This window comes from Trematomus bernacchii, unplaced genomic scaffold, assembly GCF_902827165.1.
Source record: "Trematomus bernacchii unplaced genomic scaffold, fTreBer1.1, whole genome shotgun sequence".
In the NCBI taxonomy this organism is placed as follows: Eukaryota; Metazoa; Chordata; class Actinopteri; order Perciformes; family Nototheniidae; genus Trematomus; species Trematomus bernacchii.
In genome coordinates this window covers 1,452,877-1,524,965 of record NW_022987387.1, presented here as the reverse complement: position 1 = coordinate 1,524,965, position 72,089 = coordinate 1,452,877, and the positions used below count along the sequence as shown (strand labels likewise).

General features: G+C 42.5%; 1 protein-coding gene across 4 annotated transcripts; it reads right to left on the bottom strand.

Annotated features, from left to right (window-relative positions):
- Positions 1 to 20,853: 20,853 nt before the first annotated feature.
- Positions 20,854 to 32,230, bottom strand: pcdh18b (protocadherin 18b). 4 transcript variants are annotated; one of them, XM_034133728.1, is made up of 4 exons: positions 29,656 to 32,230; positions 29,163 to 29,251; positions 28,613 to 28,782; positions 20,854 to 22,319 (listed from the first exon to the last, which is right to left on the bottom strand). In XM_034133728.1, the coding sequence occupies exons 1-4, from the start codon at positions 32,155 to 32,157 to the stop codon at positions 21,376 to 21,378; spliced, it is 3,705 nt and encodes a 1,234-aa protein (XP_033989619.1). In that variant the 5' UTR covers positions 32,158 to 32,230; the 3' UTR covers positions 20,854 to 21,375. The 4 variants fall into 4 exon arrangements, with proteins under 4 accessions (XP_033989619.1, XP_033989632.1, XP_033989626.1 ...); XM_034133741.1 differs by having other exon boundaries at positions 28,667 to 28,782; XM_034133735.1 differs by having other exon boundaries at positions 29,163 to 29,218.
- Positions 32,231 to 72,089: the final 39,859 nt, after the last annotated feature.

Genomic DNA, 72,089 nt, shown 5'->3' with positions numbered 1-72,089 from the left:
TATCACACATTCAAGCCCCCAGTGTTCATGTATCATTTCAATCTAAATTCTTCACTTTCTTCTTACACATTACATTTGAGCATAGCAGTTCAGCGTCAGCTTTTCAGCATAAAGCATTCCCACTAGACATTTCTTCAGGAATTGCATTCTCTAGTTCATCATGCTGACCCCACAGTTCCCCTGTAGAACAGCATTCAAGATAAAACACTTTTTTTTCACAGTTATTGAGTCTTGCTGATCCGGAGCAGAAAGCTGTGTTAACTGTATCTCACGCTTGAACTCGTCATTAATGCGTTGCTGTTGCTGTAAAAACGGGAAAACGACAACAGATGTGCACAGCAATCTGTTGAGGCTTTGGAGATGGGAAGAGAAATCCAATTTAAATGAGTATACCGGGATGCATTTTAACACCAGGTGTAAATGTAATCCAGCTAAATCAGAGCAGAGTCGTGCGGCAGATATGAGGCACATGCTGCTGCCAGTTGGAGAGGAGGCCAGAGCTGGAGGGAAGGGGGATATGGAGGGATCATATCTTTCCTTTTGTTATCCACCGCTCATCCATTTGCTGCTTCAGTCAGAGAGCTGGCAGACTCACCCACAGGGAGGGAGTCAGCTGAGACAGCTGAGGAACAGGAAGAGCTCCTGAGGAACAGGAAGAGCTCCCCCCAGTGGCGGAAATAATCATTCTAATGCAAAAACACAAGGACTGTGGAACAAACAAGGCTTTTAATGCACAATGAAATAAGTAGATGTGTTTGAGAACGTGCAAACCAATGCTCACAACCAGTGGTGGATGAGGGTGTTTTACTCCAGTCAAAGTAGAAATACTAGAGTGTAAAAATACTTTGTTACAAGTAATAGTCCTGCATTCAACATTTGTACTTAAAGGGGACCTATCATGCAAAATGCACTTTTTTATGTCTTTTATACATAAATATGTGTCCGGTGTGTCAGGGAACTCATGCAGCGTCAGAAAACTTAACTTCTAAAAGGGTTATATGAATAATGTCTTTTATCAAAGCAAGGTTACATCTGTGAGTTGGATGAAGAAGTGTCAGAATCAATATAAATGTTTTTTATTTTAAAGAAAATTCAGATTTGACATAGTAAAAAACTGTAAATTATAGTGTCCGTCCAAAAATTATTTTTTACAGATAGTGAAAACTACCCTTGGATGATGGGTTAGTAGACTAAAAGCTTTAGGAATCCAAAGTACAACATATAATAAGTACCCTGTATCAAGATTGATGCAAAACAAGTGACATTTGACTTTTTTAGAGAGGTTTAGCCAAAACCACCCCACCTCTGAGGTGATTTGGGTGAAAATGTTTTTTTTTCTATATCTCTGGCCCCCCTTGCTCGATTTTGATGGTTGACACACCTTTCTGACCGTTAGAGCCAATAGAATCGAAGGGGGAGGCTCCCTCTCACACACATGGTAAAAAAAAAAGGTGCGGGCTTCGCGCATGCAGTTTTGCATCAGAGCGAGCCTGTACTCTAGCTCTGACATCTGGAAACGGAAAAGCAGTTTTATTGCTTATGGATTATCAGAAATAATTTCAAAGAGGACACAGACACATTGGATGAACCTATGGATTAACTGCAGCATCGTTTTTTTATCGTTTTAATGCCATTGAAGACCAGTTTTGACCAAGGTAAGCCATGTTAGCGTTTCTAGCTACTTAGCTCCACATGTTATGATGTACGCTTTCGTTTATAGCGTCGCAAATGTTTATCACTGAGTGTTGAGGAGGGCACCACTAGATTCAGTGTCTCCAGGACACCAAAAACGAGTGGTTGGCTGTGCATCTAGGATAAGTAATAAGGGAGTTAGAGTGAGTTTAAGTGCCGTTTTAGGTTACATTTTTTCGCTCGTGGATAATTCAGAGGCTGAGTGCTAGCATTGTGGGGTTTTTTTTGGATTTTTTTTTTAAAAAGATCAGTTAGCTGAGTTTCTTCCCTTTACATGGATATAAAACATTCATAGTTTTATTAAATATTAAGATTCCTTAGACGTTGTTTCCTGCAAATGACGCGTTTATCCGCCCGGTACCGGGCGGCTGGTGCGTAACAGATTAAAATATATTTTATATATTTTTTAATTTATTTTTTAACAATATTCTGTTTTATCGTTAATGTCCTATAACATAATCTTCCTGTGCCAGAATAATGCACTTGAATGCATCAAAGCTTTGTGATTGGCCGGCGTGACCCCATGTGTCGGGGCGTGGCTGGTGGGCAGTGGGCACTATTTAGCTGACGTTGTCCGTGTCAACAGGAGTGACAGTCCGCACACACACAAGACCGCAATTATGGCAGAAGCAAAAAAGCCCAAAATATATAATTTTCACTCCGAGTGGGAGGATGATTATTTTTGTATCTATTCCAATTCAAAGTCCATCTGTCTCATCTGCAATGCGAGCGTGGCTTTATCGAAGAAGGGTAATTTAGGAGCGGCATTTCAAAACAGTGCACAAACCCTACGAGACGGGATTCCCTCCTAATTCTGCCCTACGCTCCCAAAAGGTGAGGGACCTGAAAGGACAGCTAAATGCACAGCAGTCCATTTTCACCAGGCCCAACAACAAGAGCAAGGCTGCTACCATAGCATCTTATCGTGTCAGTCACGTTCTTGCCAAACACATGAAGTCTTTCAAAGACGATGAAGTTGTGAAAGAAGCATTCCTGGAGGCTGCCGACGCGCTTTTTGGGGACAGAAAAAATAACCATTTCAACAGGTTTTTGATATAATAAAAACTCAAGTTAGATACCGTTATTAATCAGCTGTAAGTTTTAGTTTGTTAGAACTTATTCATTATAATTATTGTACAAAATGGTATAAGAATGCAAACTTAAATTGATTATAGTCTATTATCAATTCAGGTTAAGAAACTAGTGTTGCTTGCATCCTATTTTAAAGGCATTTCTTTTTATACTCTACTAAAATGCAACAAAAAAAGGGTTTGATTCTATTAATTTTGTCTTTTTTATTGCACTTTGGCACCAGATTCCTGTGTAGCTTCAGATCTGATTTGTCTTATTAGTAAGCCTAATTTATACTTTTGTGGCAACACTATTTTCATATAATGGCAATGTGACGAAGGTAACTTTGTCACTGTGGACTGACGGCTTCGGGGCCTTGTAACTCAGCACTTTAGTGAACAGTTTGCACTTTATTAGCACTTGATTGCACAGTACCGTTTGGCATGGCATATTTGCACATTTTATATAATTTATACTAATTATTGAGATAGTATTTATTGAAGGATTAAACCGTATTCATTTAAATGTCGTCTGGCAGGTGCTGATCAGGTCCTCGGCTCCGTCTGACAAGATAGGGGAGTTACCCCTAGATTCCACCGGGTCCGTCTGCGCCGCGTTGCGGTTTTGGTCCGGCCTCCTCCGGCGTCATACCCTACCAGGCGCGTTTCAGAAGCATTTCAGAAGCGGAGCGTCTTGCCTGCCGGCTCGCAGTTTTTGTTGATTTGGGCATATTTCCTGGACAGGCTACTTTGTACAGACAAAGTTAATAATAACTGTAATATTCCAGTTATAAACGACATGAATCAAAGATGTGTTGCTGTATTTTAGTGGTAAAAAAATGCATTCATCATCATAATTATTCTATATATATAATTTACACAGTGCCTGTAAACCGGAGGAGAACGCTGGCATTTCTCCTCCTACTTGAAAGACTACGGAGGGATAGGGTCTGCAAAATTAGTTTGTGTGTGTGTATATATCTATATATATATGCTATATATGCTCTGAAAGTTCCACTTCCTGCCTGCCCGACCTTACGTTACGGCTGCGCCGCGACAAAAATAGGATTCGATCCTAATTTTAGAGGAGCCCTGCACCGAGCCGCTTCTGGGACGCTTCTGAGCCGTAACGCGCCGCGTGTGGTGGAATAGCACCCATTGACTAGAGTGGCCGCGATCGCCGTGAGCACCGCGGCGCAGCCGTAACGCGCCCGTAACGCGCCGCAGACGGACCCGGTGGAATCTAGGGGTTAGCGATAGCGCCGAAAGTGCTTATGCTGGGGTAGAATGACAGCGGTTAAGAATAATCCGGGTGCAAATAATATGTGAGGGTGTAGAAATCATAGCGTTAAGTGGCATTCATTGTACAAGTGCTGACTGTGTTTAGTTGGGTTTGTATGTGTGTAATTCTGTTCAGTTATATGTTTGTGTTTGAAAAGTGTTCCCCCTCCCGTTTTGTCTGTTGCTCCTGATTATGTTCACCTGGTGCCCTGTGTTGTCTCCTCCCCCCCCCCCACCTGTGTCTAATTGCTGATTAGTGTGTGTGTGTATTTAACGTTTCCCTGTCTGTTTGGGGGCAGGTAGGGTGTGTGAGATCCTTGTGGCTGGTGACTGTGCTCACGTGAACAGCAGATTGAGGCTGTGTCATGCATTTAGGATTGTAATAAATGCCCACACCGGGTTATATTTTTGGACGTTCTGCCTCTGCCTCCTTGCTTGGTCGGGCCGCTCAACAGTCAGCCTCACAGGCAGAGAAAGAGTTCAGAGTCTTTTCTTTTTGTCCTGTGTCATATGTGGCAGCACTGTTCAATGTTTCTTGAAAACATTACCCACTGTAGTATGTGACGTGTGAATAAACTCCAACTCTGTATCAACAACACTGTTGTGTAACTTCAGGTAAATACTTGTATGTGTGTAGATTAGAAAGAGGTAAAATAAAGGATCTGCAGTATTGTATGAAGTATTAATCGTACAAAGGTCAGTTTTATACAAGTAGAAGTGTGTATTTACCTGGTAGTAGGCTGTCAGTAATGGCTACGCCTCTCTATTTGGACTGGTAGATCTCGGCAGACTGGCAACTTTAAAAGCAGCTCTCGGTTCAAAAAAGGTTGGGCACCCCTGCCCTACACCCTACCCCTACACACTTCCCCTCCGTGACGGAGTGAACTCCGTGGAGTGACACATGAGGCTCCCTCCTGTCAGATGGAGGGAGTAAATACAGCGGCAAGCTTTGGGACAAACTCCCCTCTCTCCGGCAGAAACAGGAAATGCCGTAACTGTATGTAACAACGGTTTCAAATCAGCATCTCTTTGACAAAAAAATGTAAATGAATAACTCAAATAAAACTCCAAACATCTTTAATTGTGTTACTTTTTTGTAAAGCTCTTTTAGTTTTAAACCTGATTTTTATAAACTTCTTAGTTTTTGCAACAGTCTGTAAATATACACAACTTTATAATAAAATGCACACATTTACCATTTTCTAGACTAAACACAGGTATGATCCTAAGTTAAAAAACATATGAGGTTATCATGAAGTTGTTAACATCGCAATTTATCAGTGGATGCTTGCTGGAAGCACAATAACTGCATAGTGTTTTGCATTGCTTTTAATTTCAGTTAATAGAGTGGTGAGAGACTCCCGATACATTAGATTTATAAGTTCATTAATTGTCTCATGTGATGCATATTTCCCGGTGAGCATGAAGCTTTTCAGAGTGGGGTTTTTCTCAGCTACGAGTTCAACTAGCATTTGGAAATTGCTCTCCTTATCCGCATGCCCCCTGATTGCTAGGCCCTGTCGGGTTAGAAACTGCAGACAGCGCAGTTGCTCCATCATTCCATCTCTTCTTTTTTCCTGCTCAATACGCTGTTGTTTGACAAGCTGTATGTTGACTGGTGTTTGACTGAAGAAAGCGCACTTTTTTTGAATACACTCTGTGGAAATGAGACTTTTCGTGGCTGTCCAGGAGGCTTGGGCACTTTTTCCAGTTATTAACTCCGGTATTAACAAAGCTATCATCTCTACATTTTGAGAAAGTTACAAGCCGTTTGACAGCAGCAAATCTACATATTTCACAGAAGGCCCGTTTAGTGGTTTTGCAAATAATTAACCACTCTCTGTGTTTGTACCATTCTGCGTTGAAGTACCTTTCTCTTTGCCCAAATAATCTAGCGGTCTCCTTTTTTTCGACAGTTAGCTATACAGCTTTACCCGCCTCAATGTCCCGACAACAAACCTCCATGCAGTCGGAACCAGCCTGTTTCGGTTCAACGACGGCGGTGGCGGCGGTTTTGACAGTGTCTGCGGCCGCAGAGGAGCTGCTGCTTTTGGGTTCATCTGGCTTCGCTGTTTCTATGATTGATGAAGGTCCAGGCTCCGGAGAAGTGGATGTCAGGGATGTGACCTTCCAGTTGTTAAATTTAAGTTTAGATTGACTGTATTTAGTTTTCTTCTGCGCTGGTTCTTCTGACATGTTTGCAAGTGTATATATTCTTTCTATCTAGGTTAACGGCTGACACACACAGAACAACGTAACAAATAAAGTAAACAACGTAACAAATAAACAAATCTAAGCTTTTTTTATTGGTTGTAATTTACATGGATACATTTCAATGGTGTTGTGTTGCCTTCAAATATACATGTTAAAGGTGTATGTGTTCCCTGTGAAATAAATTGTAATGATTTTAGATTTTAATAACATTTTAACTTTGTAATTAACAGCAGCATGTTATAAGCAATTGTTTTATGCAGGTTTAGGTGTTATGTGTTGCCTCAATGTTTGATATGTTGCCTTCAAATACACCAGCAATTGTATGTGTTCCCTATTAATTATATTTCAATGATTTTAGATTTGAATAACATTTTAACTTTGTAATTAACAGCAGCATGTTATACAGTAAGCAATTTGTTTACGCAGGTTTAGGTTTTATGTGTTTCCTCAATGTTTGATATGTTGCCTTCAAATACACCTGCAGTTGTATGTGTTCCCTGTGAAATACATTTCAATGATTTTTGAAAACTATTAGAATCTATTGTTTGATGTTTGATTCTCCATGTAACATCCACACCTATAAGCCTAAATGTTGTAACAACAATAACATTTATAAATAGTAACATAGCTGAACATGGTATTGCACATTTAGCTTTGAGTGTTACTGACCTGAGATGTTTTTATTACATGAATTAAGGTGACTGAGGCTTTTCAAAATGTCAGTGTCCCACATTTTGCACAGAACTGTCCCACATTAGGAAAAGCAGATTGTCTGAGACAACTTGGCACTAAGAGTACTGATATGTCTACCATTTATTTTATGAGTGTAATATCTGCATTTTCTCTTTTGGTTTGATTAGGACACATCCTGGGGATTTCAGAATGGTGCTGGGTGTTGATTTATTCTATTGGCTTCATATCGCAATATATTCCAGAAGTCTGAAATGCAAAAAATGTCCCACATTAGGGCAATTCACCCTACTTAACCCCAAATAAAAGAACCCAATAAAAAGAGTTGTTAAATAATAGTGAAGTCACGTTGTAATAACAATAACTCATCTCTCGGTTTGAGTGTTCTTTTTCTGCTTTGCCAAAAGCCACTGTGTCAAGTGTCTAGTGACTATTTTTCTTAGCGGATGCATGTCAATTTAAATCAATACATACAACAATTTTTTAAATCAATAAAAACATTTTCTAAATCCATAAAAGCATTTCAATTAATATTGGGAGTCATGTCGTTACTTTGTTGAGAATGTGGCCATGTAATAAGCGGGATAATTTGCATCGACTTGGTCATTGTGGGGAAAAATAACACCCGTCGGGATCCTGATCTGCCTGACAAGGCTCCATTCAAATATAAATATTTTTAGTGAATTACTGAGTTTAGGCACGTTAATAACGTTTTAATGAAGTTGAACACAGTATATTCATATTTGTCAGTGATTTCATGTCAATTCGGCGAACATAAACATAAATGATCGTGGTGAAGATGATGATTAAATTACAGTGACGTGCGGTGAGGTTCATGGCTGGTGAGGCACTGACTCTTTCAGAGTCAGATTTACAAATATTATAGCCTATTTTGACCTTAATCGAAATATTCTGTTATTTTCAAAAGCTTTTTTAGTCTGATGCTATGATTAATTTTAAACAGACCGATCAACAAAAGGATACCCAAAATCTAAATATTGGATTGTTCTTTCTAAGTAAGATCCCATTTTCATTACAGTTGTGGTCTTACCTTGACTTGAAGATGAATATAAGTCCATGCTATCCTTCTGGACAACAATCTCTATTACTGTTTTGTAAAAGTCCTCCTTATCTTCCTGTAGTTTCAAAAGTCTAGTTTGTTGTTTGCGGTAGAATAACAGTAGCAACAAGAACCTGTGGGCTCACGTGCGCCCCCTTCAGTGCGGCAGAGGTTATGGCTGCCTCCCCTGGTGCTTTTTTCATTGCCGTTGTACAATGAGACCAGCGAGCCTAAATATCATATATACGTGAAATAAGTTATTTAGAGACTATGGATGGCGAGGATAAATGTAATAAAGGGATCTACAAACATTACATTGGTGACATACAGTGAGATGGTAACAGGCATGCGCTTAGGGCCCTCTTTCCAGTCAGTTTCTGTGGGGTGATGCATTCTGAAGTGAGGCAGGGCTCATCTGTGCCTCACCTCAGAATGCGTCACCCCACAGTAAATGGCTTGAGCGCACTCACAAAATAAGTGGCCGCGCTAAATTAGTGCCCGCGCTCCAGCAAGTTACTGTGGACTTACGTGAGGCAGTGCTCGTGCTTGCCTCACTTCTCATCGCTCCCGTAGCGGAGCTCGGCAAATTTGCTGATTTTGACTATAAAATGCGATTGGAATCATACAGAAATCACATTTACACAAGATCAGTGGAGACATTTTATTATTATAATTATTTAGTTTTTCTTTAATTGTTTTTCCGTTACATTGGAGTATGACAGGTGAGGCTCTGCCTCCACTGACTGCACGTCGCTGTTAAATTAGGATTAAAAATCGAGAGCCGGCTGCATTTCCTCTCGTTCGTTTTTTTTGACTAAACAACATTATTTTGTTAAATAACAACATGGTGATGTTTTGTAAATGGTTACATGTCTTATTTAGCACAGACTATGATCCTATCCGTGACATATGGATCTTAACAAAGATCCACTATACAGTAGTACCAGACATACTGTACATCCAGCGTACTGTATCAAAGTTGATTTCACATGAGCTCCAGTGTGGAACCCTACTGCACCCCCTGGTGGATCAATGATCCATTGCAGCTGGCTTCATTATAATTACATTTATTTATCACGGGGGCGGTCTCAAGTCAAGCTGGAGTTTGTCCCTTGATTGAGGGCAGACCCCGTACCGACCACGGCCCTCGCGTTTCAAACTGTCCTAAATTAGGTGCTACATCTGTAGTGCACTGTCACCACCTAGCAAAGCTAAATAATCGTTTTTTTCGATTATGTTGTTTTCGTAATTGTGGCAGGCCAAAATCGTAATTGCGATTAATTGCACAGCCCGAACACACACAGACACACACACACACACACACTTTTTGACTAACGCTAACACAGTTCTGTACTGTTATGCTGTTATGTTCAGTCATTGTTCTTATGTTGAACATGAATACATTTACTTTGTAAGTAATTATGGGACGTATTTCTTCTTTCATAGCAATTTTCCTTCATACTTTCTTGCCGTGAAATAGGTCTTAAATTCTATTCAAAGTGGTCTTAAAAAGGTCTTAAAAAGTCTTAAATTTGAGTTGGCGAAACCTGCAGGAACCCTGCTAATGACTATATAAACTCAGTGACCAGAAATATAGAAACTCCTCAGTGACATATGTTTTGTTGTTGTGGCTCTGAGTCTGTACTCCAGCACATTGGATTTGAAATTAAACAATGACTATGAGGTTAAAGTGCAGACTGTGACAAAGTATTAAATATGACTACTTTATTGAAGTGTATGTTAATTTGTCCAATATTACATTTGATCCCCCATTTCCTGGAGGCAAAGTCATTGGTGACCTGATCATAGGAGATCTGGCTGCCAATCTGGTGGTTTATGCTGATTATTGCCAGTCCACTCAGGCGTTCCTGGGCCATGGAGGACCTCAAGTATGTTTTAATCAGTTTGAGCTTCGAGAAGCTTCTCTCTGCGGTCGCCACTGTCACTGGAAGAGTATAGGCTATTCTCAGCGCTGGATAGATCACACAGCTCGTTTTTATTTAAGAAGGTAAGCGGCTCCAATGCGGTCATATCTTCTTTGGGAAGCTCTGGAAGGCTTTGCATCTCCATGGCTAGCTCTCTCCAGTCAACGTCTGTTTCTTCGCCACAGGTCAGTGATTTTCCCAGCAGGGCACATTGGTCTCTAAGTGACTCGTCATCCAGATTATGGAAGTTCTGAAGCACTCCAAACTTGTCTCTTACTTCCCCCAGTGACTTGAATCTGTCCTCCAAAGAATGGATGCCACAGTCCACCACAACATTAAGGAATTCTCTTTCCAGTCTCTTCATGGCATCAGCAACTGCCTCGTCAGCTGCCTCGTAGACGAAGTGCCTCTTTTTGCTCCGCAGCCTCTTTTCTTTCAGCACTGCCTCAACATTCATGTTTTCACAGAGCTCTTTTGCTGTGGCCTGAGCATCTGTGAACCCAGTGGTGTCAGGGTTGGGGGAAATCAGGACCCAAATGCAGAATGAGGAGAAGGTACAAGGTATAACAAAAAGCGAGCTTTAATTAAAAAAAGCTGTTGACGATGAAAACGAAACTACTTAACATAAACAAAACCGGGGAGCACGACAAGAACAAACTTACAAGGCAGGAACATGGACAAAAAGCGACGAACAGGTAACGTGGACTAGCAGAGACGAACTGGTAAGGAGGAGGCAGAAACACAACGGCAACAGGTGAACACAATCAGACACAGGAGGGAAACTTAAGACAGGAAGGCAAACACAGGAAGTAGGATCAAACAAGACATATTCAAAATAAAAGGTGGAAAATGAAAACAACAGAAATCCAAAACCATGACAAGTGGCCCTGTAGGTTACCAGCGATGCTTTGGTTTTGTCTAAGAGACTGACCGCAACATCCAGCTGCATGTTGACAGACTGAAGGAGCTTGCTCACTCCAGGACTTGAGAGTGATGTCCACATGTTTTTTCAGGATGGTCCACCTCTGGGGAGAACCTGAAAACAAGGTGTACAGCTTCTGAACATTACCAAATAAGCAAGTAGCATCTATTGACCCTTTGGCTGAATCCGCCACCATCAGATTCAGTGTGTGGACTGCACAAGGAACATACAGAGCTCGAGGATTCCTCTCCAACAGCCTGGCCTGCACCCCTTTATTTCTGCCCTTCATGTTTGCACCATTGTCATAGGATTGTCCTCTGCAGTCCTCAAAGGGGATCTCCAGCTCCTCCAGCCTGTTCAAAATTAGTGTGGACAAACCAAGCCCTGTAGATTCAGGGGCTATGAGGAACCCCAGAAAGTGCTCCCTGATCTCAGTTTTTTTCTTCACACTCACTATTCGAATCACAACAGTCATCTGCTCCTGGTGGCTGACGTTGTTAGTAATTCTTGAACCCTGAGAGCAGGACAGACTGAAAAGAGTCAAGGGAAGCTTATAAAAGTTAACAGCATTTAACCCTGGAAAAAACGTAAACGCATTTACGCCCGGGGAGGGGGTCAGATGCCCACTGACCCACAGCCCCCCACCCTCCTCACCAGTCCTGTGTTGCCCCAGCAAGCACAAACGTGGAGAAAGAGCCAGACATATCCAAGAGATAAAACTTTATGAAGGGCCTGGCGTTGACCAAGACGCCGCCGTGCATATATCCTCCACACTCAAACCGTTGAATAAAGCTGTTGACGCAGCCACAGCCCGTGTGGAGTGTGCACGGACCCCCGCGGGGCAGGCTCTCCCCGTCTGTCCGTAGGCGTGTGCAATGCCTTCGCAGAGCCAGCCTGCCAGGTGTTTCTTGGACAGAGCTTTTCCAGTTACCCCGCCCCCGAAGCACACAAACAGCTGTTCAGTGCGTCTAAGGGCAGCCGTGCGCTCCACATAACATGCTAGCGCACGCAGAGGAGGTGCAATTTAGCTTCCCTGGCCCCACTATGGGGTGGAAGACTAAAACCCCCTAACTGAATAGCCCTCGATCTGAACGCACTCCTTAGGCTTTTGGGCACAAAGGAGGGGTTCGGTCTGAGTGTCGCCCCGCTCCGGTCACCCCGAATCAACAAAGCAACTCGGGTGCACCGACAGAGCGGTTAACTCGGACACTCTTTTGGCTGACGTTAAGGCAAGTAGCAATGCTGTCTTCCATGACAGTGCTTTCAGGGAGGAGTGCTCCAGAGGCTCAAATGGTTCTGTGGCTCCTGACCCCCTGTAAAAACCGTGACATCAGTGGATGAGAAGAGGCTGACCTGCCGCCAAATCCCTCATGGCAGGACGAGATGGCTGCTGCATACACCTTCACCGTAGAATGAGCACTGTCAGACAATCCACCCTGTCTCAGCCTGTCCCTCTCAGGAGCCAAGCCTGGAGAGGACGGCCCAGAGTGGGTAACGCCCCGATTGCACCTGCCTCTTGAGACATCGCCCCCCAGAACTGGGGGATCGCCCAGGGCTGGCCCACCTTCATCTGTGTCATCTCTGAGTACCACGGTGCCCCGACGCGATCTGGTGCTACTAGGATGACTGCCAGACGTTCTCGCCTCACTCTCCCCAGGAGAGGGAGAATGAGACGCAGCGGTGGAAAGGCGTATAGCAGCTTCCTTGGCCATGGCCTCTTGGGATTCAAACACAGGCTGGAGAACCACCTCTGCAGGCGGTGCATATGCAGTAACACGAGCGGGACCACAACGTGAGCAGCCGCCATGAGACCCAGAGTCTGCATGACAGTTAAAGCTGTCACTGTGCCCCCTGTCGCAGCCTGGGAACCGCCCGGAGCAGGGACGCATGTCTGCTGACAGGGTGGTGCGCAGCGCGCCTGCATTGAGCAACACTCCCAAATACAACACCTGTTGATGAGGTATGGGGGTGCTCTTTTTCAAATTGATCGCAAACCCCAACTTGGTTAGGTGTAGGATCAATTGTGCTGTGCAAAGCATTGCCTATTCCCTGGACCTGGTCATGACTATGAGGTCGTCTAGGTAAAAGAAAACTCTCATGCCGTGGACTAGGGATGCCAGCGATTATTCGATTTTTCGAATATTCGTTACAGTCTCCATAATCGAAAATTATTTTTAAAATTCGATTTTATTTATATATTTTTTTATTATTATTTATGTTTTTCTTTTTTTTCCTGGCTTAGTTTCAACCAAAATATAGACTAATGCTAATAATAGTAACAGTATTAATAATTGTAAATGGCCATTGGTCACACCACCAGTTTGTTTTACTGTAAACTTGGAGGAAGCCAGCAGCGCAGGCTGCGCAGAGTGCAGACTGCTGCTGCCTGCTGCAGCAGTCTGCACACCGACCCCGCCCCCCCCCCCCCTTCTCCGTCACACGTGCGATTGATTTATTGGCGATATACAGAACAGTGAGAACAACACAACTAAAGATGAACAAAGAAGAGTTCCTCGTGGAACTACTTCGAGCTGACAAGTGCAAATGAAGTAAAATGCAAGCTCTGCGAAAATACTTTTTTTTTTTCTCTCCCGCGGGGGGCGGGGTGGGGGGGGCGGCGGCGAATAATCGATTAATATTCGCCAGGGCTGTCCGATTTTCGAATTTGATCATGGTCAGTTTCTGGCATCCCTACCGTGGACGCGCAGCGGTTGGAGCGCAGTGGCCACACATTTGCTGAACGTGCGTGGGGATAGGGAGTAGCCGAACGGTAATCTGTTGTACTCATAGGCTACCCCCTGGAAGGCAAAACGCAGATACTTTCTGTGCTCCGGAGCAATTTCCACATGAAAGTATGTGTCTTTCAGGTCGATGGTGGTGAACCAATCGCTCGGTTGCACCAGCCCCATTAACTGTTTTATAGTTAACATGCGGAATTCTCTGCAGGAAATGTGGCGATTCAGGCCGCGGAGATCTAGAATAGGTCTGAATTCCCCTTTCTTCTTGAGAACCAGGAAGTACATGGAATAGACCCTTTTCTCTGTGCTGAGGGTGCACAACAGACACCGCCTGTTTCTGCACCAGAGCCTGAATCTCTGCTGAGAGGAAACCCATCTCCTCCTGGGATGACAGATTTACCTCTCGCATGCCTCTGAATGGAGGTGGGACGCTGCAAAACTGGAGTGAATAACCCCGTTTCAGCGTCCTGTCTATCCACTTTGTCAACACACAGCTGAGTTTCCATTCCCCATAACATTGTGTTAACCCATGGGCGTCGCAGCCATTATATGAGGGTGGGACAAGTCCCCCCCACTTTTTCAAATGATTAGTTTAGACCCCCCCACTTTTACTATGCGGAAAGTCCGTGAATCGGTCTATCCACTCGCCGCACTTTGTCGAGCGCTGTGTCAGTGCTTCACTATCAAATGAAATCCATTCCACTTGCTTATTGAGAGAATGCCCAAATCAATGAAACTCCGTACCATGTTTTCACTGCTACTTTGTACCAAGGCAGATTCTCACATAGCGCGCGCATGTTCAAGGAGTGATGTCATAGTTGGACATGCCGGTAGCGGAGGTAAGGCACACACACCAAATGTTCAGGAAATGGTTAATACAGCGAAAATCAAAGCTGACGATCTCTTGGTTTGATATGTTTTCTCCCCCAGACAACATGGACATAAGAACATTTTTTTCAAAGAAGAGGAAAGTAAGTCATCAGCTGGTAGCAGTTAATCAGTTAACAGTGATGGCGGTGTCTCACTTCTGGAGAGGAGTTTCGTCTTTATGTCATGATAGAGAGCAGCCGCGGCGCCAGGATTTCAATTGTGGGTGGGCCAATGTAATTTCGGCTGGGCCTGTTCTAATAGATGTTTCTCGTTAACAAAAATGTAATAAAAATAAATGCCTGCATATCATTGTAGGCAACTGTGTAATGCATATTTCCTATAGTAAAGACACTTTTTCAAAACCCTTCTCTTTTAAACATTTTCACTTATGAGAAGCTTAAATATTATTTAAATGATTAAGCGGCACGCCGCAATGAGTGAAAATAAATGTTATACTGCATGTTATTTAGTTTTGGTTCACAATACATTGATACGTTTAGAAACAAAGAGCATACAACGGCAGAATATGGAATAATGAGCGAGCACCTGATGTGTGTCTGTGTGGTTAGACTGCAGCCTGATGTCCTTTAGCGGATCGAGCGAAGTGAGCGGCCGTGCGTAAAAGGCACTGGTTCTCAGACGCGGCACTTTTCAGAGGCAGCAGATTTATCATTAGGCTACTTCCTTCTGATACTGCAGAGCTTTTGGGTAGCAGACACTGTTGCCTCACACTCATAAGCTTTGCTGATTTGGGCTGGAGAATGCGTCTGGGTGCGCTCTGGTAGTTGCAAATGGCATTACATTTTAGCTCTACGTTTCTTAATCATTTCCCTAGATATTTAGTCTCAATATGAAATGAGGAATCTCTTGCTTTGCACACGTGACAATTATGTCCGGTAAAACTTTACGTGTTCCCGATTTTTCTCAATGATCTCTCCCTGTCGGCCCTCTGGGTTGAGTAGCTGATGGAGGATGGTTCCATGGTCAGACTTCTCGCACTGTCTGTAGTTTGTATTTCTCTCCATAGCTATTGCATGAGCTGCGCTGCATTCGTGTTTACTGAGAGCATAGTCGATATGTTTCCAGTCCCTGTAACCATGGCGACTGAATGTATCTTCTCCGCCGGCCCCGCCTCTCACTAAAATGTCGGCATATTTTACAAAACACACTGTCCTTGCTAATGCTATACTCCAAGAATGTGTTCTTGTCATACCAGTGGGCAGCGGAGCTCCTTTTCTTTTGTCCAAAAAGTGTCTGAGGGTACTTTATGAGCTTTGGCTGTGTAGCCGCCGGGTCATCTATGGCTGAGAGGTCCGGCACTGGGATGCTATTTTCTGTTATCCTGCAACGGGTGCTACGTCCCGCAGAGGGACTGAGCTCAGCGGGGCACAACATTAAACACACTCTCGTCTCTCTAAGGCGGCACCTGCTGTGAGGATGACTCTTCTTACTCTTTCAAATGAAAACCTGAACATCGATTGTTGTGACATCGTTAGTGAGTGCGGTATATTTTTTGTGTCTGTCCAGTCCACTGTCCTCCATCTGCGCGCGCCCGCGAGACGTTCTACGATGTGTTTGCTCCCGCGCTTCCACTATGAGTTCGGTCCAAATTCACATTTTACGTTGCCTGATTACATTAATTCATGTTGCTTTTAATTTTCTAAGTTTTTTTTAAAGGGAAACACATGTTTGCTCTTATTTTATTATGTAATCGTTAGTTTTGATAATCAAAAATAAAAATGTTGGAAACTATATTTTCGCCCAGTCATTTTTGATCAATGAATGGGTGGGCCCAGTAACAGAGTGGGTGGGCCTAGGCCCAGTAGGCCCACCCATAACGCCGCGGCTGATAGAGAGATACAAATACTGAATAGTTTAGATGAGAAAAGGCATCGAAATGCCAGGTTACTAGTATTTATCAGTATTTATTATCACTTCACCACCTCTCTTGACATCTAGGCACTTGAGAGTGAGTCAGAGGCAGAATACAGGGACAGTGGAGAGAGGTCCATTGCTGAGGTGAGTGATGAAAGGGAAATGACAGTTGAGAGTAAATTGTGATGTGGACTCTCATCCCAGGATTTTAAGGAAATCAGTGGGGATCTTGAACAGGAAACATTTCAGTCAAGGGGCATCATATGACCAATATAGACAGAAGAGCAACATTTATTTGAACATTTAAGTCAATGATACCATTCCTAGGTGAACTTAACAACCGTATGGAGTCAGATCAGTCTCAATATTAATAAATGCTCACAGAAGGATTCACAAATGTATTTTGCGATTTATATATAAATGACTCTCCACAACAATATCTCTCAATGCACTCACAAATATTTATTGTTGTATATAAATGTACAAAAAATGGGCATTTAAACTGCTTTTTATTAATTCAAAGACAGCTCTGAATTAATAATCAAATATGTTTCCTTTCTTTACTACTGAAATTACAAAATGTACCCATCATTTTCCTCATGCTAGTATAGCCACATAAAAGTATCAAACCACCTGTTAAAATGCACCAGAATACAGGAAATCTATATTTTTTTTCGCCCCCACACCCCCGTTAAAAATGTCCCCCCCACATTCAGGATGCTTCCTACGCCCATGTGTTAACCTGTTAAGCCCTGAGCCTGTTTTTCAGGTCTCAGGCTCAAAAATGACATTCCCAGAACAAATGACCATATCTTCCCTTCTAAAAGGGTTAAATTTATAATCTTTTTTCTCAAAGTAATGATAAACCTGTGAGTTGGATGTAGAAAAGTCAGAATCAATATAGATGTTTTTTATTTTAAAGAAAATTCAGATTGAACATATGTAGTATATAGTATGTAGTACATATAGTGTCCGTCCAAAAATTCTTTTTTACTTATAGTGAAAACTACCCTTGGATGATGGTAAGGTAGACTAAAAGCTTTAGGAGTCCAAAGTACAACATATAATAAGTACCCTGTATCAAGAGACATTTGACCTTTTTAGAGAGGTTTAGCAAAAAAAAATCCACCTCTGAGGTGATTTGGGTGGAAATGGGGGTTTTACCGTTTCTCTGGAACCCATTGGTCGATTTTGGTGATTGACATCTCTTTCTGACCATTAGAGCCAATAGAATCGAAGGGGTATTTGCCCACACACACACATGGTAAAAAAAAAAGGTGGGGGCTTTGCGCATGCAGTTTTGCATCAGAGCGAACCTATACTCTAGCTCTGACATCTGGAAACGGAAAAGCAGATTTATTGCTAATGGATTATCATAAATCATTTCAAAGGGACACAGACACATTGGATTAACCTATGGATTAACTTCAGCAGCGTTTTTATCGTTTTAATGCCATTGAAGACCACTTTTGACCAGACAACGACACAGGTAAGCCATGTTAGCGTTTTTAGCTACCTAGCGCCACATGTTTTGATGTCTGTTTTTGTTTATAAAGTCGCAAGTTCTTATCATAGAGTGATAATGTATGTACCCATCGATTCTGTGTCATCTCACGATAGACAGACGATAACATGTTAACCTGTTAAGCCCGAGAGACCCCGGTACCGGGGAACTGCGGAAACATCATACAGGAAACAGTGTCTGAGGGCATGTTCATTTAATAAAACTATGAATGTTTTATATCCATGTAACAGGAAGAAACTCATCTAACTGATCATTTTTTTTTTTTTTTTTAAAGAAAACCCACAATGCATCTGAATTAGCAACGAGCGAAAAATGCTAACACCTTACTGCACCGAAAATCACTCACAAAACCTTATTATTTATCTTTTCACCACATCCAACACATCGATTCACATCGTGAGGTGACACAGAATCTATTAACACCGACATTACCACTGAATTATACGTATTTGCGACGTTATAAGCAAAAACGGACATCAAAACAGGTGACGCTAGGTAGCTAAAAATGCTAACATTTTTACCTTGGCTCTGTAGTTTCTCCAAAGTGGTCTTCAATGGCATTAAAACGATAAAAACGCTGCAAATGCTAATGCTTTGAAATGATTTCTGATAATCCATAAGCATTAAAACTGCTTTTCCGTTTCCAGATGTCAAAGCTAGAGATAGGTTCACTCTGATTGAAAATTACATGCGCGAAGCCCCCACCTTTTCTCTTCACAACGTGTGTGTGTGGGGGACTCCCCCTTCAATTCTATTGGCTCTAACGGTCAGAAAGAGGTGTCAACCATCAAAATCGAGCAAGGGGGGCCAGAGATATGGAAAATCCACCCAAATGACCCCAGAAGTGGTTTCTTTTTGCTAAACCTCTCTAAAAAGGTCAAATGTCACTTGTTTTGCATCAATCTTGATACAGGGTACGTATTATATGTTGTACTTTGGATTCCTAAAGCTTTTAGTCTACTAACCCATCATCCAAGGGTGGTTTTCACTATAAGTAAAAAAGAATTTTTGGACGGACACTATAATACAGTTTTTTACTATGTTCAATCTGAATTTTCTTTAAAATAAAAAACATCTATATTGATTCTGACTTTTCTACATCCAACTCACAGGTTTATCATTACTTTGAGAAAAAAGATTATTAATTTAACCCTTTTAGAAGGGAAGATATGGTCATTTGTTCTGGGAATGTCATTTTCGAGCCTGAGACCTGAAAAACAGGCTCAGGGCTTAACAGGTTAATGGCTGATTGAACATTTATGGTGTGTTGATAATTTATTTATTGTTCTTACTTATCTTCATAGTCTTTATTTCTGAGACAAAAGCAATGTTACTGTCCTGTAGGGGAAATGAAGTTTACTCCACTTTATACATTTACTTTTTGTCTTGTCTATATGTAATTTCTATATATTTCACAGCTCGTGTGTGTGATCCCCTGCAGGCTCCCTGCAGCTGCTGCTCTGTCCTGCAGGGGGGGGGGGGGCTCTGTCCTGCAGGGGGCTCTGTGAGCTGGAGCTGGTGGAGGGAAGGGAAGAGCTAAGTGCTGGAGTCTTTGGCTGTCAGTGCACCAGAGGAACCTCTAGGTGTCGCCCATTATCTAGATGTTAAGAGACCCCCACCCCCTCTCTCTGCTCTGGGCTGAGAGCAATCATCCAGTTTGTGTGGAAATGCTTCTCATACGAACAGGAGCATTTTGCACAAATTGTACACTGACAAGAAACCAAATCTGCCCATGAGGGTGAAGCCTGGTGCTGGGTTTAGTCATTGTAAAACCTGTAGGTTCTATGTATCTACAGTGTTTTCATATAGACTTAGGTTTCATAGAGAACATCACAGTGTATGCTACTCACCAGGTCATCTCAACATGGGCTGCAGTTAATGATTATATCAGCGATACATCACTAAACAATGATTCAATTAGCTGAACTAAAATGATGTTAATTCATTCATTTTAAAGTATTTTATAGGGCCCAATGTGACAACTTTAAATAAATTAATAATTGAAATAATGACTTTATCTAATTTAATGATATTTAAGTTTTCTGTTGATTGAATAATCAGTTCACTGCCTAAATGTTGCAACACTGCACAAGAAAGTCATAATTTCTACCCCCACACAACATTTGGCCTGATAAGTATTTTTAATTAAGATGGCTATTTGCCTGAACGCTGGATCGTGTTTGACCTGATATGGTGTGTGTGATTTGACTGATAGAAAAAGTGAAACACGTGCACATGAGACATTATATTGATATAAATATTTTAGATAGAAACACAATATTAAATTAAAAGCTATGATAAACAGTAATATAGTTCAAATGCATGGCACAAAACTAATAACATAGGATATCGTTTTCAAACTTAGATAAATTATACAAAATTAGTACAATTAATAAATATACTTATAAATAATTCATAATCAAAGGCCAGCTTGAAATAATTGGATTTTGGTTTAAATGTAATCATTTCAGCATCAGCTCAGATCCTCAGACAGAAACTCAAATCTGACTCCCAGAGGTTTCAGTCCCACACTTTGGAACAACTATCAGGTCTTATATGTATTCCTGATGGTTCTGGGGAATCCATCGGTCCTGTGTGATCGGGAGACACGGACACTTATGCACACAGTGGAATGAGATCCCTCCATTAAAAGTATGTTGTGAGCCACTCATTTCTTCTTGATGTTAACTCCTTTTCACTTGGTTGTTGCAGCCTGTCTTTCTAATATAAATTATTGTTGTTACATATTGTGGGTTTGATGCCTAAAGAAAGACCCAATAAAGTTCTCTGACAGTGTAGAATAATTCTAACCTCCGTTTACATGAGACAATCCATGAAGACCCAATTGACCTCCTTTCAGAGTGAACTTTTGTTCATGTAAGATCATGAACTAAAGGGTAAACCTTTTTATTTTTGGTAATCCAATACATGAAATACTGTTAAACCTCCCTGTGCCGCAGCAAAGTATGACCCACAGTCAGACCCGAGTAATGTTTGTGTTTTATTTGTGTACTGTCCCCATCCCCAGAATAATCCACAGACACATGTCCATTAATTCATTAATATATTCATGTATACACATCATAGTTATAAATAAAAAAGAACCACAATACAAAAGACAATTAAAATATGTAGAATGTAAATCGCATGTCAAAGTCTTGATTCAACGTTTTTGTAATCAACATGCATTAAAAATATAAAAATAGAATTTTATGTTAAGTTTATATACACTTTCTTTTATAAATATAAGTATACAAATGTATTTTTAAAATACAAAGATAAATACAGTCACATAGTGTACATTGTGTACCAAACCAGCAATTACAAACAATTTTTGGGATAATTAGCATTCACAAAACACAGTTATTACATTAGAAATGCAACTTTAACGACAATTGCAGGTATTTTTTCTGTCCATCTTTTGCCACCCATCGTCCCTCACTTTCATTCTGAAGTAAAGAAAGCAGACGTGGGTGGTGAATAAATAAAGAGGATGAGAATGAAACAGGAGGCCTAGCTCTGCCGGACGTCCTGCAGGAGTTTGTTGATCTCTGCCACCAGCTCGCTGGCGTCCACCAGCTCGTGCCTGCTGTCGCAGCGCCTGCCCTGCAGGGGGCCGCGCCCCGAGTCAAAGTCGTCCTCCTCGTAGTTCTCCGGGATCTCCTCCATGGCCGGGAGCCATTTGGAGGAGGGGCAGAGCGCCACCGGCACCGGGGCGGGTGAGGGGTGCACCAGAGTGGGGCTGACCAGTGCCGTGAGGAGGGGGCTGCTATGGGGTTTGGGTGTGTGGCCACTGTTCTGGGGGCTGTTTTTGGGGGCCTGTGTGCCCTTGTGGCCGCTCTGGGAGCTGAGCTTGGTGCTGGGTTTGAGGGTGTGGTAGCTGCCCCCCTGGTGGGGGCTGGATGGCCCAATGCTGCTGCCCGGGTTCTGGAAGTGGGTGTTGGCGGCCCAGGCTGCTACGCCCTGCTGGTGGACGGAGGGGTTGGGCTTGCCAGGAAGATGGCCCCTCCTGCGGTCTAAAGATCCAGTCATTGGTACCCCCACCTCGCTGAGACCAGTCCCCTTCTGGTTCTCGTTGACCTGGACGTAGGAATCCAGCCCCTGGGGTAACAGCCGCTGGAACACACTGCTCATCTCTGACAGCAGAGAGGTGGTCCCACACAAGTCTTCATCTCCGGCCTCGCCCACACAAGCCCCCCCCTCCACCTCTTCTCTGTCTTCCTCACCCCCCAGGTCCTTGCCGAAGGTGGAGAAGCTTTGGTTCCGGGTGGGGCCGGTGTCGGTGCAGGGCTGCGGGGTCTTTTCCTGGGAGGGGTCGCATGCTTGGTGGGATTCTTCCCCGGGGATGTAGAGGTTGCTGCGGTAGTCAGAGGACGAGGCGGGGGAGGCCAGGGGGGGCATCCAGCACTGATCTGAGTGACCCAGCACACGGCACTCTTCTGTGCACAGCCTCATGGCTGGGGAGAGGGAATACATATCATCAGAATAGTAATCAAGTAATCAGAATACTGAGCTGTGATTCAGGGAGGAGCACACATCCTCACAGTCTGTCATTTTGGTTAATTACACAACTAAAACAATAATTGCCTAATTGTTTCAGCTGTATTTACACTTTAAGTTGATTCAGCAATTGTTTATGTTTTGTATGTGCCATGCAGGTGTATGTGAGCCTTTAAAGTGACAACTCGTGACAAGGAACTGCAAGAATTCGTCATGATTTCTAAAAAGGTGGAAACAAATGGACTGGGAAAAGTCTGGGGACTTGGCTTTGGAACTAGAAGGTCACCAGTTCAAGTCCCAGAAAGTCCACGTGCTACAAGGGTGTCCCTGAGCAAGGCACCGTTCCCTACACTGCTCCCCGGGGGCCGTACATGATCACAGCCCTGACACTAGGATGGGTCAAATGCAGAGGCCTTGTAAATGTCCCCTCTGTGGGACGAATAAAGGTATTCTGACTAGTGAAAACAGTGGATCTCAATATTTGTTGATTTTAGACCAACTATCATATCAAATTCTTCTTATATGGACGGAGTAAATTATTCTACCACGCTGCGCTTAAAAGCCCATTAACAGCCATTATCCTGTATCTTCTTTTTTTTTACGTGTATGTTCATGTTAGCTCTCCTCAGGTGTTTCTGCTGCTGTCTCTGGAAACATGGTGGAAATATGCACTAATGAGTCTGAAAGGCTCTCTGCAGGAGGCTGCCTTTTACAGTACCTCCAATGTATTTACCACACAGACAATTCAGCAAGGCCGATCAATGCCTATTACCCATTCAGAATTACTCCTCCTCTAAAAGCCCTGCATTTTTCCCTTTCAAGTCGATCTTTTCAATATTAAATCTTCAAATAGAAAATCTCTGAAGAATAAATTAGACAAATCAAATATGCCAACTTAAAGCCTTCATTAAAGGAGTGCAGCGCTTTTCAGTCGTGCTATTGAGGGACTTCATTATCCCCTCATTAACATGAAAGGAACATTTATTATACATCTTAGAGCAGATGAAAAGTGCATTTGGGTGCACTGAAAGGGAAGAAAACAGTGCGGGGCCCCGGCTGATTGGCTGCCCTGCTGATGAAAGGGTAAAAATGAAAGATTTAACCCAAATGATTTGAGTGTAAAAAAGAAGAAGAAACAAGAACATTAAGTGAAACCTGCCTGCCTGACTGTAATGTCAATTCAGCTGACTTACTGACTGATTCAGAAAATTACACAAATTCTACTTTAGTTTAGAGTTTGAGGAGGAAGACTAGCTTAGCATTCAGACGCCAAGCAGTGAGAACAGAAGTCTGCTAAATCCTTTAAAGTTCCCTAATAAGCATCTTATATCTTGTGTTTGATCAGACAGAATACAAAATTAAAAAAACAATCTGAAGCTATTTGCCCAGAATAAGTTCCAGCACATTTTACTGTTTATGTTTTATTTAAAAAGGGGGGTACAGTGTATTCATTATAAGCTTTAGAGGTTTAGGGGGTATATTTTTTACAGGATTAGCTGTTTCCCCTGCTGCCAGTGTTTTTATTAAGCTAGGCTAACCACATTGTGACTCCAGTGGCCTGTACTACGAAGCCGGATTTTCGCTTAGCGAGGTAACTTCAGGGTTAACTCTGGGTTTCCGGTCCTACGACGCTGGTTCTCTTCTTACCGGGGTAGATCTCCATGGTAACTTATGCTGAACGGCAAACCTGCTCCAGATAAGGGATCAACTCAGTGAAAGCACCGCCTGCTGACCAATCAGAGCTCAGTGTGCGGAGTTTAAAGCGATCAAGTCATATTACAGGATAAAGGAAATACAGAAAAACTGCCGTTGCAGGAAAGACGGCCGGCAAAAATCAACTGACTGTGAACGTGAAAATTAATAGAATATCCCCTCCCATCTTCAGAGCAATCTGACTATTATAACATTAGCGTCAAGAAAGCTTACTTAAATATCTGCCACAAAATAAGTAACCGGATCAAAGTAACATTACGTACAGTCCTATGAGTGCAGACGTCGATGTGTCCCATTATCATTCATATCATATCACATCATAATGTATCATATATTTCCTTATCTGAGTCAGCTTCTTGAGCCGTATCTGGCCGTGCAACACTCACAGTGTCACATACTGTATGCAGAAGTATTATTTTAAGTAACACATTAAGTTGACGAAACACTCAAATGTAATTAAAGTCAGATCCACTCGTGTCTTAGACGGGGCAGTGATATCATAAACCTGTTAATGTACGCATTCAAAGACTTTTTTTTTTACCAGCTGTTCTGTATTCACCTTGCAGGTTGTGCAAGGTGTTGCTTTTATCCTGGATAAAGTGTTTAAGTCATGGATGTTTAAAGTTTAACTTCTTCATATTTGTCTAACGTGATAGTTTACTTTTCATTCAGGAAGTATGACGCTGCGCTGTCAGTACGCTTGGCCATGTTTGTGATTGGTCAAATGTTGCTAACCCCGCCCCTTTCACATGAATGCGCTCTCAGCCGGACAGAGAAACCCTGGCTTGAGTTACCGAGTTGATAACCAGCGTCGTAGGACCGTTTAGCGAGATCGCGTTTGTTTTGGGTTAGTTAAAGGTGGCGTAGGTAAGTTTGAGAAACCGGCTCGAGATACACTTTTTGTTATATTCCATGGAATGCTCTTAACATCCCGATAGCAATGAATATCTTAAGTGCTTTGACAAAAAATCCATAAAAAAATGTCATCTGTGGAAGCCGTAATGCCCTCATTGGTCATGTGCACGTTCGTGTGTGTTGGAGGAGGGCCTCTGTAAGGAAGTGGCAGATTTGTTCCGGCTGTGTATTTTCAAATTCTAGCGATCTCGAGCTGGTTTCTCCAAAATTACCTACCCCACCTTTAAAGTGGACCTATCATGCTATATTTGAATAATATAGTGTAGGACCATACCTATATAAGGCATATTTATACTTTTTTTTTTCTCAAAATACCAAACAGATCATGCATTTTAGCCATGCCTCATTTTGCTCAATTTGACATTTTTTAGCTGTTTGTGTAAGGGCAGATAAGGGCAGAACAGCACCATCTACTGGCCTGGCATATGTACTACAGCGTCTCCAGCGCTTTCGAACGGCAATGGCCGTGGCTGTCTCCTCCTGATTGGTGGAGTTGGCCCAATAGCCGTAGTGCCACCGTCCTGACGTCAGGACAGTGTTCAAATCTGGATCAGTTTTTATCAGATCCGTTGCAGCCCCTTTTTTAGAGATTTGGGTATGGAGGAAAATAGAGAGGGTTGTGTTTTCTGACACTTGGTGAGTTCCCTGGAACACCGGGGACACATATTCATGTATAAAAGACGTACAAAAGTGCATTTTGCATGATAGGTCCCCTTTAAGCCAGATAACTCAAACATATGTTGAACTGGATTCGTAGTACAGGCCTCAGCTCTGTACCTCATACACTGACAGGAAAGTCATATAGATCTTCTCATGTCTCTCTCAGAAAGAAAATAAATAAATAAATCTAAAAAGCAGACTATGGAATTTTTTCAAAGTGTATTAGTTTGATTTCATATTACTTTAAGCATTTGAGAATGAGTGTTGTAATGCTTCAACTCTGGAGGCACATTTTATTGTGTATAAAATCTTCTGCATCCAGACAGGGTGCAAACAAAGAGTTTCTACCTCGTTCTTCCCTGAGCTGAGAGGGCTACCATACCCAGCCATAATGACAGGGCAGCGACTAAACGCTGCTCCAAATCATCCACGGTGCAGTGGACAGGGGGCGGGAGGCGGGGTGAGCATGCAGGAGGAGAAAGGTGAGCTTTGAGATGTAATTATGCTCTTCAGGGCTTAATCACTAGTGCAACTCCATAGCAACTATTCGTCACATGGCAATTAAAAGCCTGAAAGTGAAGGCTTGAATGTTGGGAAAAGGAGATTGACTAACGAGCAGAGCTACGGAGGACGGGAGGGAGGAGGTGTTAGTGATGAGATTGTCTGCCCGTCTGGCTGATTTTAATTGGGATGTAGCTCAAACGCAGTGTGGAGTGATGGCTGTGTGGGAAGCTGGCTGGAAAGAAGCGGGAGCTCTGGGGTGAGATAAAAGAGTCTGCAGAGACCTGTGTGACGTTACTGGAGACAGGCTGAGACACCAATGTGTGCAGAGTTTGCTCGGTAGGTACAATATTTCTGAATCGGTAGGGTCAATCAATGTTTAACAAGTGCTCAAAGTTGGTCCTTCTTAACTCCACTGTGGAGAAGAGAGAAACTCCATGCACTGAGACAGTAGGGAGAAGAGATGGGTGGCTGTGCAAGAGGATGAGAGGAGCTATCTGGAGCGATAGCTCAATAACTTAGTGACAGTGAGGTGGAGCTCAGTGTGTTCATGCACAAACCTCCAATGCACATGCAGCTTCTGTTAATGCAGAACATAGAGGCATGCCAAAAGAGTTCAAACTGTGTTTTGGTAACAGGCAGCAAATCAATAGTAATGAATGGCACTCGCTCTTTGGAAATGCAGTTTGTCATCCTGTGTATGGATCACACTTCTCATGGTGTGTGTAAGTTTTGTCACCTGGTCATGTGGATTTGTGGATCCTGTTGCAATAAGTTTTAAAATCTATAGAGGGTGCTCTAGAACCAATTTTTTTATTCAGATGTTCAGATTTCTTTCAAATCTAATATATTAATAATTTGCTAATACGCAAGCCTTACATTTTTTTTCAGAGGGGGCCCCAGTTATCTGCATCCCAAAATGTGTTGCTTCTCTATGGGCTTACATTTGTCTCATAAATATTTGTGTGAACATAAACATTTTTTTTGTGTAAATATGTGATTTGTAAATGTAAAACCCCATCCACAAATGCATTTAAAAGATTTGCAAACTCACAAATAAATGTGCAAATGTAAAACGGATCTGCAAATACGCAAAATATTTTCACAAATAAAAAAAAGATCTGTGAATACTATAATTAATTTACAAATAAACAAAAGGAATTTGTGAATATCTCTTTAACATCGACAACTTTCGATCAGGCATTTGTGAATCCATTTTGTATTTGTCCACCAAAAATGCTCTTGTGGATCTCAAATCTCTGCTTGTGGAGCGTCTTTTTACACACACAGAGTTTTGAGACAAACTTTCCTGCCGGTCTCGACCGAAATCTACTCGTGTCACTCAGTTATTTTCGGAAACCACGTGATGGCCTGCTGATGATGACATTTCCGGATTTCAAGGTTTCAAAGTAAGAGCATGATGGTTTGTTTAATGTGCCGTTTTTGTATTACTTTAATGAACAGCGGTACGTTAGGTGCATTCTTTATCACCATCATGTTATACGCCACTTTCAGGTCCCGGGGGGCTACAAGCAATACACAGGAAGTATATACACATATACAGTATACACAATGAATATTACAACATTTAATGTAGCCTTACTGTGAAGGCTGACCTAAATACGGTGCTTTTCTACAGATTACCTTACCACTGCACTGGTAAGGTAAAACTAGGCCGATTAATGAGATGAGAAGTGCTTTGTAACTTTGAAAGTGGCGTAGCCTAAGTACACGTGGTTTCCGAAAATAACACGAGCAGATTTCGGTCGAGACCAGCGGAAAGTTTGTCTCAAAACTCTGTGTGTGTAAAAAGACACATTTTGACAAATACAAAATGGATTCACAAATGCCTGATCGAAAGTTGTAAATGTTAAAGAGATATTCACAGATCTTTTTTTATTTGTGAAAATATTTTGCGTATTTGCAGATCCGTTTTACATTTGCAAATTTATTTGTGAGTTTGCAAATCTTTTAAATGCATTTGTGGATTGTGTTTTACATTTACAAATCACATATTTACACACAAATTATTTTTATGTTCACACAAATATTTATGAGACAAATCTAGGCCCATACTTCTCCATATCTTACATAAGAATACACTGCATATCTTGTTGGGTTAGAGACGTCTCCTGGGGTGTGGCAAATTGTCATTGATATGTTGATGTGTGATTTATAAAGATATTGATTAATTAGTTATATGTCAAACTGTTCAGTAGATTACTCAATAATGAGATTAACTGTCCTATAATCGTTGCTCAAATGTTCCTGATTAGTAAATTCTTTGTTATGGTTTTATTTATTTATAGTTTTCTTTTGAAAACCCACAATGCATGAATATTTAATCAACTGACTCCTTGTAAACTGCTGACAGTGGGAACATTGGTGCGACCACATGATGGACAATGATGAGGTATGAAGGTATTGTGGGGTGTGGTGGATGGGGGGGCCAGGGGTGTACCTGCATGCGTTCTGTGCTGGCCATCAGGGGCATATATCTCAGTAAAGCCCTCACCAAGGAGCCTGTCCATGGGGGACTCCCGGCCAGGCTCGTAGTCGCTGTCCCCCGCCTCACTGTCCCCCCGCCCGCTGTCCTTCAGACTGAACTTATCCATCTCATTCAGCGCGTATCTGCAGAAAGACAGGCAGGCCATCAGACATTTATCACAGAGGGCTGGAAACACATTGGCAATAAGATTATCAAACATTTAGGGAAATGCCATGGTACATATAGATAATAAGGTGCACAGAGTGCCAGAGTGCGCTCTGCAAAAGAGGTTTTACATAAAATTATGCAAATATTAAGTTATTGAGCATACAGTTTGACACTAAACCCTAAACCTACTGGGTATGGGTTTCAGGAAATATGTGAAATGGTGACAACAGACAAATTCATGTGGCAATAATTGTAAGGGGTACAAAAGAGCATCCCAGAATGTTGACCATACTCTCTCTGCCGTGTCTGATAAAAATGGCTTAGTTTGACGCATAGTTTTGTGTGTGTGCATTACCTGTAGCTTCTGGTGTATTTGTTGCCTCTGAAGCTGGGTCGTGGCTGGTACTGGCCCTGATGGAGCATGGACAGAAGCTGTGAGACTTGCTACAATCCCAAGAGGAAAAAAAAAAGACAGAAAAGGAAAGAAAGACAAAAATAAAAGGAAAAAATGAGGAGGGGAAAATGAATGGAGCCCAAACAAGCAAGGCCACAAGACAATGTTGGGGGGGGGGGGTTAGGGGAAGTGGTAGGGGATGACATGACATTGCAACATGCTATTGAATGTGATGGTAAAAAAAAAAACATGACACATAGAGCTAAATGTAACTTAATATGGTATACATTCAGAACAAATACTGAAAAATAGATAACAAATGTGCATGGTCAAGTATTTTGGACAAAGGTGTTGCATTATGGGTAGGTTTTAAAATATGCATTACACATATTGCTGTGTGTTTATGACAGACCATCTATTTCTGAAGAAAGAAGCTAAAGAGCAATTGTCTTACCTCTACAGGAGGCGTGGCGTGGGCCAGCTCTAGGGCAAAGTTCTCCGCCACGTGATTGGAGGAGATGGTGACCAGGCTGTTGAGGGACTGGCGGCTGTGGTGGCTCTGCCTGCTCCCCAGGGTGCCTCTGTCGGGGGCGGGGGAGGCTGATGGGGAGCGAGGGTGGGCTCTCACAGGCAGAGTCCCATTGACCGTGGGGACCAGGGTGATGTCCGCCTTGTGGATCTGCCTGGCGGGCTTCTTGGGGTGGTTCTGGTAGCTGCTCTCAGCCACACGGCAGTTGTAGTTGTGTCTCGGATCTTTCTTCTCACGGTTGCAGCGAGCAGAGGCAAACATCACCATGACGATGAGTAGCAGAGCACAAACAGCGCCCAGAGAGATGATGACGATGAGGGAGAGATCCAGCTGGGCCTGACTGGAGCCTGTGGGGTAGAGGGGGGGCAAGATGTCCATGTTCTCCTGCAGCGACAGCCTGAAGAGGGCCCCTGTGGCCAGGCGGATGGTGCCCCTGTCTTGCACCTCCACCCTGATTTCCATCACTTCCCGTGGAGCCTGTTCCAGGCTGGCATTGGTTCTGAGCTCACAGCGCCTGGCGTCCATCACAAAGAGCCTGTCCTCGTTGCCACCGACAATGGCACAGCTAATCTCTCCGTTGGTGCCGGCGTCGCGGTCTGTGACTTTGAGCACCGTGATCAGCTGACCAGGTGATGCATACTTCCACACGGACAGCTCGGCGGTGTGATTCCGGAGGGAGGGGGAGTGGATTATGGGCGGGTTGTCGTTTTCATCCAGAACAGTCAAGAGGACCGTGGTGTTGGTGGACAGCACTGGGTTCCCCCCGTCACGGGCCTGAACGGTGAAGGCGATCCGACTGACGTCTTCATGGTCAAAACTGCGTAAGGCATAGATGGCGCCATTAGAAGGGTCAATGGTGACATAGGTGGAGATGGGGCTCCCCTGAACCAGAGCGTCTACGATGCTGTAGGTAATCTGGCCATTGGTGCCCAGATCTGGATCTGAGGCCACCAGGGTCATGAGGTATGCTCCAGGAGAGTTGTTTTCTGATTTAAAGACCTCGTAGCGGCTCTTTTCAAAACGTGGGGGATTGTCGTTTTCATCCAACACCTGAACGGTGAAGTGTTTGATGGTGGAGAGGTTGGGGGAGCCCCGGTCCTCTGCTATGACGGTCAGACTGTACTCTGACCTCTTCTCCCGGTCCAGCGATACATTAGTGAGGATCATGTAGTTCTTCTCGTAGGTCTTCTGGAGTCTGAAGTGTCCATGGCCGTGCAGCCGGCACACCACCTCCCCATTCAGCCCAGCGTCGCTGTCATCAACACGAACCAGAGCTATGAAGGTGTCCACTGGGGCCCCCTCTGAAATGTAGGCCACTTCCTCTTTGCCAGGCGTCATCAGGTTGATGTTTATCTCTGGTTTGTTGTCATTTACATCCACCACTTTAACAACAATTTTGCAAAGTCCAGGGATGGAATTAGGGCCCAGGTCCTGAGCTTGAACATCCAGCTCATAGGAAGCAGTGCTTTCAAAGTCCACTTTTTTAATAAGGGTAATGTGGCCACTTTCTGGGTTTATCTTAAAGGTTTCCAAGATCTTTGGTGAGACATGGCTGCTGAACGCGTATACTATTTTCCCATTAGTGCCCTCATCTGGATCTGTGGCGTTTAAATCAATGATTAGAGTCCCTAGGGGAGAGTTTTCCAGAAAATTGATCATATATGCCTGCTCATCAAAGGCTGGGCTGTTGTCGTTGGAATCCGAGATGCTGATCTTGACCAAAGTGGAGCCAGACTTTGGAGGAACACCATTATCGGAGGCCGTTAGCTGGAGCTGGTAGTTTTGTTGCACCTCCCGGTCCAGGTCCCTCATCACCACCAGCTCTGCGTACTTGGCCCCATCCGTCCGTGTCCTCACCTCGATCTTAAAGAAGTTATTGGGTGTAAGGGAATATGTGTTCAGGGAGTTTTCCCCGACGTCCGCATCCACTGCACCGTCCAGCGGGATGCGGGTCCCCACGGATGCGCTTTCCGAGATCTCAATAGGGACAATGGCGCGGGAGAAGTGGGGGGAATTATCGTTGATGTCCAGCACCTCCACTTCCACATGGAACAGCTGCAGGTACTCCGTGGGGAGTGTGACCACATCAAATTCTATCGAGCAGTTCACATTTTTCTCACAAAGCTTCTCACGGTCGATTTTGGTGCCAATGCTGATCTCCCCGTCCTCCTCCCGGACAGAGAGGAACGGCGTACTCCCTCGTTGCATTGCGCGGAACCGAAAGGTCAGGGAACCCGGTAATTTGGATAAAACCCCGGCTACATCTTCCTTTAACCGTGCAATCACCGTCCCCACTCTCTGCTCCTCATAAACTTTATATTTCAAAGTCTTACCGGTGGCACCGCGCGTAATCGCGACCAAAAGGAGAAGCTTGAACAGTGCCGAGGAGAAAATAATTCCTTTGGTTTGTTTCATTGTTCCCCTCATCTTCCGTGCACACACTGTGGCGAGTATTTTCCACAGAAGGGAAAGTCCGATGAGAGAGAGGGGGGGGGGGAGTTTTCTTAGGCGTCTGGCATGTTGAATGTTAGATCCTCCGCTGCTGCTCACTCCCGCAAGAAAACTAAAAAAATAGCTAATAAAACGATAATATAAATAAATAAATAGATAAATAAATTAGTAAAATGTCCTCTTTTGGAAAAGAAAAGCACACAAAAGCAGAGAGTGGCGATATCCTTGCAGACAGATCAGTTGCATACGTCCGTTTCCTCGTGTGTGTGCGCGCCACTGAATGAGTGAGAGTGTGTGTATCCGAGAAGAAAAGACGCAGCTTTCTCTCAGTGTGTGAGAGAGAGAGAGTGAGTGTGTGAGCGAGAGAGAGAAGGAGGGAGTGTGTGCGCGCGCCTCGCTCTGTGCGCTCTGCCCGCCCCGCACCCAAACTGCGTCTCTCTTCCACACAAAAGTACTCCCCCCCCCCCCCCCCGCTCCCTCTCCCCCTAAATCACCAGAATGGCCTCCTTCAAGCCGCACAGGAGAGACTATTGATGGCAGCCCCGTCTCTCCCGCCTCCCTCTAGCACAGAAGACAGCCAGAATCAAAAGTGTGCCACAACAATGGGCCAGAGGAGGAAATATTCCGGGCTCCGCCACTTTTTAACATAACGGCACCCTGACCCGCGGCAGACTTACATTGTTATGGTAGCAATTCACAAAGTGTGCCAGGGCGGCTTTTATTATGCGCGGGTAAAACACAAAGTTGTCCTGTGGCCCGGCGCACACTCTAAAAGCAAACACAATGATAGAAAAATATTTCTGTGATGACTTTTTAACGTCGATTATGTGTGATAGCCAAGAGCCAAAACAAGGCTATTTTTTACAGGATTGTGTTTTTAATCTAATAATTAAGAGTCATAATTTTCTCTTTGGAGCTTATGAGATATCATTTTTTCCATTCTGTGTATTTGCTCTGCTTTGTGCGCACCGGGCGCGCAAATGATGAACAAAATGCCTCTCCATCAGTGAACGCATGCCACTAAATCTGAATACATACACGTCTGCCTGGCTCACGAGGAACATGTTTTAAATCACTGCAAGGCATTTCTGAAGCCAAGTGTGCCCATGAGTCTGAGTGGTTATGCGACCACAACCAAACCAACAACTGTTCTATCATTAGAACATCTTTAAAAGTTGTTTGTTTCTGATACCCTAGAGCAATGTCTCAGCTAGTTTACACAACTGTATAATCATGTGACCATATTACTGCATTCATTTCCTTTTTTTGCACAAAGGGCGCGCAAAAACGCATAAAACGACTATTCCATCTAATCGTTTTTTGCCAATAAGTCCATGTTTTGTCTCCCTTACAAAGAACAAAAGGTGTCTCATTTTGATATATGGGATATCAAGTGTGTTTAAGTTAATGTCAGAAAAAAAAGTTGTCAACTGCTTGATTCACATTTGACATCAAATATTTCATGAAGAGTGATGACACGTTAAAAAAGTTCTGGGATGTTTCTCGATTGTTCTGCCCTATAAACTCTATTCTCACACTCACTAAGGGTTGTGGTGGTTTGCCCTCCGCTCAGCTGACCCTCCACGTGTGCTCTTTTCACAAACACCCTCCTCCTCCTGATGCATAATAATGTTGTATGGAAGCCTACATCTCTTGATCCGACCAAATTACCATCCCGCTCACTCAGAGTGTCTCAGCGAGCAAACAACTGGGCGAGCAGCTTTATGAGCCAAACAGCAGGCCATCTGGCCGGGCCTCCGACAGCCCAAACCGGCAATTACCCTCCATTCAGAGACGGCCCCCGGCCAAATAACACCAAGTGAGAATTAGCCCTAGCTCAAGTCAGATAAAATCTAATATCCTCCTCATATTGCTGTGGAAGACTCGTCTTACCCACTCTTATGCGTTTACTGTGCAGCAGTTATGAGAAGCAATGGGTGCTCTGTGGATTGACTTTATTTGGATGTATCATAAGCTGATCTGATTCAGTGGATGAAAAAAGGAGAGATGACAGAGGCTGATCAGTGTTTTTATGGCACATATTAATCCGCTCTCTGCTCTGAAATGTGTAAAGTTCATCACAGCAAACATTTCTATAGCACATCCTCATCAGCGTGTCAGACTGCAGTCACATTCTGAAGGTTCCCCAGATTCCCTTTCCCCAAATCATTGGAAAAGTAATGAGTAGCGCTGCGCAGATTCTTTATCTATATTCTCAATAAGCTTCATTTGGAGTGTGAGCCATATCTGATAACCGCAGCGCTGATTGGTTTCAACAGAGCAAATTATCTGGAGCCGCATCTCTGAGAGGACGGTCTCTGTGATGGATTTTATCTGCATTTTAAATTCCTGCGTGTGACCCGTGGGAACAGGCTGTGCGCAGCGCCATCTGCCTCTGAGAAACCCATGGACATCAGCTGAACACACACACACACACACACACACACACACACACACACACACACACACACACACACACACACACACACACACACACACACACATACATCATGCTGAGAGACTCAACAAGGGCAAATTGTCCATTCAGTCCACACTTTTAAAATGATGCACATTTCGTTTTTATCATGACATTAGTGTCCGATGTCCATCACCAGGGCGACCACCCCTACATTTTGTTTGTAGTGTTATAAAGTATGATATGGAAAGATATGATGTCTATCAAAGTGTCCTCTGAGATCGGAGATAGTCCTCAAAATGTTCACATGATCATATTTATTGACATTTAGCTTCGAGGATTTTTGCATGCAGATGTAAACGGACTCACTGCACTGTTCCCTGTCAGAACAAAAGCCTACATGTGTTTTGTAACTTGCAACGCTTGTAGGCAGAAAAGTCAGTTGTATCAGGCCATTACGCATCTACAGAACCATTACGCACGGTGCCCAGCTCTATCCATGCAGTGACAACTCTGAGTCTCTCTCATGGGAGCAGACACGCCGCCCTGGACGTCTACAAGAGAAAAACTGATTCCTGAGTCGCATAACAAATAACAACGTTAGCCACGGGCCAGTGCCCCTGCTCACCGAGCTGCACCCCCCCTCCCCACCCCACCCCCGGCGAGGAGCTGATGGTGCGCTAATGGCATCATGGGGGAGAGTAACGCGCGCAAATCACGTTTCCTTTGCAAATAAATAACAATCCCACCCGTTACACATACACATATTCAAGCCAAAAGTGCCGTGTGTGACACTGTGTGGCTGCATGCCAAATGCCCCCCCCCCACTGTTACTGTATGATAGAATAATACAAATGATCAGGAAACTATGATGATGATGATAACATGAGGTTGTTGTATTGCTATCACGTTATTTCGGACAAAGCCCATGTTCATTAAATGTCTCGTGCTGCAGAGATGTGTTTGACTCGGGGGGGGGGGCTGCGGCCAGTTGGACGGAGGCTGGCTGGGGGTGATGTGGTGGAAGCTCAGTCAGTCCTTGGGGACCAGAAGAGCACTAAAAGGATTTTGAATGGGAGTGGGGGGGTGCAGGGCGACGGGCTCAGCAACTTTGTCAATGAAATGAAGGAGGAGACACCGACGACAAAGGCAGCCCAGCAGGTGGAGAGGGCGGCGCACACAGAGAGGGGTGTGCAGGCGGGGCGGTTGTGGTAAGTGCCGTGTGTGCACTTTATTAGAAAATGGAAATATTTGTGCTCCCTGTTTTGATCAGTTTTTTTCTAAACTCCAAGTTATTATGTCAAGAAAGCAAACGTATTGAGATTTACACGAGCCATGGAGGATCAGGAAATAAAGTGAGGATAGGAAAACAACCGAAAGCTACAAGGGTTTTTAATAAGAATTAACTTAAAACAAATTGTTATTATTAATCTGTGTTACTGCCTGTAAGTAGAACTCAGCACCTCTCTGCAGCAGGAGGAGGGTCGGTGTGTGTCGGGGTCAGGAGGATTGTAAAGGCACGCGAGCATCTGCCACCATCTCATTACCATGCTGTTAGCTCGCGCAAGACGGAAGGGATTTGGGCTCAGAGAGAGGGGGTCTCCTCCACCCTCCAAGCATGGCCAGGGATGGCACGAGTTCACATTTAAATGTGAAGCATCACCAGATGATCATCTGTTCAAGTGTTGTTTGTTACTATAATGAAATGTCTAATTTAAAGCTCCTAATAAATACTAAGAGCATGACCATCATGGCACGCATTAAAGGACATTTACACCCTTGCAGGCAGCTAATAAGCAGAGTGTATAGGGCCAGGAGTATTTAAAGACCCAAACGTTGCACAGATTATATTTTTAAGAACCACAGGTGAGGTCCAACAGAAGGCCAGTGAAGTTCTTCCACAGCAAACTGTAAATAACATGTACGGTTTAAGGGGTATATTGTCATGGTGAAACACTAAAGTTAAAATCACAAACTGATGACACAAAACAGTCAGCACACTTCTGTCTAAAGTATAACTGTTGCTGGAGCATTTGTATTTCCCCATTTATTGGAGGTGAGCACGCAATGGCTCCATGATGGAGGTAACGTTAGCATTTAGCATTTAGCTTGAAATTCAGCCTGGGCAAACCTCTGATCCCTGAGGAGTGCCACAAGCTCGCTGTGCACTCCAGGTGCTAGTGTCTAATCGTTAAATAAACTATTGACTCTTAAAGGTACAGTTCAGCATTTGGGAAATCCAAAAGTAAACAGATAATATACAATATCTGGCTACCTCACCGTCAAAATAAGACAATTGTTTTGTTAATGAATCGTTCCAACACGTCACGCTCTCTAACACTCGCTAATTGTAAATTAAATCACTGATTAATAAACGGAGCAATCAAATAATGTAAATATCAATGAGTGTTATAGTGAGGTATAGTCAGGTGTCTTTATCCTGAGCAAAACTAAGCTAAGCTAGTTGAACTTGTAACTCATGCTTAGAAAGAAACTGAATAATGAAATATCTTTAATTGAACAAATTCCTTTAAATGTGTACCAACAAGGTATGTTCTTTTAATCTGGGATGTTTACTGTTTCTGTAGCATAAAGCGAGATCTAACATTTTTTAAACCTTGTTTCTGCCCAGAGGAAGAGCGGGTCTCTTTTAGTTTGTCACAGTGAAGACCAATGCTGCCGCTCGGACAGAAAGAAGGAGCGCAGAGTATGGTGACACGTCTGCAACTATGCAAACTGCACATTTGAATCTTTGTCTCCCCTGGATACATGGACATTTGTCATGACGTCTATTTTAGTTTTGAAGAAAGTGGCTGAGCATGATATTATGTTTTATGTACTTTTGCAGTTATCAAGAGGAACAACAACCCAAACCCTCAAAAAAGTCAAAGACATCTGACACACTGCGTCTTTGTTTGCCTGGTTTGGCCACGGCATCTTTTATCTAACAAAATGCTACAATAGTGTGCTTCCAGTGTGCAAGCTCTATACAGAAATGGCGTGTTTGGATCAACCTGGGTAATGAACAGATAGAAACACAGACCAGTGCACAAGTGACTGTTATTGAAGGTTATACGGTGGGTCAAAAAACGAGGACTTTTACACAGGAGACAGTGTACAGGCTGGTGTGTGTTATTTCTGACCATGCGAGTGTGTCACATGACGTTGCAATCTTTTTTTTAACAATCTCTTGTTTTTATTTCAGAGTTGTTTCCATCACATGAAACAGTGTAAACTGTGAGCCCCTCTGCAGCAGAAAGCTTGTCTGCTGTCCTCTTGTCTCTGATCAGCTCTGATTGTCTTCTCTGGATTGCCAGCCCATCTTTACAGCCTCTGCATCTACCCAGGGTGCATCTTGTTAAGTGCCCCCGGGGACTCCATTCACATTTTGAGGTATTGAAAGAGCTCCTTGACTTGGTAATGGTGTCTAGGAGCTGTATACAAGGTCCTTGTCTTGTTAGGAATGTGCTGTGCGCCGCTACCATTTACCTTGTTGACTTTCTCCGATTTGAAAAGATGCTTTTAGATGTCCTGCTTCATCTTGAAGAGCAGCTCTCACAAAGAAACCACACAGTGTAAAATGGTCTCTAAATGTGCAGGGATGATTTGCCCTGAGAATAAAAATGAAAGATTTCTATAGAGGGACTCAGAGAGAAAACCTTATATCCTCAGTGCAGTAGCTACAGTTTTTGAACTAGGCTTGTAGCAGTAGTAGATGTTGTTTCTCACATCAAATATTCATGAGCTTCAAAAATCAGGAACATCTCATCGATACTGTCTGCAGGCAGCGTGTTGTCAGCTCTGTAAATTAGAGCAGTGCTGACAAACACTACAAAGGTATCCGTCTGCGAGCACTGCGCCTGGCTTTGTGTGCTGCGAGGCTAATTGACTCTGGGTCTCCTAAACAGACTCACAGTAGTCTAGCGTTTCACGGAGGAACAGAGCAGGGCTGGTCACAAAGATCACAGGCGCTCCTACACTGGGTCCTGCCTCACATTCATGGTGTGACCGAGCCAAAGCCCGCCTCCCTGACGGACACACGTCTGGCATATGCTGCCCTGATACCTGATCACTTGTTTTTCAAGTTGCACAAAAGCGTCTCCTGGTCTACGCCTTCTTTTCATATCCTCCGACTGGGAGATTACTGTCCCGCCAATTGCAATTTAATATTCTCTAAACGCTATCTTTTTGTATCAATCAATCTTTATTTATCCCACCCCACCCCTCTTTCTCTTCATCTAGTTCTTAGGAGTATCTGCCAGATGCTAAGCAAACACTTTTTTGTGTCTCATTTAGGTAACATTTCAAACCTGTTCTGCACAAACAGAGGCACAGTGCCTCGTCAGGCACTGTTCTTTGCTTTGGTGTCAGTAAAAGTTAACTAGGTTTTGTGTAGAGTTAGGCTCAGCGACACAAGGCTGAAAGCTATTTTTTTTAAACTGAGAGTTGTTGATGACGCATGCTAGCAGGACAATAGAGGAACGACAGCAGTAAGGAAAGAGTTTCTTTGGGCTGACCCGAGTGTTGGGGGGGAGAGAGGAGAGAACAAAAGCCTCCAATGTGGCTGGAGTTGAATGTTGACAACGTGCAGGGCCAATGGGTGACATATTTTGGGGAGTGCTCATTCATTAGACTAAAGATTTACTATCCGCAGCCCCCACTTCTTCTTTCTGTTTGTCTTGGCAGATGTGAGGCAGGCGCTTGCTTTTCTCTCTCTCTTTTTCTTTTCCTTTTTATTGTGGGGGTTGAATGTTTCTCTCCAAAGCACCACGTGTTCTTGATTTTTGGGCCATTTGTGTGGAAACTGAAATATGTGGATCAGCTTTCGAAGTAGGCTAGACTCTCTCCCTCTGTTGGGACAGGAGCGCTCCATTGGAGATCCTGAGATCTGCTTTTTAATCTGGTCTACAATCTCTTCACTTAGTTGCTCTTTTGGGTGCAATTCCCCATCCCTGTTGGTATTACATAGTGTGGCATGGCAGACGCAATCAACTGGTTATTCAACTGTAAACAGATTACTTAATGCACAAACGTTATTAGCAAGCATCTAAAGTCATTACATCGGAACTAATAAGCTGATGAAATAACATCATATTTTCCATTTGATTGTTTTTGTTGTGCTGTTATAATGAAATTACACACAGCACCATGTGTAAAGTGGGGGGCAGTCATTAGATTTGTTCTTCATTAAAAGCTATCACCAACTTTACAGGCAAACTCATTTCCCAATGAGTACTTGTGCACCACAGAGCAGTTTGAATAATTGCTTGCTACAGAACCCCACACAGTCACCAACAGCCTCCATTGGGTTCACAGTAACTAGCTACAGTGCTATTAGCTATCACTGCAGGATCTTTCTTTACGACCTTAATTAAAAGGTCCAGACAGTAAAACAGCAGTTGCGTTTATCATGGGGGCCCAGGGGAAGGGGACACTAAAGGGTGTGCTTATTACACGGCCCATATCCAGGCCAGTCCTAATGATCCTCACACCCATGTGCTTTATCTAAACACATTCCAGCTTGGGCCTGGGGAGGAAAGTGCATGGGCCTCATCTCAGCCAACCTTAAAGGCTTCAGTGTTGAACTAGCTAATGGCAGCAGCATGATCCCTGCTCGCTTTGACCTCCATTAGAGGCAGACCTCTGAAGGAAGTACAGCTCTAACTCAGATAATCTTCTCATCCAAACACCATCAGTGAGTCTCATGTGGCGCATGCTCTGATAAACAAGAGAGAAAGACATTTCTTCCCCAAGAAATGACTGAGTTGAGCTTGTAGAAACAACTGAGAGTGTATATTTGTTCAGGTCCGCTCTGAAATCCGCCAGTTGGTTTGAGTCGCTAAGAGAAATAGACAGGGGAAAAGCACGAGTGCAGGCAGTACAAGTTTTTGGAAGTGTAGCGGAGATGAGAAAGCCCCAGAGCAGAGGCTAAGGCTCCGTGTAAAAATGAAAAGTAAACAAGATTTTCTGACAGCTAAAAAGTCTCCTGGCATCTACCACACTCATGTTCTCCAGACAGACCCAGTCCCAAGTACTGGGGGGGGGGGGGGGTACAGGCGGCCGCAGGGCACAGTGACAGGGGCCTGCAGTGTGTGTGTGTGTGTGTGTGTGTGTGTGTGTGTGTGTGTGTGTGTGTGTGTGTGTGTGTGTGTGTGTGTGTGTGTGTGTGTGTGTGTGTGTGTGTGTGTGTGTGTGTGTGTGTGTGTGTGTGTGTGTGTGTGTGTGTGTGTGTGTGTGTGTGTGTGTGTGTGTGTGTGTGTGTGTGTGTGTGTGTTGTACAGTTAAATCACATGGTTGAAATGTGGGCCACAGCCAGCCCCTCGCCGGGGGCCGGTACCTGTGTGTTGATGTGGAGGGACACGTTAAAAGCAGCCCCTGATTCACATTAAGAGCCACAAACACTTAGTGGCATTTGGTCCTCACTGAATCATTCATAAGCAACTCTACACATACATTAAATAAAAGAAGAAAATAGGTAGAGTGGAAGAAGAGGGGGATGATTTGCATAAGGAACAGTTGAAGACAGCTCAGGAGCTTTCCTCCGATGAGCCTCTTCTCCCACACATGGGACTGAGTTCTGGCATGCATGTTAATAGCAGGGCTAATTGACTCTTGAATCAAAGCCTCGTGCAGGATCAACATATCTTTGGGAAAATACCCGTCTATCTGATTTGGTGCATTGTACACTCTCTTTCTCCTCACCTCTCCCCGCCGCTGTTCTTTTTCTTCATCCCCATTCATCCCAGTGGGTTTGTTAATGAAAACTTAAGGCTCAAACAGATCCAATACTCCCAACAGGGATCCTCTGCTGGGGTAGGATGGAGGAAGAGAGAGGTGAGGCACCTCGTTGCATAGCTGTGTTTAAGCTAATGAAGAGCTTCTAATGACTTTGCCAGCGTTATTTCCATGAGAAAGCCCCAGTCATCAGTCACGACACCTTATTCATTAGTCTTGCCTAAAGAACGCCCCACCATCACTGAGCCCCCCCCACCCCTTGGCTTCTGCTTTCATTTCTAATCTACTCTTCCTCCCTCCCTTGCTTTTCCTCCTATCATAACAAGCTACAGTGTTTTCACAGTGAGAAAAGAGGAGAGGTGCAATTAAGGGAGTAGCTTCACTTCACTTGGACCACCGCATTCATTATACAAAGCTTCATGGGGGCTGTAGGGAGGAAGTCCCCGTGTGGAACATCCCAGTGCTCATGTCCAACAGTGTGCAGTGGGACAGTGGTACAGGTCTTTGATGCCAAACTAAAAGTCATCTTGGTAATTACCAATTGGCAGTCCATCTGAAGAACTTACTTTGGGACTCATGTGAAGTTCCTTTTGAGGATTCAAGTCGATGAATCAATGCTGGGGAGATCTCATGCACAACAGAACACATTGGAGCTATATACTTTCTGCCGTTCTCTACGGATGAAAGCCACCAGCATTTAGTTCATTGCATGAGCAGATACACAAGGTCTCATACACATGTGAAGTAAGGGAGTAGATACATCTGCATAGTAGCATCTACACATGTCGTAATAAATGATTATACACATGTTTCCATTCAACTCTGTTGCTTCATGACATTACTATTTGTCGCATTTTATTCGACTTTACTCAGTCTTCCACATATTTATATTTTGCGTACATATTATCTTATTAGAAATTGTTTTTAAAATAGCTTTTGTAATAGTACTATTTTTGGTTCCTTTCTATGAAACCAATTCTGATTCTGTTGTGGTCAGAGGCGTTGACCAGGCTGCAGGGCAGGTCTAGACTGGGGGGGGGTCTCTGCACCTGCTCCTCTGCTGCTGCTCGTAGCGCTCGCCCCTCACTTCATACTGCACAAGGTTATTTGTTCCAAGTGGACATATTGAAAGGCTGCAATGAGATGCAGATGGATGGCAGTCCCAGATCAGCCAATCTGCTGCTGCTCGACAGCAGGCAGCTCCGCACCGCGACATGCTGCTACATATCTACAGATGTCCACCCCCCCGCCCTCTGTCCCTGGTGCTATCTGTCGTGGTCTCTCTCCCGCTGAGGGATAAGTGTCAGTGTGTTGGGATGTGCAGATGCTGATCCGTCATTGTTAGAGGCCAGACGGGGGCCGGTTGGTAATAAGCCTTCTCCTCCCTGCCCCCACTGCAGGCACATGACTTTTTGTTGGGGGCTCGGGCCCCTTTTGTTAGGACACCGGTGACCCCTGACCCGTTAGCCCTTCCTCCACCAGGGACACACACACACACATAGTTAAATCCTAACTCACACTTTCTCATATGCAGCATCACCCACCCACAGGCACACTTTCACACAAAGACCATCTGACACTGATTCTCTCTCTCTCTCTCTCTCTCTCTCTCTCTCTCTCTCTCTCTCTCTCTCTCTCTTCTCTCTCTCTCTCTCTCTCTCTCTCTCTCTCTCTCTCTCTCTCTCTCTCTCTCTCTCTCTCTCTCTCTCTCTCTCTCTCTCTCTCCTTCTCTCTCTCCCTAACCCTCCTTCTCTCTCTCTCTCTCTCTCTCCCTCCCTTTCCAAAGTTCTTAGTATGAAGCTTCCTTTCTTTCCCACTAGCAGGAGACTTCCCCTGACAGTGGGCAGACACACAGGAGCTGTGGTGTGTGTTCCACTGTGGCCCAACTCATCACTGGGAGTTTGAGACATTATCATAAAGTACTGTGGGGGGGGGGGGGGCGCTGCTGGAAAAAGAGCAAGACTCAAAAATGTACAAAGATGAAAGTGGGCGTCTTATCAGGATGAATATTGATGTGGAGCCTATTTGGAAATTACCCTACATCAAACCAGGACTAAAACAATACTGACCTCCTTTTACCTCGCTGCTCAAAGGAAGAGGAAGTATCATGAGAACCAAATACTTTAGCCGAAATAAAAACTTGTGCTAAAGAAAATACAGGTTAAAGTCCAGTCATCTGAATAAATCATTTTAGAAAAGGAACTGGAAGATTTCCAAATGAGGAATGCAATGCTATTATGGGAAAAGTCACTGTGCTGGCAACTCCTTGTTTCACTGCATGTGGTGCTCTACAGTGATCAGTTGAGTATCTTATAAGAGGAAGGTGTGTTATGCAGCACAGGGACGCAGAAGAAGAACAGGTCATGAGAGACTGAGGGTTGAACACACACTCCTGTCAAAGGTGGTCTTGATTGTCTGCAAGAGTCAAATACAGATTTCCCCCACACACACACACACGCACACACACACACACCCACGGCTGTGACAGTGTTATGAATTAAATGTATCATATTCATCATATCAGAGATATGAAACAGATGGAAATATAGTTGTATTCCACTTGGAGCCCATGATACTCATCCTGCTAACTGGAGAATGCTCTCTTTTAGTGTGAGCAGCACCTCAGCTAATCAGCCCAGCAATCAGCCGCTGTGTGTGTGTGTGTGTGTGTGTGTGTGTGTGTGTGTGTGTGTGTGTGTGTGTGTGTGTGTGTGTGTGTGTGTGTGTGTGTGTGTGTGTGCACAGCAAATTTGAAATCAAAAATTCAACACCCATGTAGTTAATTTTAACACTATAAAAGAGTTTATATTGAAACCACCAGCAAAGTGTTAAATTAACACTTTCCAAAGTGTTGACAATATAACACTATCACAGTGTTACTATACCAACACTAAGAGTGTAAGATGTGAACACCAACACTGAACACCAACACCGATAACAACACTAACAGTGTTGGCTGCATCTTCAATTTAACACTGTTCTGGTGTAGAGTAACACTACAGTAGTGATACATCTTCTCCCATCTAACACCTTTTAGAGTTAAACATGTACACTAATAGTGTTGCAATTTAACACTGTCCCGGTGTAGAGTAACACTACAGTAGTGATACATCTTCTCCCATCTAACACCTTTAAGAGTTAGAAATGTACACTGAACTAGTGTTGAATGCACATTATACTGGTGTTGCATTTTGCATTAGCCTCAACCCTCTGGGAGTTCAAAATGAACACTAATCTAGTGTCAATGTAGTGTATTGGTATTATGATGTACAACAAACTGGTGTTAAAAGTTACAATGACCAATAAATCATTCCAGATAACATATATGACAAGTGCTTTATTTGAATGGTGGCATGTCTCTTAAGACTGACAAATTCTCCCAATGCACAAATTCTCACAATATGCAATTCAACAAATAAAAAATAACCCTCTATGGCAGTGGAGGTCCAAAAAAGTTTAGCAAAAAGGTTTAGCAAAAAGTTTCTCCTTCAGCACATCAATTCCTCCTGGTTTGGTCAGCAGAACCTGTTTTATCAGCTTAAAACAAAACACAACAAAAATGACACCCGTTAAGTAAGCAGTATAGGTTTATGAGCAATCTACTGGTACAGACACACGGATGGACAGACGTCACTAAAATGTACTCACATTTTTGGCTTGTGGACCCTGCAAAGCCTCCTCCTCTTTTCTGAAGCGTTTCAGAGTGCCACTGTAGAAATCGTTCTCACTGCTGCTTTTCGAAGTGACTGAAAGAGTATCTGTGCCTGAAGCGGAGGATGAGGATGGCTCTGGAAAATAATGTCATCACACAAGAGATATTAAATATGAATATTGAAATTATATGGTCTTCCTTTGTCATGTCTTTATGTAATCTACTGGTGAAGTGTTCTCAAAAAGACAACAAACCCACTGAAAACCTCCATCGCAAGTATGAGTCCCAAAGTCGTTGTCCACAAGAGCGCACTCTACTTGGGACCAATACTTAGACAGCAATGGTGGTTTTTAGTCTAGCAAAAGCTTAACAACAAGGCTTTCAACAAGACCCCCAAGTAAGTACAAAATTATGTATTTTCACTAAATCAGTTGAGTATGCCTTTACCCATGCACGTGTCAATCACACCACACATTTGATTCCTATAAACAATACTTTACCTTTTAAGATAGTATTGTTTATAGCAATGAAATGTGTGGTGTGCTTGACACTTGCATGGGGATAATCAGCATACAATACAATTGAGAAATGTAAAATAGACCCTTTTCTCAGCAGCCATGTTGACATGCTGCGTAAACAGAGATGTAATTTAGGATGTAGGCAGGCCAGGGCCCTGATAATATGCTGTCTCACTGGATTGGCTGTGACACACTAAATAGATCGGGGCCATAATTCATTTGATCTATTACACCTGTGTTTACCCTGCTATGACGTCAAAATAGCTGCTGAGAAAAGGGTCTATTGTCGTCACTCACCACCACTGTCATTCAGTTCATCTTTGATGACAAAGCATATTCCACTGGTAGTCAGTAGATCTGGAAATGCGTAGTCGTCCACTTCTGTGCCAGTGTCATCCTCCACTGATAAGATGTTGTCCACAGGGATGGAAAACCTCTCTTTTACTAAAAGGATTGAAGACCAAATATAAGCTTAAACCACACACACACACACAGGGGGGGGGGGGGGGGGGGGGGAACTGCCTCAATAGTGCATCATGTCCATCTAATGTAACAGTAGGTTAATGAGGGTGGATCGCAAAATTCCCCTCTGTGGGACTAATAAAGGTATTCTGATTCATATGCAGTTCATATACTTGCCTTCAGTGATGAAGATGCCAAAACAAGCTTCTGGAATTTTGATGTACTTCTTTTGGTTTCGGTATTGCACTTTGACTATCATCTTCAGCTGAAGAGAAGAGCAAGAGCCCTATATGGGTAAAATGGAGATACAACATTTGTTATTCCACAAGTTATTAGATTTTTCACATGATGCATCACAACTTCCCCTTCTTAAGCAAGCAAATACTCAAATTGTGTAAGGGTGGCATAATATAAATTGGAACCGTCTTTAGATAAATAAATTCTACTTTATGCTCTGTTCTTTTATTTTTGTATCTTTAAGCTGAGAGGCATGACATACGTTTCGGGAACAAATTATGCAGTGTTGGTGTGTTGCAACCCAGTGTCACAGCATTTCGTGTTATAGTCAAAAAAGTAATCTATTGATTTGTGTTCACCAACACGATTTCCCCATTTTTTCCGTGTCACACAGAACGATTTTAAAAGCAATGTAAATAATAACAAATTAGAAGGAAAAAGAGATTTAAAAAAATATAATACAGATTTCAGTATTCTGACACAGAACGATTTTAGAAGCAATGTATTTCTATTGGTAGTATGTTTCGTGCCTGCACCAAATAATAACAAATTAGAAGGAAAAAAAGATGACAACAAATACAGATTTCAGTATTCTGAGCCATTTCTTTTTCTCCGACATTATACTATTTAAAATAAAAGGGTTAGGCTAAGGGTAAGATATTGAGTAAGAAAATGTGTTTATGAATCACACAGCTTCTGGTCTTCCAAGAGAGAAAAAAATCGTTCTGTGTGACAAGAAAAACTCACTGCATGCAGTCGTTGTCGAGGCCACACAAGATGGCTGCTTCCGCACGGAGCAGAAGAACACGTGCTAGAAAGGAAAAGGAGCCAATTAGCCAACAACTTTATTACTGTACATACACATAAATTATTTCACTTGGGGAACAAATTCAATGAAACGTAGATAACTTACAGTCACGCGGTCTGTTGAGACCACACGGTCGAAACCTGCGGGGACTGATGGCTGCTTAGGTGACACTGAGATAGTGCTAGTGAAAGGAAATAGGAAAAAAAAAGGTTGTTCGCGAAGTCGGCTAACTATACCAATAAGGACCGACACCAGAACCTCTTAACTAGCTAGCTGTCGAACTATCGTTAGACATGTGCAATACATTGGTGTTTGTAATGACATAATAGTATGTAACATAGCTAATGTTATCTAATTTGACATCCGTGTCTAATTCGACAGCTAGCCAGCTAGCTAACTAACTAACTAACTAACTAACCGGCTAGCCAACTAGCCAGCTAGCTAACGTTTAGCAAGCAGGTGCACGGCCAGTACAGACAAATATTCTTAGCAAGCTAGTAAACATTATTAGCAACTACACAACTGTAACGTTATTTTCAAATTAAGTAATGTTAGATAACAGGGGAACAAATTAAATGTAACGTTATCTAGATAACTTACCGTCACTCACTGACTGCAGTCTGTCGAGGGCGAGGCCAAGCGATCACGGGCCGTCTCCACGGCAGCGTTAAAAAATCTTGAAACGCTTCTGCCCATTCACTTTGAATGGGGTGACGTCACTTTTTTTCGCTTTCGCCGAAATGCATTGTGGGCAGGCGAGCGGAGATTCTCAGGATTTTCAAGATCCAAAGTTGAACAATGTTCAACTTTTGAAGCTGAGGAGGAAGCGTCAGCCAATCAAATCCCGTGTACGCAAATCTGACAGTTCAAGCTCTAGCCAATCAAACGGCGTGTATGCTGGGAGAGACAGACCGCAGGTCATTTCCTCATATTCCAAAACATGGAGGAGAAATTAGCGGTAGCGAATCAATCACCCGGTGCTTTATGACCAGACCTACCGGGATATAAACCGGAGGAGCCAGGCATGGAGGGAGGTGGCAGAGACAGTGGTATGTTTTCGCCTGTTTTGGGGAGTTTATATCCAGTTTACTTCGGGCTTTTTGGCTTCGTATGTCGCGGGCGGGAGATTCATGTGATTGGTTGATCGCAAAAAAATCCCCAAGCCTCAGATACGCCCACCTCCAAGATTTTTTTAACGCTGCCGTGGAGACGGCCCGTCACACTTGCTGCAAGACGGACTGCTTCCGTTAGACGGAGACTTGACGGAGAACATGCTAGAAAAGGAAAAGGCGGCAATTATCGAACAACTTTTTTACGAACACTAGAGCTTGTTAGCTCGCTGTCGAACTAACGATAGACATGTGCAATATATTGGTCTTCGTAATGATTACATTTTCTGTTACATATCTAACGTTAATTCGACATACATATCTAATTCGACAGTTAGTTTAGCAAGCAAGCATTGACTGTATGGTCTGTGCACCTGCACCTGGTCATGACAGTCAAATAGTAGTAATTAGCAAGCTAGTAATAAAAACAATACATTTACAATTACGCTACCTACCACACACACAACTGTATTTTCAAGCAAAATCAATGTAAGCTATCTGGGGAACAAATTATGAAACTTAGCGATAACTTACCGTCACGGACTGCGGTCTCTCAAGACTGATGGTTGCATCAAAAAGATGGCGGAGATCTAAATAATTTCACGCACATCACGTAAAAGTACCCGGATTGAGAGAACACACTATCCGTCGTTAAATATGTTTAACACCATGATCCAACCCTGTACTATATAGTGTTTTAACAACAGGCGGTGTTAATCATGTTAAATGTAACACCAAAACCACAACACTTTACCCCGAAAAGCTCTAACACCAGGATTTTCACACTGGCGAATTTGCTGTGTGTGTGTGTGTGTGTGTGTGTGTGTGTGTGTGTGTGTGTGTGTGTGTGTGTGTGTGTGTGTGTGTGTGTGTGTGTGTGTGTGTGTGTGATTTCAAAGCAAGGCCACCAACACGTCACATGCCCACTAGCCGCCCATGTGCTTGCATACACAGTCCAGCAATCTCACACAGAAACACAGACACAACCACACACACACACACAGGGATGAATGCAGATGAAAACGTACCACATCACAGGCATAACACGGAAATCAGTCTCATCTGGAGCCTGCAGCTCTCTCTCTCCAGCTTCCTCTTCTCTCTCTCCTCTCTCTCTGTCTCCTTCCTCACATCAGCTCCATCTGAATTTTAGGCCCACATGGGGTCAACAAAATTAAGGATTAGAACGATGAAACTACAGCATAGATTCAAACGGTCTAGCATTTAAAAACATGAGTCATGCAAATCACTGCATGCACACACACTCAGAGAGTTCACTCTCCAAAGACTCAACACCAAACTCAGGCTCCCAAACTTTGCTGTTTGGACACACATTTGACTTTTCAAATATTGGCCACAAAGTTTACATTTTGATAATAGAATAGGAATGTTCCTCAAACACAATCCCATTCACCATGAACACAACCCATAATCATCACTAGTATTAGTTACACTGTAAAAAAAGATCCTAATTTTACAGGAAATAACTGTACATTTTTATAGTAATTATCATGTTTTTTTAAATAACTTGCAAAATCCTGTAAAATTACAGATATTAACTATAAATGAACAACCCAAAACATTATTTTAAGTATTAAATGTAATTTGTTACTTTTGCTTTTTTATTAAGAATTTACCAAGCATATATTCCTCTTCGAAATCCCAGTTGTACTTCACTAACACGCAGTGCCTGGGAGGGTGCGTTTGATTGTTCCCACCCTTACCACATTTATGGACTAGGTCATGTTAGACAAGCAATCCAGTGGTTAGTTTTAGGGTAAGCTCCATTGTTTTTTTTAATGTATTCACTTTAAAGTGGACCTATCATGCTATATTATAATAATAATATAGTGTAGGACCATACCTATATAAGGCATATTTATACTTTTTTTTTTTTCAAAATACCAAACAGATCATGCATTTTAGCCATGCCTCATTTCGCTCAAATTGCACTTTTTTACCCCTGTTTTTGCAAGGGCTGATTCAGTGAGAACAGCACCACCTACAGGCCTGGCATATGTACTACAGCGTCTCCAGCGCTGGCAATGGCCGTGGCTGTCTCCTCCTGATTGGTGGAGTTGGCCCAATAGCCGTAGCGCCACTTTCCTGACGTCAGTAAAGTGTTCAAATCTGGATCAGTTTTTATCAGATCCGTTGCAGCCCCTTTTTTAGAGATTTGGGTATGGAGGAAAATAGAGAGGGTTGTGTCTTCTGACACTTGGTGAGTTCCCTGGAACACCGGGGACACATATTCATGTATAAAAGACGTACAAAAGTGCATTTTGCATGATAGGTCCCCTTTAAGAGAAAGGGATTTCAGAAGTCACAAGTCTCACAAGTTTGGCTCGAGGTAACATTAACAAAAGCTAACTGTTGTTAGACTATGTTCCCCCCTTCTAAACTTATGAAATGAATGAGAAAAATATTAACGACTCTTCATAGAGCCACTTTCACACAGCTTTAAAGTTGTAGGAAGCTGAAGCATTGCATTCGTGCCAACGCCTTAGTTGTAGTTTCTAAGGTATTCGAAAGTTGGTGTTCTGGAAGGGGTTTAGCATAGGATCAATTCCCTTGGGATGCTATCAAGAACTGTTTTACAAGTGTCTGTCTGTCTGTCTGTCTGTCTGTCTGTCTGTCTGTCTGTCTGTCTGTCTGTCTGTCTGTCTGTCTGTCTGTCTGTCTGTCTGTCTGTCTGTCTGTCTGTGTGTGTGTGTGTGTCACTGCTTCAAAGGTCCATCATACAAGATTTAGGGGATCTATTGGCAGCTGCTGATAATAACTAATTCTAATAAATTCATCATTATGGTTTACTAATTGTTGTCTTTTTGTCCTCGACAGTAGGTTGCACTGCCACGTCTACAGTAGCGCAGAATGGACAGATAAAACATGATTGGGCCTCAGGTTTTTTGCAGCCAATATCAATTATCCTACAAACTTGGGATAGGAGGGTGAGTGAACAAGTTATCCATTGGTTGGAACCTACATCCCCATTGTTAGACGTACTAAATCCTGCACACTGCTCCTTCAAATTGACAATGTGAACATATGTCGCCATTTTGTAATTTCTGTTATTTTCAGTTGAGAATGTTTCAAAGTAATCTTAAAAAATAAACATACTTTTTGTTTCTACTGTTTATAAGTATGTTTAAATATGAAATGCTGTATTCATTAGGTGTACTATAATTCTACAAATATTTGTATATTTTAAGTTTTCAGAGTAACTGTTCCCTACAGAACATTTTGTGCTGTCTTTTTATTGAATGTGTTTGATTGGAAAATGTTAGAAAAAAGCTGTAAAATAACAGTATTCTCCCTGTAGAACTTTAGGTTCTGTATTTATTTTAGTATTTGATCATACAAATCTAATAAAACAAAATGTAAAAAAACAGTTTTTCTCATCAGTACTTTATTTAAAGGGGACCTATCATGCAAAATGCACTTTTGTACGTCTTTTATACATGAATATGTGTCCCCAGTGTTCCAGGGAACTCACCAAGTGTCAGAAAACACAACCGTCTCTATTTTCCTCCATACCCAAATCTCTAAAAAAGGGGCTGCAATGGATCTGATAAAAACTGATCCAGATTTGAACACTGTCCTGACGTCAGGACGGTGGCACTACGGCTATTGGGCCAACTCCACCAATCAGGAGGAGACAGCCACGGCCATTGCCGTTCGAAAGCGCTGGAGACGCTGTAGTACATATGCCAGGCCTGTATGTGGCGTTGTAGTCTGCCACAAAAGCAGCGAAGAAGACTTGGTTACCATGGTTACCCTTCTGTTTATTCTCCGCTGTGGCTTTCTTTCTCCCTCCCTGAGGCAAGCGTTTGCTCCTTCTGCTTTAATTCAATGCAATCCCTCCCCGTCGAGGCAAGCACTGTAATTCTCTCCGGTTAGTCCACCAGCAGATGACAAACACCCACCTCTCCGCCTCTTCCAAGGAACGAGGGGACCGTGCGGCAGAGTTTCAGTTTCAGTTTCTTTCGCCGGTCAAGATGTCCGTTAAAGTTTAAATCTTCCGGACAAAATTAGAAAAGTGCCAGTCAAAGGTCTTCTTTGTTATTTATTGAGCTTTAAAACAAATGAATAACGACTCTATATAATAAAACACGGAGGACGGAGATCTCTTTTTCTCCCCCTCTTCTGACAGCCCAGCAGCTGATCAGAGCACGTCTCCCCTCTCCTGCAGGGGGGCGTGGTCAGCAGAATCAGACCCGTAGACAGCAAACAGCACATAGAGCAAAATGAGGCATGGCTAAAATGCATGATCTGTTTGGTATTTCGAAAACAGAAACGTATAAATATACCTTATATAGGTATGGCCCTACAATATATCATTTAAATATAGCATGATAGGTTTCCTTTAAGGTATTTGAATGTAACATTTTAAGACAATGGATTTTGAAAAGAGAGGAAACATCTGTAACACTACAGTGTTTTCCTGTAAGAACAATTCCTGTATATTAATTGCTTTTGCACTTTATTTCAGTTAAAGTTTTTTACTGGAAACTGACTTCCGGTCGGCGAAGGTGATGGCTGCGTAAAACTTCTCTAACTCCCCATAATTCATAAAAACACACGTTATAGCAAAGTTCGATGAGCGGGGGAGTTGTAGAGGTAGGGAAAGACGAGACCAACCAACAAAATTCTAAAACAATGGAGCAGGACCACGACGAAGAACAGGTGCAACTTGCTGAAGCTAACTCGCTAACCTTGACAATGCGGTCAGGGCTCGAGGCAATTAGCAAAGAAATATGCAACCTCAAAACCGAAAGGAAAAAGGACTTAACCACGCTCAAGGAGCAAGTCATGGAGGACGTTAAATCAGAAATAAACGAGCTTAAGCGAGAAATGTACCAACAACTCTCTGCCAACACTTTACAAGCACAAGGATCTCGAATCGCCGAGGCAAAGGGTCGGATCGCGGAAACAGAGACGTGGAATATGGAGGTGAAGGAGGCGCTCTGTAAGTCCCTAAAACAACAGCAGATTCTGCAGGATAAGTTGACAGATATTGAAGGGAGGAATAGGAGAAATAACATTAGTATCTTTGGAATACCCGAGGATAAAGAAGGAGATTCTGCTCCCAAATATGTACACCAACTGCTCACAACAGAGCTCTCACTGCCTCCAAATGTCAACCTGCAAATCCAACGGGCACACAGGGCGCTGGCCCAAAAACCGAACTGCAACTCGCCACCGCGATCTATGATCGTACATTTTTTGGAATTCATGGTTAAAGAGATGGTCCTGAAGAAAGCTTGGCAAAAGAAAATCGTTGTGGAGGGGCGGCCGCTGATATTTGACCATGATTATGCAACAGAAGTGGTTCAGAAACACAAAGCTTACAGCGGAATTAAGAAGCTTCTGAAGGAGAGAGGGACCCGCTTTCAAACTCCTCTCACTAAAATGAGAATCCACTGGGACGACGGACCGAAGCTCTATGGACCCGCACAAGAAGCAGCATGTGACATGAGGAAACGGGGATTCTCCGTGGGACCAACCGGGTCCGCCGCCCCAGACCACGAAGCAACATTGGAGAGGTTGCATCAGGGGCTGCATCAGGGGCTGCCATGGCAACGCGTCAGAGAGAGAAGAGACGGAACAGCGCAGCGTGCACAGGAAAAGTTACAGGAGTTCGAGCGGATTACGCAGGTCTCAGAGTAACCTGCAATTTTCAACGGAGGTATTATTTCAACAGTTTCCCAGACAGTTTATTTTTTTATTTTTAATAGCGCTCACAAAGAGTCTTTCTGAAAGGTTTAGTCCGGAGTATTGGCATCTACCTTACCAGAATTATACAGTCTGTCTATCGGGCAAGTTTTTGCCTAGAAGTACTAAAAGTTGGACAAATAGTTACGTGTGAAATGTTGACTTGCACCACTGCTGAGGGGCCCTTACGTTTATTGAGGAACCCCCCTCCACCCACCAACAGGGATCTGGGGTGGCACCATAGCAGCCCCTTTTGGAAGTTTTCACCTTCTGTTCTTTTGCTGTGTGTTCGTAGGCCATATGTTCAGGTCTCTTCTCTTTGTTATTTTCAGGGGCTACATTTTGTGACATTGAGCATTGATGATAGCATTTAACAGCGTGAAAGTGGTATTACTTAAGCTAAACGGTCTGAATAACAAAAGTGTGGCAGCAATACTCATACCTTACTCTGTACAATTTGAGGGCTGCCAAGACATAAGTGATAAGGAAATAATGTATATTTTGGTTAAGGGAATTTGTATGACTTTACACAGGTCAGATGGCTGAACAAAAAATTAAAATAGCTACTTACAACATAAATGGGGTGCTTAATCCAATCAAGAGGAGCAAGATATTGAATGAATTGAAAAAAGATAAGGTAGATTATTAGAGACACATCTCACAGAATTGGAACATGGTAAGCTAAACAGATTGGGGTTTAAACATGTATTTTCATCTTCATATAGGTCAGGGCACAGGAGGGGGGTAGCGACACTGATCTCAGGTAGGATGAATTACGAACACATATTAGAAATTAAGGATAAAGCCTGTACGGAAGGTACAGCCTGATTCGAGGAAAACTAGATGGGATGCTTATCACAATATTGAATATCTATGCCCCTCTAGGCTCACAGTGGCAGTTCTATAAACAAATGTTTGTTGGCTACAGAAACACAGGGCATTCTGATAGGTGGGGGGGATTTAAACGTGAGACTAAACCCAAAATTGGACGCAACAGGATCAAATCCAATAAATAATAAATAAATAAATAAATAAATAAATTCGCAATAAATCTCTAATTCGGAAATTAAAGGGCCTAATGACGGAAATGGGACTGATAGATGTATGGCGGGAGTTGAACCCAAAAGCTAGAGATTACATGCATTACTCATCCCCACATTTAGTCTATTCAAGGATTGACTACTTGCTGATGTATAACAAAGACAGACATAGAATTAGAAACTGTGACATTGGTATAATGGATCTCTCAGACTATAGTGTGTGTATATGACTTTGAATCTGAACAATAGAAAGAGAAACACCCTATGGAGACTAAACTCAGGTATCCTGACTGAACAAGTGAAGGGAGACTTTAAAAAAGAAATCGAACTGTTCTTGATGGAAAATGACAATGGTGAGGTGGATGCGGCTGTGCTATGGGACACATGCAAGGCAGTAATGAGAGGGACAATTATAGCCAAATCAGCCTTTGTCAAGAAGGCAAAGCAGGAGAGGCTGAGGAATTTGGAAAGTGAATATAAACAGTTAGAAACAAAGCATAAGGAATCAGGTGACCCTAACATAAAACGTGAACTTATGACAACAAAGAATAAAATAGACGAAATCCACACACAAGAGGTACGAAAAAAATTGTTATTCCTGTGTTAAAAAATTCACATCAATTATAGCCAAAAGAATAGAGAACATTCTACCAGTGATTATCAATACGGACGAAACAGGGTTTATAACGCAAAGACAGACACAGGATAGGGTCAGGAGAACACTGCACATTATAAGACACATACAATTGAGAAAGATTGAATCATTATTGGTAGGGATAGATGCAGAAAAGGCATTCGACTCTGTCAGATGGACATTTTTATATAAGGTGTTGGAACGAATTGGATTTCACAAAATAATAATTAGGACCATTCAGACGTTATATGACAAACCATCAGCAAGGGTAAAGATTAATGGGGACCTATCAAATTCTTTCATACTACAAAGGGACTGTCGTCAAGGTTGCCCGGTGAGCCCATTACTCTTTGCCATTTTCATAGAACCACTAAGCCAGTGGATAAGACAGAATAATGACATTAAAGGAGTGGACATGGCTGGAGGCGAACAGAAAATATCCTTATTTGCAGACGTCGTCCTGATATATCTGACCCAACCAGAGCAATCTTTCACTGAGCTGATGAAGTCATATGGCTCATTATCAGGTTATAAATTAAATGTTAAAAAAACACAGGCCCTCCAATTATAACCCCTCTCAAGAAACAAGGGAAAAATACAACATTAAATGGGAATCGGATTTCATGAGGTACCTAGGAGTAGATATTCCAAGAGATTTGGAAAAGCTGTCTGAAACTAACTAGAAGCCTTTGATTTCAAGAATTAAAGCAGACATAGCAAGGTGGAACCTGTTGCCTTTTCTGGGCCTAAGCTCTAGAATAGACTATGAAAATGAATGTCCTACCAAGGCTCCTGTATCTCTTCCAGACACTTCCTGTAGCAGTCACTGAGAAACAATTCATAGAGTGGGACAGAATGATCTCTAGATTTGTGTGGCAGGGGAAAAGGCCCAGAATCAGACTCAAAACACTAAAACTAGCGAAAGAGAAAGGGAGAATGGCTCTCCCCTGCCTCAAAGACTACTACAATGCAGCTCAATTAAGACCCTTAGTATGTTGGTGCAACCCCGACTACAATGCAAAATGGAAGGACATAGAGAGTGACTTGGTTGAAGGAGTACCGTTGCAGGCTTTGATTGGAGATGGGAACTTGATGGGGAACTTGACTGACATAGACAATCCATGGATCAGGTTGCCACTACAGATATGGAACGAAATGTTAAAGGTAAAAGACTTAAAAGAGGTGGCTAGGTTGTTGAGGTGGTGCGCACATGACTCAGACTTTATCCCAAATAGAGTAGAGGGGGGATTCGAGGGATGGAAGCAAAAGGGACTCACATTTTATTACACATTGTATACCAAGGGGACTATAGAATGCTTTGAAAAGCTCAAATGAAAATATGGACTGGAAAAGCATGATTTCTACAGGTATCTCCAAATACGCCATTATTTGAACCAGAAAATCACAAAAGTACAAAAAATCATAGAACAAGGCGTGTTGAGGGTATTTGTAGATGCGTACAATTCGGAACAGTGTAGAAGGTTAATAGCAAAAATATATAATGGTTTACAGCAGCGGTTTTCAAAGTGTGAGGCGCGCCTCCCCTGGGGGGCGCCAGAGAGCTTCAGGGGAGGCGCAGCTTGAGAAAAAGAACAACGAGAAAAAGACGAGTAAAGTGACACTTGCACACTTTTGGCTGTCTGTGGAGACTGTGGGTTCCCCCACCTCGCCAAAAAGGCTGTAAAAGTGCTCATTCCCTTCACCTCCACCTACCTGTGTGAGTGCAGGTTTTCCGCATTGACTTTGATCAAAAGCAAGTGCCGGTGAAGGCTGCAGCCAGAGGATGATCTGCGTTTATTCCTGTGTGCATCAAAGACGCAGACTCATTGTTCCCACTAAAGTAGGGGTGAGTGTAATAAGGAGGCAAAGTTGACGTTCAGTGTGTTGCCGGGAGCATATAAGGATTTATCCACGATGTTGAAAATGTAAATTTAAAAAAAAATATATGTGTTGAGAACACCGTGCGAAAATATACGGGTCGTGCTGCAGCTAGATTTGCCTGTCCTCTGTAAGAAGGTGTCAGCGACTGACATGCAAGGAAGAACGGCTGTCCACAGGCTGTTCCAACTTTAACAACTTTATTAACTTCCATGGTAGTGAATTGAACATGCTATTGTAATTGGGTGTGTGGTATATTTTCATGCACGCACACGCATGTTCCACAACACACTGAACAACACTCAATTGTCCGATCGCTACCAGTGTCCTTGCGATCTTGTTATAAGTTGAGACCATTCGGGCTTATTCTAGAGGGGTGCAAGGAATAGTCCAAGTAGTGGGGGAGTTTTATACAACATGTTTAAAACATAAAGATAAAAATGTTTTAAAAAGTTATTGTTTAATGTTTTAAGGAGGTGATGCTACTCAGCCAATCATATCGGTGCACTCAGTGAGTCAGCACGATAGATTCAAACACACACAGAGACGAGACAAGAGGAGAGAAACAGTCTTCATTTGATCTTACTGGACCTCTTTGAAATGCAATTGAATACCCCTGCATTATAGCAACAACAACAATAATAATAATAATAGCAATAATAATTGGGAGGGGGGGGCGCCGCTGTTCTTATGTTCTCTGAGGGGAGGCTCACCTTCCCACACTTTGAAAACCCCTGGTTTACAGAACTCGAAATTGACAGATACATCCTACATCAAGGAAATGTGGGAGCGAGAAGCAAATGTTACTATTACGACAGAAGAATGGGGACAAATATGTAAACAACAATGGAAAACAACCAATTCCCAGACCTGGAGGGAGTTTGAATGGAAGAACCCGGTCAGGTTCTTCATCACGCCTGCTCAAAAAAAGTATAGGGAAACTGGGGCGGACTGCTGGAGGAAATGCGGTAATGTTAATGCCAACCACTTTCACCTGTTCTGGGAATGTCCATCCATAATCCCTCTTTGGACTCAGGCCCACAATTATATGGTAAAAATGCTTAATGCAAAAGTACCACTGAAATTTGAAGTAATGTACCTGGGGAAAGTAGACTTCGATATAATGGATAACGACAATAAGTACATTTTTTACATTTTAAGGGTGGCAACCAAAAAAATCTATAACAAGGAAGTGGATGAGCCAAGAGGTTCCGACGGAGGGAGAGTGGATAGACGTGATTCATCAGATATATATATAATGGAAAAGTTGACATATGCACTGAGACTACAGAGTGGAACATTTGAGAAGAGGTGGAAGGGATGGCGGGACCTGGGGCCTCATTTATAACGCCTTGCGTAGGATTCACGTGGGAAGGTTGCTTACGTAGTACAAAGCAAAAAAATAGGTACAGAAATGTTCCGACATTTTCCGATTCACAAAACATTGCGTACCGGCGAGGGAAGTGTGTACGGCACTTCCTACGCCTGTTTCCCTTTATAAATCACAATCGACTCGAAATGCGGTGCAGCTTTTGCGGGCTTCACGTAACGCCCATATTTGCCTATAAATAGTCAAAGAAACGCCCATTCATTCATTCATTTTGACCAAGCGGCAAACTCTGGGGAAGAGCCGGGACGCCAATACGGAAGTGCCACAAACTGCAGATCATATATTGGCCGATAGGCGATGACTGCAGAAAGGAGCAATTTCCATAGTTAAAATGCCCATTTTTACAGCAGAAAAAAACATGTTTCTACCCCTGGATGCAATAACTATTACAACCCAGTCTCACGCCATTTCGTGTTATAGTCACGAAATTAATTTTAATCTATTGATTCGTGTTCACCAACACGATTTTAAAAGCAATGTATTTCTATTGGTAGTATGTTTCGTGCCTGCACCACGTCTTTTTGCCCGGTCGGGTCTTGGAATACCAGAAGCTGTGTGGTTCATAAACACATTTTCTTACTCAATATCTTACCCTAAGCCTAACCCTATCCCTTTTATTTTAAATTGTATAATGTCTGAGTTTTTTTGCCGTCCGCAAGGAAAAGAAATGGCTCAGAGCCTCAGAATACTGAAATCTGTATTTTTTGTCATCTCTTTTTCCTTCTAATTTGTTATTATTTACATTGCTTTTAAAATCGTTCTGTGTGACACGAAAAAAATGGGAAAATCGTGTTGGTGAACACGAATCAATAGATTCATTTCGTGACTATAACACGAAATGCCGTGAGACTGTGTTGACTATTATTATGGATATAGTTAGATTCCACCTTCATAATTATGAATCTGTGAGTGAATTGTTTTCTAACGCAACCCTTTTATTTATATTAGGTCTTAACGTTTTTGCATAAATGAGGGCGTGGTCACTTTGATGGACAGGTACGTGCCTCACTGTCAGCTAACAGCAACTTGTCCACTCTGCTAGGCTACAACGTTAGTTAGTTGTAGTTACTGTACTTGACCCTTTAGCCGTGTTCGTGGTGATTGTGCCTTTTAGGGAATATTGTTACAAATACCAGACAATTAAAATGTTGTGCTGTGCGCTTGAATGTACTAACAGAAGTACCAAGAAGTCTAAAATGATAATAATATACATGTTAACCCCGTTAGCAGGTGTTTGTGTGCTTGTTAGCTTAGCTTGTTATGTAGCTTATTAGCCAGCTAAGGACGTAACCCTTTATACATGTATATATATATATATATATATATATACAGTTTAGTTTATGATTCAGCCTTGGGTAAGACTTTTATAGTATATGGCTATGACGCCCATAATGCTAAACGGGAGCAAATGTTAAAAAAAAAAAAAAGATAATTACAAAAAAAAAAGTATTTTACTTAAATTTTATGGTTTTTGTTTGGCAGCCGCTGCTGCCAGTAATTTGACAGTTTTTTTGACATTTGTTTTGCCCGTAGAAGTATTAGTGCTGTACTTTTGTTAAAGGTTATTGATTTTAAAAAGAGAGAATAAATCTGTAAAATTACAGTGTTTTCCTGTAAAATGTTTAAGGACAATTCCTGTAAATTAATTGCTTTTGCACTTTATTTCAGTTATAAGTATTTTACTTTAATTTAATGGTTTTTGTTTGGCAGCCGCTGTGTATGTCTATATGTTTCTAACATAAACGTAGCTAGAGGGCAGGGTGGGACTTGAACCAGCAGCGCGGACTGACGCCCGGTCTACAAACACCAGTTAAATATTTTAAAGCTCCCATGTCATGCTTTTCCGGTTATTACCCGTCCCCTTGTGTGTTATGAAGGTTTTTATGCATGTAAACGGTGTGCAGAGTCAAAACCCTCAAAGTACACCCTGTAGCGAGTAAAACTCTAACACAGAAAATACCTCCCCAAAACGCCTCGTTGGAGATACGTCACTGCCCATTTGATTCTTCCGGGTACCGCCTGATGTCATGCGGTACCCGGAACGAAATGGACCAATCCCGAAGAGCTATGGCCACACCAGCAGCGGCGTGTTCCTCCTCCAGAGGTTCGAAGAACCGGCATTTCACAGACGAAAGCTTCCAAAACATTGCCCAGTTTGAGGCCGGATATGCACAGCTTGTTTGGACCGTTTGGAGCAGGGGAAGATCTGGATATACAACCTGTAAGTTTGCATTGTTATTTGTGTATTTATCAAACAAGACTGTTTAAATGTGTAAACTGTGTTGGACTGCTAAGCCATTGACACAGTGCTAACTGTGCTAACTAAGTTGCTAGAGTTTCCATATATCAACTCTAATATCAGCAGATGGCCTTGCATACATGTATCTCATAGCAGGAGAATGTCTGCATTCACACACACGGAATACTCATACAGTATACTGTACTGTGATTTACCGTACATTGTGACCGTACATATACTGCATGTAGCTAACGAGGCTAGCTGTATGCTAGCGCAAAACAATGTATTCATGCAAGTTACATTGTATGGTAGCAGAATACCCGTATACGATTGCAATTATAAACACGTTATTGCTAGCCTAATATGAACCACTAGCTTTTGTTCATAGTAGTTTTATTACACTGCATTATAGTTGCCTTTCCTCCAAGCTAACGTTCATATCGTGTTAGCTACCAAGGTAAACAAAGCTAGGTTAGCATATTAGCAGGCAAGCTGTTCATTACACAACTACTACTAACGAATCTAAAACAACTAAGTTTCTCTAATATTTTGTGATTTGCATTTGATTTCGTCCAGCCAGATCCTGGCGGACAATCCATGACGTGCTAAAAGGCACTTCTACTACTACTGAGGCGTCGTGCTAAAAGGCACCGCACCGACTGTGCGCAGGCAAGATGCGAGGAGGAGGAATGGATGATATACCGTGTATATATGTATATTTATGTTCATTTTGTACATTTCTAAAAATAAAGTTTAATGGAAATACTTAGTAGGCCTATCCTTTCTTCCCTGAATTCATATATAGCAAACCATGATTTGATTTCTCATCAAACAGTAGTAGTTTATAACGGGTAAAAATAACTTACTCTTTGTTATGAGCGGCTCGTAGGCCACAAAGACAAGGAGACATACACGAGTTTACAAAACCACGGCACATTTATTGTGGTAAATGCAGAGATAGGTGGTTGAGAGGATCGCAGAGTTAGTCTTCCTGCAGCCGCTTTGGAGAGACTGGGGCCGTAGTGTCCGGAGGTGTCCGTGATCGTGCTGATTAGCCTCTTCAGCTCCACCCCATCGTAAGACAAAGGCCCTGGGGCCGTCACACTCTTCTATAACAACAGTTAAAAATATATATGTATATAAAATATACGGCTGTGCCGACGCCATGATAAGACTGATGTTACGCTGAGAGCAGCCGGGAAAAGCACTGTTAGACATGGGCGCAGCCTCTCTGGTGGTTGACTAATCAGAACGAGCGGCCGAGCTGACCAATCGGAGCACACTAGGCTCACAGGGAGGGGGGGGCAAGAGCTCCAACGAGTCGTTTAGTGGAGAAAGTGAATACTGCTGAATACACATGCTTGACAGAGATGCTGTATGCGAAACCAATGTGAGTTTGGAAAATTGCACAGTATAAATCTATTTTAGTATACCTCAACAATGTAATTATGATCAGTGGAAATGGCCATGACATGGGCCCTTTAATATACATAATAGACATTATTAAATATGCCTCACATTCCCAGAAACAGAAATATGAGCATTGGAAAAGGGCAGGTTCAACCTTTTGATTTCATTTATATTTGAGAATGACATTTCTTTATAGAGGGTATTTTGGATATCTCTTTGTATCACTCCATACATCTGAAAATACTGCCAACAGCCATAAACAAATTAAATGACCGCCAAGTATTTAGTAATAAAATGTTCTATAAATCGGGCTCTGAATGATATATGAACAAAGCACTCTGTAAAAAACCTTCAGAATAAAGATAGGAATGAAAATGTAAAGTAACTTTTAATATTATAGAAGAGGACATGTCTGCATTGGAATTTGATCAAGAAAATAATCCATAATCCAGTGTTTTATTCTGGTGTCATTTGTGTATGTCAATCCTTTATCTTCAAAATAGCACACCCGAAAACACAAGTACAAGTATTCCATCGTTCAGTACTTGCAGAATGAACTCTCCACCACTGAAGCATGCTCACAGGAGTCCTTTGTAATGCAGGTATTTTTCATATAATTATGGTTTTGTAAGATAACTGTTAAGTATCATGTGATATGAAGGTTGTTTTTTTTTTTGTTTTTTTTTATGTTATTGATGTATTCACGTGATTTTCATTCCATGTCATAAATGTTTTTTTTAATGTAATTTTTAAGTCCATGTCATTTTCGGTATCATGGCCATTTCTACCGATCATAATTTCATTGTTGAGGTCTACTAGAATAGATTTACATTGTTCAATGTTCCAAACTCACATTGGTTTCTCATACAGCATCTCTGTATAGTATGTGTATTCACTCTCTGTCCTAAACGGCTTGTTGGAGCTCCTGCCCCCCCCCCCCCTCCCTGTGAGCCCACTGTGTCTGATTGGTCAGCTCGCCCACTCTGTTCTGATGAGTCCACCACTGTTACAGCTGAACATCAGTGATTATGTTTTACAATGGCGTTTGTTAGCAACCAGAAAATGACACCAGTAATGACAAACAGATGAGAATGCTGCGTGGGGTCTGGGTGCCGTGTTGGTGGGATGTTGCGGGGCTCGCTGCTGGAGTGGACAGTGTGAGCTGGATTACTGGTGTCGTTTCCTGGTTGCTGCGTGGGGTCTTCGAGACAGCGAGACATCGCGAAACTCAGCCTGAACTCAGCCTGAGCACCATGGACGCGGGAAGTGGGGGTGCTGAGGGGGCTGCAGAACCCCCATCTGCGAGGCTCCACTAGCACCCCCAAATGCGGCGCCAGCACGCCACAGTTTCGCCGCTGCGAGGCTCCACTAGCACACCCCCCCCCCAGCGTGTCACAGTTTTGCCGCTGAGAGAGTGTGTGTGTGTGAGGAGCTCCACGGATTGGTCCATTTGGACCAATGGGTCCATTTGGGTATGGTCACGTCACTGTACCCAGCCAGAAAAAGAGAAATGTCCAACGAGGCGTTCTGGGGCAGCATAGATAGGTCTTTTCTGTGTTAGAGTTTTACTCGCTACAGGGTGTACTTTGAGGGTTTGTGACTCTGCAGACCGTTTACATGCAGACAAAGCCACATAACACACAAGGGGACGGGTATAAACCGGAAAAGCATGACATGGGAACTTTAAATGATTGACTGAATATACTGCATATCTTTCATCACTTAATTGTTATTAAAATATTCACTGTTTGCTTTTTATCTGTCCATCAGCTGCTCATATGTGAAGGTCTGCAGCAACATATGGGTGATGGAGAAGCAGGAACACCACCCCCCCACACACACACACACACATCAGCATCCCCACACACACACAAACTTACACATTGCCACAAGGTCACTTCTACGCTACGCAACAATGAGATCTATGAATGCATTAGGTCATGGAGCATGTGTGGAGCGGTTGACCCTGGTGTGATGTGATTCACAAACAAATACCGACCACAGGTGTGACTCCAATCTGTGTGTGTGTGTGTGTGTGTGTGTGTGTGTGTGTGTGTGTGTGTGTGTGTGTGTGTGTGTGTGTGTGTGTGTGTGTGTGTGTGTGTGTGTGTGTGTGTGTGAGAGAGTGTACACACAACACACAACAGAGCACATGTGTCACAGCTCTTTGAGATGTTCTGAGAGAATTCTCTCATGGCTGTCTGTGGCCTCTGAGTCATTAACTGCACACACACACACACACACACACACACACACACGCACGCACGCACGCACACACACACACACACACACACACACACACACACACACACACACACACACACACACACACACACACACACACACACACACACACACACACACACTAATGTATTAATGGCTAATATTTGGGGAGCCTGCCGTGTGGCTGCTAATGGCGCAGTTCCACTACAGCGCGGAGCTCGCTTTAAGCGTGCCGTGTCGTGCCGTTCCCGTTTTTGGTTGCGCTTCCACTAGGCCTAGTTCCGGCCCGGCCCGGCCCGGGGCCACTTTTTCACGTCTTTTCTGGCCCGAGAAAATTGTGGTTCTATCGAGGCCAACAAACAGGGCTGAGTATGCTAAACTAGAGAGAGGAGCGCTGGCAAGGAGGCTACAACTACAACAAGATGGACATATTTGACCGTGATTTAATTGTAATACACGTTTCAAAATGATGCCGAAGTAACAACATACTGATACCGGTTAGTAAAAACCATGAATGAATGCTTTGTCAAGTCTGCAGACAGACGGCAGGAGAAAAACCTTTTAAAATGCGTGTTTTCTCGATGGAGATTGGCTAAGCTAACGCAGTATATGCTCCGACCGTCCACACTCACAACAACGGCCTATACAGACATAAATAAAGCAGCGACTGTATTCACCATGACACAGGCAGTCTGTGGTGTGTACTTGTTTAACTTTTGTCGAGTTTCTGAACATATATAAGGAGCTGTGAGCTCTGAGTGCTAACAGCTAACGGCTGGGTTGTGTTTCTGGAGTTCTCATTGAAGATGACGTCACGGCTCCGCCTACACTGCGTTACTATAGTAACTACCCCAGTTCCTAAACTGTAATGGAAGCGCAGCATGAAGTGAGTCGGCCCTGTTAAGGCCAAGCCGTACCGAGCCGTACCGAGCGTGGCCGAGGCCGACCGTGTAGTGGAAATGTGCCATAAGTGGACGGAGTGTGGCCGCTGTGTGAGACAAAGGCTTCTGCCTGAAATCTCAGTTCATGGTAGATTCATTCCCATTGATGGACCAAAGGGGGATGAACTGAAGCAGAAGTAATGTCTACATTGTTACAGTTAAAGTCAAGAGCCAAAAATAGCTTCATATTATTAAAGAAGCTTGCATAAAATATTTAAAATCTAAATAGAATTACACAAATGTATATTTACAAAATAAACATCCAGTACAACAGTATTTTTGAAAAAATAAATGTAGCATGTGTAAAGTAGTGTGATAGCAGCCAGGTGAAGAAGTATATATTGCACAGCTAGTTACAGATCTATTACAGTAGTTGAATTGACGAAACTAAGGGACAGCTGCCAGTAATAATAATTATGAAGCGGTATATACTGTATATTGCACATTAATATGTAATATATCGTTTGTTTTGTTGTTTAATGCCGGTAACTTAGTGATTGTAGGGACCCACAGACATCTGACAGACCGGCTCACTATCTGTCTGGTGCTGTTTTTTTCTGTTTATAATTCAGCATTATAAAAAATAAGTGAAACAATTAGAGAGTATGTGTGTGCGTGTGTGTGTGTGTGTGTGTGTGTTTGGAGGCTTTTATTGAAAATATGTACTTTAGTAGCTAAATCACAGTCCTTATTTTCTTTTCATTCTGTCTCTTTCTCCCTCTTTTCGAACCCCCCCCCCAATCCTCCTGGTGTCCCATAACCAAAATGAACGACTGAAACATAATACCTCCCTCGCCCACCCCCACCTCGGGAATCTGAAACAATGAGATCCTTTATACTCTCTCTCTCTTTCTGTCTCTCTCCAGACACCAGCTGAATCCCCCCCACAGCACCCCCCCAGTCCATACCTCTGCTCCCCCCTCAGCTCACTGTCTTAACTACTGACACCATCCTTTGAACACATGTGCTGTTCCTTTAATGCTATGATTCCAATTCAACACTATTATATGTCAACAATCAAGTCATATATCAGAACCAAGATAGTAAATCACACACACAAACACACACACACACACACACACACACACACACACACACACACACACACACACACACACACACACACACACATACACATACACACACACACACACACACACACACATACACATACACACACACACACACACACACACACACACACACACACACACACACACACACACACACACACACACACACAACCAGCTGCCATCCGAGTGAACAGACAGTCCAGGATGTTGCACTGAGAAAATAACTTTTTTGAGAAACCATCAGTCGAATAATAACTTTATATTTATTATTAGTTATGACGCACAAACAACTCCCCCAAATATCCAGACAGTCTCAATCAGATTAATTATATAAGTGCTTTGCTGTGTAAGCAGTATTGAATGGTCAATTTTAACATTTAAACACACATTAAGCCTTTTGGTTCTGGTCCAGTACAAAAGAACATGTTGGGGTTATCCTCCATCCTCAGCAATACATGTCATTAAAAGGACTAAAAACACGTCAGGAAATGACAGCTGTATGATCTCCTCTGGTGACCTGAACAACTGAAACGTTGACTTCAATTAAATGTATTATGTCAACAGTTTTCACACTACTGTTTTAGGTTAGTTGAAAGCAATAACACTAAGTTTAAATAAAAAAAGATTAGGTTCAACTTAATATTATTGCTTTCAACTAACAGTGGACATAAATCATTTAGTTAGTCAACTTTTTGTTATTTTCAGTGTGTTTACAACTGGAAGATATAAGTTGTAAGCGATATTAGGCAAGAACACAAATATATTTTCTGTAGAATTACTTGTTTTACTCACTTTGATGAGCAACAGCCATACGTGAAATTAGTTAAAGTACACAAAACGTATACCTGAAGTATCAAAGTTAAAGTACTAGTTTTGCAGTAAATTGTCCAGTGTCAATAATTGATTATCTATTTTTTAAAGGGGACCTATCATGCAAAATGCACTTTTTGATGTCTTTTATACATAAATATGTGGGGAACTCACGCAGCGTCAGAAAATAAAACCCTCTCTCTTTTCCTCCGTACCCAAATCTCTAAAAACGGGGCTACAACGGAGCTGATCCAGATTTGCGTCCGATATGACGGAAATGTAGGCTGGCTTTACACCCACGGCCCTATCAGAAAAGTTGCTATCAGAAACAATGCCCGACTGTTTTGGACGTAATATGGTCGGTGCATGTTTACATTAGCATCGCTAACACTCAGAGCTAACCTGTACTGGAGAGCATGTGTGTGAAGAAGCAGGAAATAAAAAGGAACTCACCTTGTGGTATAACCGGCAAGAGAGAAAGCCTTTGAGCTCCATACTGTTTCAGAAATGATCCATGATATGGTGTTTCATCACTGCAGTATCTGCCGGTAGAATCTCCCGCATCTCAGCCCCCTCCTTTTTTCTTTTTTGTTTAAAGCTTTATACCCCAAATCAGCACTTTTGAAACAGGAAGTGCAATAGAGGGATATGAGGCATGGCTAGAATGGGTGATCTGTTTGGTATTTTGAGCAAAACACTTCATATAGCGCGTTCACACCGGAGTACTTTTCCCACAATAGTTCATCAGAACTACGATATATTTGCACACCAAAAAGCCCCAGGAACTAAATTAGTTCATCAGAACCATTTTTACGCCGTTTTCAGTCCTTGAAATTGGCTGTGCGGAATGCAAACCACGCCCCATGAGTCTCTGAATTTTTTTTGAAGGCCGCCATTGTATTTTCTCACATTAAAAGCTCAGCGTCGCAGCCACCAACGAAGAGATTACTTTTGTGAAAGCAGTTATTATAGCAACACTAAATAAATCCTCGGAGCGGTGGAGTGATGAGGATGTGTCCGCGCTTCTGCCGATTTACTCGGAGGACGCGATCCAGAAGCTTCTACTGAAGGCCGTTTCCGTGGCTCAGCAAAGTTAGCAGACCTGGAAACCGTCCACAGCGCAGTCATGCAGGGACCACGACGAAGGTTAAATGAACTACATGCAATGCACTGTTTTAATCTGCACAATACTGGTCTCAGATGTACTTTTATTTGCTCGGTAGATCGAGTTAGCAATGCTAGGTTGAATTGGGTAACACTGTTAGCAGGCCGGAACCGAGCTAGCTAATAACATCTAGCTAGCTCGCTAGCTATTCTCGGCCGCTATAAAAAGGTTTTGACTTGTGAATAAGTGTGCAATGTTCTGTAATTTGCTTCACTAACTCATGGCACTAATCGTGTGTTTCAGGCGAGGTGTTTCTCTCTGGATTGGAAACTAGTGAGCTTAAAGGGATAAAACGATAATATAACGTTAGCAATTAGCATGCTACCTCTGTGGCTACAGTGAATGAATAGAGATAAACAATAACTTACATTGTAGTAGCTATAATTTCATGTGTCATTTGCAACATTAATTCTACATGTTAATGGTAAAAGCTTAAACTGTTGATTACCTGCATGCCACAAAGACTGATGTTCTAATATTTTTGCACATTTAAGTAAAAATGTAATTGAAATTCAATTTATTTTTCCTTTTTTTTTATTGATTGTTATAATTTTACTCAGCCATGTCAATCCACTTACACTGTAACTACTCTGGCCTTGAAAGAAGGTTACGCATCGAACTGATGTCCACTAATCCCTATAAAACAAAGTTCAAGCATACATTAAGCACAAAACAATAAATAAGGGCACTTTGATATTTATTTTTTATTTGATATTATTTGATCCTATCTTATCTTCTACTTTACACCTGCATTTTGTACACTGTCCCTGCCTGCACCATGTCCAATGTTGTCTCTGTTGACAACCTACTTATTTCTCCTCTTAGGAAAGCGGGCACGGGATGACAGCTTCCTTGACACCATCATGGCGATGGAGGACCGATTGTATTATTGTGATTATATATATATATATGCCACTGTTATTAATACTGACACTTCACTTTGCACTAAGGTGTGTCTGCTGCTGAGCCTACCTAGTATTGTTATTATTTATATATAATATATATATATTATTTTTGATACTACTGACACTTTATTTTATATTGAAAATGTTAACTTCTATTTACCAGAGATGGGAGTCCTACATGTGCAAGTCATGAGCAAGTCTCAAGTCTTGACCTACAAGTATCAAGCAAGTCCCAAGTCACTGTGGTGAGAGTCAAGCAAGTCAAGTCAAGTCATTGCTCAGGTCAAGCAAGTCAAGTCAAGTCATACGAAATTCTGATGAATAAGCCCAGTTTCCGCATTTAAATCAGTTAAAAGACAGTGGTTATGAAAATGGATTTAACTCACACTATGATCTTCATTACATACACAGTTAATCATTTGAAATCTAATTTAGAACGATGACAATCATATTAGATTCATATTAACCCTAGAACTGCAGACAATATAGCTAGGACTCAATCAAAAAGTCTGTTCAAAAAGGCAGAATTCCAGGTAAGAAAATCATATATGGCATTTGCCATTACACATATTTAATTTAAATGTCTGTTAACACTAGAACCGCCAACAGCGTCAGCACCTACATAGATATCATTTTCAAATCATTTAATTTGTTCCTCTTCATAATTTCCTTATAAACTAAGTAGGACGATTTAAAACTCACTTAATTGGGTTAATTTTGAAATTGCTTCAGTTTATCATCATAACAGATCAAAAAGTTCAGATTCATTTTTACAATAAATCAAGGAATGATGCACTTCTACAAACAAAAACAACATAATTAAAACATTTAAACAAACTACTAAAAGTAGATGAACTACATTATTCAACAGTTTACAGTAACTTCTGATAATAACACAGGGGAAATAAACGAGGCATCTCTTTTCCTCTCTCTCTCTCCCCCTCCTGACAGCCCGTCAGTATCAGGGTTAGTACAAATGAATCCCTTGGAGGTTCTAGTGTTCATTTACCGTTTTGTCTTCTCTTTGCAATGCTTAATCGATTTGAAACCAAGTCTAACGTAGCTTAAACTTAACGTTAGCTTTCTAGCTAACACAACACATTCACGCACCTTTCTCTGTGGGTTTTTTTGTAGTGACGAATGAAGTTGGATGTTGTGGTGATCGTGTCACTGATCTTTATGCTGCAGACCCTGCAGACCGCTGTTCTCTTCTTATTAGCGTCATCGACAACATAATCCTTGAATCCAAACTTCACTATTTTTGGAGTAACGCTAGCCGCTGCCATGTTAACTGACGCTCCTGCCGTCTAGTGGGTTGCCAGGTTTGCGCGCATGGCGCTATAATCACACAATCACGTTTTTCGAAAAAACTAAACGTAATATCTCACTACAAAAACAAACGCAAATATTTAATTTTAAACAGACAAGTCCTTTCAAGTCATCTGTCTCAAGCTTAAGTCAAGTCTCAAGTCATGAATACCAAGTCAAAGTCAAGTCAAGTCTTTTATCAATGTTAGTCAAGCAAGTCTCAAGTCAAAAAATATGCGACTCGAGTCTGACTCGAGTCAAGTCATGTGACTCGAGTCCCCACCTCTGCTATTTACACTAAAACTTTTAACTTGTATTTACATGCATACGACACACCTGGGACAGCGTGATGCCGTTATTGATATTGTCTTGAGTGTGCAATAAAAGAGAACCTACATGGCGATTAAACAGAGCCTGTATCTTACATTTTTCATTACATTTCATTTAGCTGACGCTTTTATACAAAGCGACTTACAATTACTAATTACAAGGACATTCTCCCTGGAGTAACTAAGCTTGCTTATTTCTCCTCTGACACTTTATCTTTACAGTGACCTGTGTAGCATCCTATACATCACATGTAAGTGATTATTCTGATACCATCATGTTTCATCGGTTATAAACTGGCGAAGCTTTATTTATTGTGTCCCACCCCAAATATGTATTTCATTGTATTTCAAAATGGCGTCCATCAACACAAGCTCTATTTATTTATAGAAAGAGAAATGGTTAATTTGTGTAATTACCAGTGTTGTGAGTAAGGGAACATCTCAGGAGTTAGTGTAGTGAGTTTCAGAGCAGTGTAATAATTATTTGACCTAAAACTAAATGTCTTTATGAATGTCCTCTGAGGAGGAGATGGGGATTTGCTAACTTTTGATTTCCCCTATTTTACACAACACAAATGGAGGCCACTTTGGGCCAAAACTAACACGTAGGTTTCTGTAGGGTTCATGGCAGACGGATGCAGTTGCTCTCAGGAGGATATATAATAAAGGTGTGTTAACTGCTGAGCCTATTTAGTGTGCATACGACACACCTGGCACAGTTTATTCATTTCACACAGGTTACGCAATCCATAGCGCGTGCATGTCGCCGTCCAATCCTTTTGTCAATCCTTCTTAACCGCCTTCGCTTCCGAATCAGCATTGCTATTGCATTTGACTGGTCGACGATCTGTATTTGTGTTTGCTTAAATAACTCAGACGAAGCTCATGTCTGAGGTCGGAAGGTAAACAGATGC

Coding starts and splice junctions, on each gene's coding strand:
- pcdh18b (XM_034133728.1), bottom strand. CDS start 32,157: ATGAGGGGAACAATGAAACAAACCAAAGGAATTATTTTCTCCTCGGCA. Junction 29,252..29,655: donor ACGCCACGCCTCCTGTAGAG/GTAAGACAATTG, acceptor TTGGGATTGTAG/CAAGTCTCACAGCTTCTGTC. Junction 22,320..28,612: donor CCAGCACAGAACGCATGCAG/GTACACCCCTGG, acceptor CCCTCTCCCCAG/CCATGAGGCTGTGCACAGAA.